General features: G+C 47.9%; 1 protein-coding gene across 2 annotated transcripts; it reads right to left on the bottom strand.

The window, feature by feature from the left end:
• Positions 1-37,496: 37,496 nt before the first annotated feature.
• Positions 37,497-54,236, bottom strand: AEN (apoptosis enhancing nuclease). Of its 2 annotated transcripts, none has more exons than XM_063925775.1 (4): positions 54,045-54,236; positions 52,875-53,564; positions 51,885-52,085; positions 37,497-38,267 (listed from the first exon to the last, which is right to left on the bottom strand). In XM_063925775.1, the coding sequence occupies exons 2-4, from the start codon at positions 53,550-53,552 to the stop codon at positions 38,040-38,042; spliced, it is 1,107 nt and encodes a 368-aa protein (XP_063781845.1). In that variant the 5' UTR covers positions 53,553-53,564; positions 54,045-54,236; the 3' UTR covers positions 37,497-38,039. The 2 variants fall into 2 exon arrangements, with proteins under 2 accessions (XP_063781845.1, XP_063781846.1); XM_063925776.1 differs by having other exon boundaries at positions 54,109-54,236.
• Positions 54,237-72,089: the final 17,853 nt, after the last annotated feature.

Genomic DNA, 72,089 nt, shown 5'->3' with positions numbered 1-72,089 from the left:
ACAGTTCCTGGGTACTACAGGGTGGCACAGAGCTCTGGTGGTATGAGACAGTTCTTATTATCTGCAAGTTGGAAAGTCCTTACCAGGCTCAACTGTAGCAATGAGGAAAGCCCAGGGTCGTACCAGCTGGTGTTCCAGGGAAAGCTGGACTGCTGTAGATAAAATGCTGCTGTGGGTACTGGTTAGAACCAGACAGGTGTTGGCACGGAGTGGATACTGGCTGGAACCAGTTAAATAATAGATAAAGCTTGAGAGCGATGCAATATAGATGAAATGTAGAATTTGAGAGCGGAGAAATAATAATACCGGTGGAGAGTGGTAAACTGCAGAAAGGACACCGGCCCTTTAAGAGAAGCTGTACACTGCTGGAAGCTGAGCTGGAAGCAGGTGATGTTGTAGCTGGAAACAGGTGAGTCCAGAATGGATCGGAGAGTCAGGCTACACCGCAGATGGAATGCTGGTGCGGGTCTCTATAGCAGAAGTCTGGAGACTGGAGCTGGAACCTGGAAGACATTCACAGGAGAGAGACAAACTGGAACTAGGTTTGACAACCAAAGCACTGACGCCCTCCTTGCTCAGGCACAACCTATTTATACCTGCAGCAAGGAAGGCATTGGCTAGGCAATTATGCAAATTAATAATACAGACAGCAGATTGGTGAATATGATCAGATGACAGAATCCAAGATGGCTGCGCCCATGCAGACACTTGGAGGGAAGTTTGGTTTGTAATCCATGTGGTCTGGAAAACAGTAATGGCGGCGCCGGCCACAGGAGACGCCAGGCTGACAGGTGCACATCCAACCACGCGGACACAGCGGAGGCCGCGGCTGACGTAATCGCCACTCTGAATGCAGAAGCTCAGGAACGGCGGCGGAGGCCGCGGGAGACGCCATGCCAGATGTATAAGGCGTTACTGTGACAGCGTCCAGAGAGACAGGAGAGGATGCGGGAATATGCACATCAGGATAACAGATGGGATCCGGTCCTGGAGCGCTGAGCCAGCCTTAGGAGGCATCTGATGGGTAAGAAATGGCGTCCAGATACCCGGATCGTGACAGCACCCCCCCCCCTTTAGGAGTGGCCCCAGGACACTTCTTTGGCTTTTGAGGAAACTTGGAATGGAATCTCCGGACCAAGGCAGGAGCATGGACATCAGAAGCATTGGTCCATGAACGTTCCTCAGGGCCATAACCCTTCCAGTCAATAAGATACTGAAGTTGACCGTAACGGTGACGTGAGTCCAGGATCTTGGCCACTTCATACTCAACGCCTCGTTGAGTTTGGACTTTCGGAGTTGGAGGAAGTGAGGAATGAAACCGATTCAAGATTAACGGTTTCAACAGGGAAACATGGAATGTCCTGGGTATTTTTAAGAAAGGAGGTAACTGGAGTCTGTAAGCAACAGGATTGATGACTTGATCAATTTTAAAAGGACCGATGAAGCGAGGTGCAAACTTCATACTGGGAACTCTCAACCTCAAATTCTTCGTGGATAACCATACCCGATCACCCACCTTGAGAGCAGGAACTGCTCGACGCTTCTTATCCGCAAACTTCTTGTACCTGAACGATGCCTTGAGCAGAGCTGATCGTACGCTCTTCCAGATATTGGCAAACTGATGCAAGGTGATATCCACTGCGGGAACAGAAGTTGCTGGAAGCGGTTGGAACTCAGGGACTTTAGGGTGGAATCCAAAGTTGGTGAAGAATGGTGTTGAAGAAGATGAAGAATGATACTGGTTGTTATGACAGAACTCGGCCCAGGGAAGTAATTGAACCCAGTCATCTTGAGAGGAGGACACATAGATGCGGAGGAAGGACTCCAAGTCCTGATTCACCCTCTCAGTTTGACCATTGGTCTGAGGATGGTAAGCCGTGGAAAACTTTAGCTTGACTTGAAGGACTTGACATAAACTTCGCCAGAATTTGGCTGTGAATTGAACTCCTCGATCTGAGATAATTTCTTCTGGAAGACCGTGGAGTCGGAAGATCTCTTGTATGAATACTTGAGCCAACTTGGAAGCTGACGGAAGACCGGTGAGAGGAATGAAGTGTGCCATCTTGGTGAACCGGTCAACTACCACCCAGATGGTATTGAACTTGTTGCACATGGGCAAATCAGTAATAAAATCCATCGACAAATGGGTCCATGGTCGACGGGGAACAGATAGTGGAACCAGTTGCCCCGCAGGCGACTGGCGGGATACTTTATGTTGAGCACACTTTGGGCAAGATGCAATAAACTCCAAAACGTCCTTTTTCAGAGTTGGCCACCAATAGGACCTAGAGATAAACTCCAGGGTTTTTTGGATACCTGTATGTCCGGCAAAGCGGGAAGCATGGGCCCAATGCATGAGCTCCTTCCTTAGTGTCGGCTTCACAAAACTTTTCCCTGATGGGGGCGTAGAGTCCATCCCTACCGTGGAGAATGCCAACGGATTTATAATAGGATGCTTGTCTGAAGACTCTGACTCATTTTCTTGCTCCCATGAGCGGGAAAGGGCATCGGCCTTGCGATTCTGAGAGCCCGGACAGAACTGGAGTTTAAAGTCGAACCTGGAAAAGAAAAGTGCCCATCTGGCCTGACGAGGGTTGAGACATTGTGCGCCTTTCAGATATAGAAGGTTCTTGTGGTCTGTAAGGATGGTGATTGAATGAGAGGCTCCCTCCAACAGATATCTCCACTCCTCTAGAGCGAGCTTGATGGCTAGCAACTCCTGGTCGCCAATGGCATAGTTGCGTTCCGCTGGGGAGAACTTCCGTGAGAAGAAACTGCAAGGATGTAAATGGCCATCTTTAGCCCTCTGAGATAACACCGCTCCTACTCCAACGGAGGAGGCATCCACCTCTAAGATGAAAGGAGAGTCGATGTCAGGCTGTTTCAGGACAGGCGCAGAGATGAACCTCTGTTTTAAAAGATGAAAAGCTAGCATGGCTTCTTCAGACCACTTGGACGGGTTAGCACCCTTCTTGGTGAAAGCAGTAATAGGCGCCACAATGGTGGAAAAGTCTCGTATAAACTTTCGGTAATAATTGGCGAACCCTAAGAACCTCTGGACCCCTTTGAGGGTTAAGGGTACCGGCCAATTCTGGATTGCTTGTAGTTTCTCAGGATCCATCTCTAGTCCGGAACCGGACACAATGTACCCTAGAAACGGAATGGACTTGACTTCAAAGACGCATTTCTCTAATTTGCAATAGAGATGATTGACACGGAGACGGGACAGAACCTCCTTTACCCAAAAACGATGTTCCTCTAAATTGTTGGCAAAAATGAGGATATCATCTAGATAGACCACGACATGACGGTATAGAATGTCTCTGAAGATCTCATTGACGAAATGCTGGAAGACAGCTGGAGCATTGCTCAATCCGAAGGGCATGACGAGGTACTCATAATGTCCGTCACGGGTGTTAAATGCGGTCTTCCACTCGTCACCCTCACGGATCCGGATGAGATTGTATGCACCTCTCAAGTCCAGCTTTGTAAAGATGGTAGCTCCGCTAACTCTGTCAAAGAGCTCAGTAATCAGGGGTAAAGGATAGCGGTTCTTGATGGTAATGTCGTTCAAACCTCTGTAGTCGATGCACGGCCGCAGACCACCATCTTTCTTTTTTACAAAAAAGAAGCCTGCGCCGGCTGGAGAAGAAGAAGGTCGAATGAACCCCTTTGCTAGGTTCTCTTTAATGTATTCCTCCATAGAATGCGTCTCGGGCAGAGACAACGGATAAGTTCGGCCTCGAGGTGGAACCTTCCCTGGAACGAGATCAATCGGGCAGTCCCATTCTCTATGAGGAGGAAGGATATCAGCAGAAGCCTTACTGAACACATCCGTGAAATCTTGATATGGAGGAGGTGGAACATCAGACGACCTGGGGGAGGAAGAACAGACAGGCAACACTTTAAACAAACATGTCTCAGCACAGGAGGGACCCCATGCCAGGATTTGCGTAGTCGTCCAATCAATTGTAGGATTGTGAAGACGGAGCCATGGAAGGCCCAGGACCACAGGATGTGTGGCTCTTGGAATCACTAAAAGTGAAATAAGTTCGGAATGAAGAACTCCCACTCTCAGACGAACTGGTAGAGTCCTTAGAGCAATAACTGTATCAAAAATTTTACTGCCATCCACGGCAGTTAAGGAAAAGGAGGAAGGAAGTCTCTCGGTGGGTAGGGACCACCATTTAACATAGGCTTCGGTAATAAAGTTCCCAGCTGCTCCGGAATCAAGGAGGGCAATGACGTTCTGATAACGTTGAGCAACTTGAAGCGAGACTGGGAGATTACAATCTTGAGGGGATGGAGAGGAGATCATTACTCCTAGCCGGCCCTCTCCTTGGCGAGCTAGGGTCTGGAGTCCCGGACGTTTGGGACAAGCATTAATGGTGTGAGACGGAGCTGCACAATAAAGACAGAGAGACTCGGAGAGACGTCTTCGGCGCTCAGCAGGAGTTAAACGGGAACGGCCAATTTGCATGGGCTCATCTTTAGTTGGTGACAGTTGGCGAGGAGGAGGAACAGAAGATTTTGGAGCAGATGATCTTGCATGCTCAGTTGCTCTCTCTCTGAAACGTAAGTCAACTTTTGTACAAAGTGAGATTAGCTCATCTAACTTGGAGGGTAAGTCTCTGGTAGCTAACTCGTCTTTAATACACTCAGATAAACCATGCCAGAATGCAGCATACAGGGCCTCGTCGTTCCATGCCAGTTCGGATGCCAGGATCTGGAACTGTATAAGATATTGTCCTACAGTACGTGATCCCTGGCGTAAACGGAGAATCTCAGACGAAGCTGAAGTTACCCGGCCTGGCTCGTCGAAGATGCGCCTGAATGTTGACACGAATGCAGTGTAAGAAGATAGCAGGGTGTCGGACCTCTCCCATAACGGTGATGCCCAATCAAGGGCTGAGCCACTGAGAAGAGAGATGATGTAGGCAATTTTTGTACGGTCACTGGGAAAATTGCCAGGTTGTAGCTCAAACTGAATCTCACACTGGTTGAGAAATCCCCTGCAGAATCTTGGAGAACCGTCAAATTTTGCTGGCGTTGGAAGATGAAGACGTGGAGCAGAAACGGGTAAGGTGGATGGGGTTATAGCTGGAGTCACTGTGGTTGACGCACCGGACGCGTCTGATCCACGGAGAGTTGTCTGAATCCCATCCAGCCGAGTAGAGAGATCCTGGAGACAGCGGATGATGTGGCCCTGTGCAGCCTCCTGATGTTCAAGTCGGGCTGCCAGTTCTTGCATCGGCCTGGCCGCTTGATCCTGGTCTCCGGCTGGATTCATTTGGTCAGTGCTTACTGTCACAACTGAGGGCCTGAGCTGACGGAAGGCAGCCTCAGTTGTAGGGGCTGAGATGTACCGGAACCTGGGAGGTTGTATCAGACCCCTGGACATGTAAGTAACATGAAGAGAAACCGCCCGAAGGCGTGACCACGACAACTTGAGTAAAAGTCAATGATATTTATTTATGACAAACTCCATGCATCACAGTAGCAGTAAAAAGAAACATAAAAATCAGCAGAGAAATAATAATACAGTTCCTGGGTACTACAGGGTGGCAGGGGCCACAGAGCTCTGGTGGTATGAGACAGTTCTTATTATCTGCAAGTTGGAAAGTCCTTACCAGGCTCAACTGTAGCAATGAGGAAAGCCCAGGGTCGTACCAGCTGGTGTTCCAGGGAAAGCTGGACTGCTGTAGATAAAATGCTGCTGTGGGTACTGGTTAGAACCAGACAGGTGTTGGCACGGAGTGGATACTGGCTGGAACCAGTTAAATAATAGATAAAGCTTGAGAGCGATGCAATATAGATGAAATGTAGAATTTGAGAGCGGAGAAATAATAATACCGGTGGAGAGTGGTAAACTGCAGAAAGGACACCGGCCCTTTAAGAGAAGCTGTACACTGCTGGAAGCTGAGCTGGAAGCAGGTGATGTTGTAGCTGGAAACAGGTGAGTCCAGAATGGATCGGAGAGTCAGGCTACACCGCAGATGGAATGCTGGTGCGGGTCTCTATAGCAGAAGTCTGGAGACTGGAGCTGGAACCTGGAAGACATTCACAGGAGAGAGACAAACTGGAACTAGGTTTGACAACCAAAGCACTGACGCCCTCCTTGCTCAGGCACAACCTATTTATACCTGCAGCAAGGAAGGCATTGGCTAGGCAATTATGCAAATTAATAATACAGACAGCAGATTGGTGAATATGATCAGATGACAGAATCCAAGATGGCTGCGCCCATGCAGACACTTGGAGGGAAGTTTGGTTTGTAATCCATGTGGTCTGGAAAACAGTAATGGCGGCGCCGGCCACCGGAGACAGGAGACGCCAGGCTGACAGGTGCACATCCAACCACGCGGACACAGCGGAGGCCGCGGCTGACGTAATCGCCACTCTGAATGCAGAAGCTCAGGAACGGCGGCGGAGGCCGCGGGAGACGCCATGCCAGATGTATAAGGCGTTACTGTGACAGCGTCCAGAGAGACAGGAGAGGATGCGGGAATATGCACATCAGGATAACAGATGGGATCCGGTCCTGGAGCGCTGAGCCAGCCTTAGGAGGCATCTGATGGGTAAGAAATGGCGTCCAGATACCCGGATCGTGAAAACCAGGATCTAATCCTGAATACCGAATCTGCGTCCCTCCAGAAGGTGAGAACTGTGTAGCCACCACAGAAGGGAAATTCTGGTCCTGGAAGATAGAATTATTTTGGAACCTGCCATACGGAATGGCCTTGTAGGCCGCCACTATCTTCCCCAGCAACCGAGTGCAGTGAAGAACTGACACCCTTGCCGGTTTCAGAATCTGTTTTACCATGTTCTGTATTTCAAAAGCTTTTTCCACTGGAAGAAAAACTCTCTGTAAGTATGTATCCAGAATCATGCCCAGGAACGACAGCCGTGTCGTTGGATCCAACTGTGATTTTGGCAGATTTAGGAGCCAACCGTGTTGTTGCAGAATCGTCAGTGAAAGGGCAACATTTTTCAACAATTGCTCCTTGGACCTCGCCTTTATGAGGAGATCGTCCAAGCACGGGATAATTGTGATTCCCTGCTTGCGCAGGAGAACCATCATTTCCGCCATTACTTTGGTGAAAATCCTCAGAGCCGTGGACAGACCAAACGGCAACGTCTGAAAATAAGATTTTACTCACCGGTAAATCTATTTCTCGTAGTCCGTAGTGGATGCTGGGACTCCGTAAGGACCATGGGGAATAGCGGCTTCGCAGGAGACTGGGCACAACTAAAAGAAAGCTTTAGGTCTACCTGGTGTGCACTGGCTCCTCCCTCTATGACCCTCCTCCAGACCTCAGTTAGGATACTGTGCCCGAAAGAGCTGACACAATAAGGAAGGATTTTGAATCCCGGGTAAGACTCATACCAGCCACACCAATCACACCGTATAACTCGTGATACTATATCCAGTTAACAGTATGAACAATAACTGAGCCTCTCAACAGATGGCTCAACACTAACCCTTTAGTTAAACAATAACTTTATACAAGTATTGCAGACAATCCGCACTTGGGACGGGCGCCCAGCATCCACTACGGACTACGAGAAATAGATTTACCGGTGAGTAAAATCTTATTTTCTCTGACGTCCTAAGTGGATGCTGGGACTCCGTAAGGACCATGGGGATTATACCAAAGCTCCCAAACGGGCGGGAGAGTGCGGATGACTCTGCAGCACTGAATGGGCAAACTCTAGGTCCTCCTCAGCCAGGGTGTCAAACTTGTAGAATTTAGCAAATGTGTTTGACCCCGACCAAGTTGCTGCTCGGCAAAGTTGTAGAGCCGAGACCCCTCGGGCAGCCGCCCAAGAAGAGCCCACCTTCCTCGTGGAATGGGCTTTCACTGATTTAGGATGCGGCAGTCCAGCCGCAGAATGTGCAAGCTGAATCGTACTACAGATCCAGCGAGCAATAGTCTGCTTTAAAGCAGGAGCACCCAGCTTGTTGGGTGCATACAGGATAAATAACGAGTCAGTTTTCCTGACTCCAGCTGTCCTGGAAACATAAATTTTCAGGGCCCTGACTACGTCCAACAACTTGGAAGCCTCCAAGTCTTTAGTAGCCGCAGGCACCACGATAGGTTGGTTCAAATGAAAAGCCGATACCACCTTAGGGAGAAACTGGGGACGAGTCCTCAATTCTGGCCTATCCATATGGAAAATCAGATAAGGGCTTTTACAGGACAAAGCCGCCAATTCTGACACACGCCTGGCCGAAGCCAAGGCCAACAGCATGACCACTTTCCACGTGAGATATTTTAATTCCACGGTTTTAAGTGGCTCACACCAATGTGACTTTAGGAAATCCAACACCACATTGAGATCCCAAGGTGCCACTGGAGGCACAAAAGGGGGCTGAATATGCAGCACACCCTTAACAAAAGTCTGAACTTCAGGTAGTGAAGCCAGTTCTCTCTGGAAGAAAATCGATAGAGCCGAAATCTGGACCTTAATGGAACCCAATTTTAGGCCCATAGTCACCTCTGACTGTAGGAAGTGCAGAAATCGACCCAGCTGAAACTCCTCCGTTGGGGCCTTCCTGGCCTCACACCACGCAACATATTTTCGCCATATGCGGTGATAATGGTTTGCGGTCACCTTCTTCCTAGCTTTAATCAGCGTAGGGATGACTTCCTCCGGAATGCCCTTTTCCTTCAGGATCCGGCGTTCAACCGCCATGCCGTCAAGCGCAGCCGCGGTAAGTCTTGGAACAGACAGGGCCCCTGCTGCAGCAGGTCCTGTCTGAGCGGCAGAGGCCATGGGTCCTCTGAGATCATTTCTTGAAGTTCCGGGTACCAAGCTCTTCTTGGCCAATCCGGAACAATGAGTATAGTTCTTACACCTCTTCTCCTTATTATCCTCAGTACCTTGGGTATGAGAGGAAGAGGAGGGAACACATAAACCGACCGGTACACCCACGGTGTCACTAAAGCGTCCACAGCTATCGCCTGAGGGTCTCTTGACCTGGCGCAATATCTTTCTAGCTTTTTGCTTAGGCGGGACGCCATCATGTCCACCTGTGGCCTTTCCCAACGGTTTACAATCAGTTGGAAGACTTCTAGATGAAGTCCCCACTCTCCCGGGTGGAGGTCGTGTCTGCTGAGGAAGTCTGCTTCCCAGTTGTCCACTCCCGGAATGAACACTGCTGACAGTGCTAACACGTGATTTTCCGCCCATCGGAGAATCCTTGTGGCTTCTGCCATCGCCGTCCTGCTTCTTGTGCCGCCCTGTCAGTTTACATGGGCGACTGCCGTGATGTTGTCTGACTGGATCAGTACCGGCTGGTTTTGAAGCAGGGGTTTTGCCTGACTTAGGGCATTGTAAATGGCCCTCAGTTCCAGAATATTTATATGTAGGGAAGTCTCCTGACTTGACCATAGTCCTTGGAAGTTTCTTCCCTGTGTGACTGCCCCCCAGCCTCGAAGGCTGGCATCCGTGGTCACCAGGACCCAGTCCTGTATGCCGAATCTGCGGCCCTCTTGAAGATGAGCACTTTGCAGCCACCACAGCAGAGACACCCTGGTCCTTGGAGACAGGGTTATCAGCCGATGCATCTGAAGATGCGAACCGGACCACTTGTCCAACAGGTCCCACTGAAAAGTTCTCGCATGGAACCTGCCGAATGGAATTGCTTCGTAGGAAGCTACCATTTTCCCAGGACTCGCGTGCAGTGATGCACCGACACCTGTTTTGGTTTTAGGAGGCCTCTGACTAGAGATGACAGCTCCTTGGCCTTCTCCTCCGGGAGAAACACTTTTTTCTGTTCTGTGTCCAGAACCATCCCCAGGAACAGTAGACGTGTCGTAGGGACCAGCTGTGACTTTGGAATATTTAGAATCCAACCGTGCTGTTGTAGCACCTCCCGAGATAGTGCTACCCCGACCAACAACTGCTCCCTGGACCTCGCCTTTATCAGGATATCGTCCAAGTATGGGATAATTAAAACTCCCTTTGTTCGAAGGAGTATCATCATTTCGGCCATTACCTTGGTAAATACCCTCGGTGCCGTGGACAGACCAAACGGCAATGTCTGGAATTGGTAATGACAATCCTGTAACACAAATCTGAGGTACTCCTGGTGATGATGGTAAATGGGGACATGCGGGTAAGCATCCTTGATGTCCAGTGATACCATGTAATCCCCCTCGTCCAGGCTTGAAATAACCGCCCTGAGCGATTCCATCTTGAACTTGAATTTTTTTATATATGTGTTCAAGGATTTAAAATTTAAAATGGGTCTCACCGAACCGTCCGGTTTTGGAACCACAAACATTGTGGAATAGTAACCCCGTCCTTTTTGAAGAAGGGGCACCTTGACTATCACCTGCTGGGAATACAGCTTGTGAATTGCCTCAAGCACTGCCTGCCTGCCTGAGGGAGATGTTGGCAAGGCAGATTTGAGGAAACGGGGGGGGGGGGGGGACGTCTCGAATTCCAGCTTGTACCCCTGAGATACTACTTGAAGGATCCAGGGATCCACCCGTGAGCGAGCCCACTGATTGCTGAAGTTTTTGAGACGGGCCCCCACCGTACCTGGCTCCGCCTGTGGAGCCCCAGCGTCATGCGGTGGGCTTGGAGGAAGCGGGGGAGGACTTTTGCTCCTGGGAACTGGCTGTATGCTGCAGCTTTTTCCCTCTACCTCTGCCTCTGGGCAGAAAGGACGCGCCTTTAACCCGCTTGCCTTTCTGGGGCCGAAAGGACTGTACCTGATAATACGGTGCTTTCTTTGGCTGTGAGGGAACATGGGGTTAAAATGCTGACTTCCCAGCTGTTGCTGTGGAAACGAGGTCCGAGAGACCATCCCCAAACAACTCCTCCCCCTTATAAGGCAAAACTTCCATGTGCCTTTTAGAATCTGCATCACCCGTCCACTGCCGAGTCCATAATCCTCTCCTGGCAGAAATGGACATTGCACTTATTTTAGATGCCAGCCGGCAAATATCCCTCTGTGCATCTCTCATGTATAAGACTGCGTCTTTAATATGCTCTATGGTTAGCAATATAGTGTCCCTGTCAAGGGTATCAATATTTTCCGACAGGGAATCTGACCACGCAGCTGCAGCACTGCACATCCATGCTGAAGCAATAGCTGGTCTCAGTATAATACCTGTGTGAGTATATACAGACTTCAGGATAGCCTCCTGCTTTCTATCAGCAGGTTCCTTTAGGGCGGCCGTATCCGGAGACGGTAGTGCCACCTTCTTTGACAGGCGTGTGAGCGCTTTATCCACCCTAGGGGATGTTTCCCAACGTGACCTATCCTCTGGCGGGAAAGGGTACGTCATTAGTAACCTTTTAGAAATTACGAGTTTCTTATCGGGGGAAGCCCACGCTTCTTCACACACTTCATTTAATTCCTCAGATGGGGGAAAAACCACTGGTAGTTTTTTCTCCCCAAACATAATACCCTTTTTTGTGGTACCTGGGGTAACATCAGAAATGTGCAACACATTTTTCATCGCCTCAATCATGTAACGTGTGGCCCTATTGGAAGTTACATTAGTCTCATCGTCGTCGACACTGGATTCAGTATCCGTGTCAACATCTGTGTCTGCCATCTGAGGTAGCGGGCGTTTTAGAGCCCCTGATGGCTTTTGAGACAGTTGGGCAGGCACGAGCTGAGAAGCCGGCTGTCCCACATCTGCTATGTCGTCAAACCTTTTATGTAAGGAGTCGACACTGTCGCGTAATTCCTTCCACATAACCATCCACTCAGGTGTCGACCCCGCAGGGGGTGACATCACATTTATCGGCATCTGCTCCGCCTCCACATAAGCCTCCTCATCAAACATGTCGACACAGCCGTACCGACACACCGCACACACACAGGGAATGCTCTGACTGAGGACAGGACCCCACAAAGTCCTTTGGGGAGACAGAGAGAGAGTATGCCAGCACACACCAGAGCGCTATATATACACAGGGATTAACACTATAACTGAGTGATTTTCCCTTATAGCTGCTTATATGTATACTACTGCGCCTAAATTTAGTGCCCCCCCTCTCTTTTTTACCCTTTGTAGTCTTGAAACTGCAGGGGAGAGCCTGGGAGCGATCCTTCCTGCGGAGCTGTGAGGGAAAAATGGCGCCAGTGTGCTGAGGGAGATAGCTCCGCCCCTTTTCCCGGCGGACTTCTCCCGCTTTTTTATAGATATCTGGCAGGGGTATTTTTCACATATATAGCCTCTAGGACTATATTATGTGATTTTTATGCCAGCAAGGTGTTTAATATTGCTGCTCAGGGCGCCCCCCCCCCCCCCCCCCCAGCGCCCTGCACCCATCAGTGACTGGAGTGTGAGGTGTGCATGAGGAGCAATGGCGCACAGCTGCAGTGCTGTGCGCTACCTTGTTGAAGACCGAAGTCTTCTGCCGCCGATTTCCAGGACCATCTTCTTGCTTCTGGCTCTGTAAGGGGGACGGCAGCGCGGCTCCGGGACCGGACGATCGAGGTCGGGCCCTGTGTTCGATCCCTCTGGAGCTAATGGTGTCCAGTAGCCTAAGAAGCCCAAGCTAGCTGCAAGCAGGTAGGTTCGCTTCTTCTCCCCTTAGTCCCTCGTAGCAGTGAGTCTGTTGCCAGCAGATCTCACTGAAAATAAAAAAACCTAAAATTATACTTTCTTTTCTAGGAGCTCAGGAGAGCCCCTAGTGTGCATCCAGCTCAGCCGGGCACAAGATTCTAACTGAGGTCTGGAGGAGGGTCATAGAGGGAGGAGCCAGTGCACACCAGGTAGACCTAAAGCTTTCTTTTAGTTGTGCCCAGTCTCCTGCGGAGCCGCTATTCCCCATGGTCCTTACGGAGTCCTAGCATCCACTTAGGACGTCAGAGAAATTGGTAATGACAATCCTGCACAGCAGATCTCAGGTAAGCCTGATGTGGAGGATATATGGGGACATGTAAGTAGGCATCTTTTATGTCGACCGACACCATAAAATCCCCCTCCTCCAGACTGGAGATCACTGCTCGTAAGGACTCCATCTTGAACTTGAATTTTTTCAGAAAGAAATTGAGGGATTTTAGGTTTAGAATCGGTCTGACTGAGCCATCCGGCTTCGGGACCACGAACAGGCTTGAATAAAACCCTTCCCCCTGCTGAGACGGGGGTACCGTGACAATTACTTGATTTTGACACAACTTTAGTATCGCAGCGCTTACTATCTGCCTGTCCGGAAGAGAAGCTGGTAAGGCCGATTTGAAAAATCGGTGAGGGGGCAAGTCTTGAAACTCTAACTTGTACCCTTGGGATACTATGTCTACTATCCAAGGATCCAGGTCCGAGTGCACCCAGACCTGACTAAAGAGCCTGAGACGTGCCCCCACTGGCACGGACTCCCGCAACGGAGCCCTAGCGTCATGCGGTGGATTTGGTAGAAGCCGGAGAAGACTTCTGCTCCTGGGAACTTGCTACAGCCTGTGACCTTTTTCCTCTTCCTCTCCCCCTCACAGCAAGGAAGGAGGACCCACGTCCTTTTTTGAATTTGTTGGGCCAAAAGGACTGCATCTGATAGTGAGGCGATTTCTTCTGCTGTGCAGGAACATAAGGTAAAAATGACGACTTACCCGCTGTAGCCGTAGAGACCAGGTCAGTGAGTCCATCACCAAACAAGACCTTACCGTTAAACGGTAAAGACTCCATTGCCTTCTTAGAATCAGCATCAGCATTCCATTGATGAATCCACAATGCTCTCCTAGCAGAGACTGCCATGGCATTGGCCCTTGATCCCAAAAGGCCAATATCCTTTACTGCTTCTTTTAAATACGCTGCAGCGTCCTTGATATGAGCCAAGGTTAAAAGCACACTATCCCTGCTAGGGAATCTACCTCCGATGACAAGTTATCCGCCCACTTTTCAATAGCGCTACTCACCCATGCCGCAGCAACAGCGGGTCTGAGTAGCGACCCTGTAGTGACATAAATGGACTTCAGGGTATTTTCCTGCTTACGATCCGCAGGATCCTTCAGGGCTGCCGTGTCAGGGGACGGAAGAGCTACCTTTTTGGATAAACGCGACAAAGCTTTATCTACCGTGGGGATTGACTCCCAGCTGTCCCTGTCCCCAGAGGGAAATGGATAAGCCATTGGAATTCTTTTGGGAACATGTACCCTTTTGTCGGGATTTTTCCAAGCTTTTTCAAAAAGTGCATTCAGTTCATGAGAGGGAGGAAACGTTACCGTAGGTTTCTTGCCTTTAAACATACAGACCCTCGTATCAGGAACAGCAGGGTCCTCAGTGATATGTAATACGTCTTTTATCGCCACAATCATGTACTGAATACTCTTAGACAGTTTTGGATGTAATCTGGCATCACTATAGTCGACACTGGAATCAGAGTCCGTGTCGGTATTCGTATCTGCTATTTGGGCAAATGCACGTTTCTGCGACCCCAAAGGGGTCTGGTCCTGTGACAAAGCATCCTCCATGGATTTCATCCATGTCTGGTTCTTAGACTCAGATTTATCAAACCTCTTAGCCAACTTAGTCACATTCGTATTTAAAACCCTCAGCATATTGACACAATCATCCGTCGGCGGTGCCGACACTGTCACTCTCTCAGAACTGTCAGTCCCCACGCCAGCCTCCTCCTGGGAAGAGCATTCAGCCTCAGACATGTCGACACACACAGGTACCGACAGCCACAAACACACTGGGCTATAGGGGACAGACCTACAGCAGAGCCTGTTAGAGAGACACAGAGAGAGTTCTGCCAGCTCACACCCAGCGCCTATCCCGGTTCTGAAGTCAGCAATAATACTGCCCAGACCTGCTAGCGCTTTTATCAATATATATAATTCACCAATTGAGTGCCCCCCCGTTTTGCACCCTATCACTTGCACAGCAGTGTGGAGGATCAGGGCCAGCGTCTCTGCAGCCTTCTGTGAAGAGAAAAAATGGCGCTGGTGAGAGCTATGCGGCTAAGCCCCGTCCCCCACATGGCGTGCTTAGGTCCCGCTCAAAAATCTTTATACTGGCGGGAGTCCCTAACAAGTGCCTGCGGTACTGTTATATTGCTTGCCAGTGTATTTGCTGCCCCCCTGCTCCCTGCAGTGCCGTGAACTGTATGTGAGCATGGTGCACAGCGCGCCCGCTATGCGGTACCTCAAGCCGTCTTCTGATCTTCACATACTCACCCGGCTTCTATCTTAAGGCTCTGTGAGGGGGTGACGGCGCGGCTCCGGGAACAAGCAGCTAGGCGTACCATAGTGATCGAACCCTCTGGAGCTAATGGTGTCCAGTAGCCTAAGAAGCAGAGCCCTTGAACTCTAAAGAAGTAGGTCTGCTTCTCTCCCCTCACTCCCACGCTGCAGGGAGCCTGTAGCCAGCAGGTCTCCCTGAAAATAAAAAACCTAAATAAAGTATTTTTCTGAGAAACTCAGGAGAGCTCCTCAGTGTGCCTCCAGTCTCGCTGGGCACAGAATCTAACTGGAGTCTGGAGGGGGGGCATAGAGGGCGGAGCCAGTTCATACCCATTCAAAGTCTTATAGTGTGCCCATGTCTCCTGCGGATCCCGTCTATACCCCATGGTTCTTGAAGCATCTCCAGCATCCTCTAGGACGTATGAAAAAACAAAATTAGTGTTGCTGTCTTAACAAAGGTGCAAGAATGTTATTTGTAATCCAAGTCTGATACCAATCCCCAAAATGTTTTTCCAATTAGGATTCCCTGCTGGGGAAATAGTTTGCGGATAATACCGTATGTAAATACGTACGTGCATCTGCTTTTATTTCCCACCCCAGTCTGGGGTTACATACTGGAGGTTAACAGCAAAACACTTCTAATGTGGTCATGCAGCATTATAATAATGGGACAAAATAAGATTTTAAACCTACCGGTAAATCTTTTTCTCCTAGTCCGTAGAGGATGCTGGGGACTCCGTAAGGACCATTGGGTATAGACGGGCTCCGCAGGAGACATGGGCACCATAAAGAACTTTAGATGGGTGTGCACTGGCTCCTCCCTCTATGCCCCTCCTCCAGACCTCAGTTAGAGAAACTGTGCCCAGAGGAGACGGACAGTACGAGGAAAGGATTTTTGTTAATCTAAGGGCAAGATTCATACCGGCCCACACCATATAACATGGAATATACGCAACCAGTTAACAGTATGAACAAAACAGCATCAGCCAAAGACTGATCTTAACTGTAACATAACCCTTATGTAAGCAATAACTATAAACAAGCCTTGCAGAAATATTTCCGCAATGGGACGGGCGCCCAGCATCCTCTACGGCAGGCATTCCCAACCACGGTCCTCAAGGCACACCAACAGTGCAGGTTTTAGTGATATCCAGGCTTCAGCACAGGTGACTTAATTAGTAGCTCAGTTATTTTGATTTAACCATCTGTGCTGCAGCCTGGATATCACTAAAACCTGCACTGTTGGTGTGCCTTGAGGACCGTGGTTGGAAATGCCTGCTCTACGGACTAGGAGAAAAAGATTTACCGGTAGGTTTAAAATCTTGTTTTCTCTTACGTCCTAGAGGATGCTGGGGACGCCATAAGGACCATGGGGATTATACCAAAGCTCCAGACCGGGCGGGAGAGTGCGGATGACTCTGCAGCACCGATTGAGCAAACATGAGGTCCTCCTCAGCCAAGGTATCAAACTTGTAGAATTTAGCAAAGGTGTTTGAACCCGACCAAGTCACCGCCCGGCAAAGCTGTAATGCAGAGACGCCTCTGGCAGCCGCCCAAGAAGAGCCCACCTTCCTAGTGGAATGGGCCTTTACCGAATTTGGTAACGGCAATCCAGCCGTAGAATGAGCCTGCTCAATCGTGTTACAGATCCAGCGAGCAATAGTCTGCTTAGAAGCAGGAGCGCCAACCTTGTTGGCTGCATACAGGACAAACAGTGCCTCTGTTTTCCTAACCCGAGCCGTCCTGGCTACATAAATTTTTAAGGCCCTGACTACATCAAGGGACTTGGAATCCTTCAAGTCATTCATAGCCACTGGTACCACAATAGGTTGGTTCATATGAAACGATGAAACGACCTTAGGCAAAAATTGAGGACGAGTCCTTAATTCTGCCCTGTCCATATGGAAAACCAGATAGGGCTTTTATATGACAAAGCCGCCAATTCTGACACATGCCTAGCCGAAGCTAAGGCCAATAGCATGACCACTTTCCACGTGAGATACTTTAACTCCACGGTCTTAAGTGGCTCAAACCAGTGAGATTTCAGGAACCTTAACACCACGTTAAGATCCCAAGGTGCCACTGGTGGCACAAAAGGGGGATGAATATGCAGCACTCCCTTTACAAACGTCTGAACCTCAGGTAGAGAAGCCAGTTCCTTTTGAAAGAAAATGGATAGGGACGAAATCTGGACCTTTATGGACCCTAATTTTAAGCCCATAGTCACTCCCGACTGTAGTTAGTGAAGGAAACGGCCCAGCTGGAATTCCTCTGTAGGGGCCTTCCTGGCCTCACACCAAGCAACATATTTTCGCCATATACTGTGATAATGTTTTGCTGTCACGTCCTTCCTAGCCTTTATCAGCGTAGGAATAACTTCATCCGGAATGCCTTTTTCCGCTAGGATCCGGCGTTCAACCGCCATGCCGTCAAACGCAGCCGCGGTAAGTCTTGGAACAGACAGGGCCCCTGTTGCAACAGATCCTGTCTGAGAGGCAGAGGCCATGGGTCCTCTGTGAGCATTTCTTGCAGTTCCGGGTACCAAGTCCTTCTTGGCCAATCCGGAACAATGAGTATTGTTCTCACTCCTCTATTTCTTACGATTCTCAGCACCTTGGGTATGAGAGGAAGAAACACATAAACCGACTGGAACACCCACGGTGTCACTAGTGCGTCCACAGCTATCGCCTGAGGGTCTCTTGACCTGGCGCAATACCTTTGTAGCTTTTTGTTGAGGCGGGATGCCATCATGTCCACCTGTGGCAGTTCCCATCGATTTGTAATCTGTGTGAAGACTTCTTGATGAAGTCCCCACTCTCCCGGGTGGAGGTCGTGCCTGCTGAGGAAGTCTGCTTCCCAGTTGTCCACTCCCGGAATGAACACTGCTGACAGTGCTTGCACGTGATTTTCCGCCCAGCGAAGAATTCTGGTGGCTTCCGCCATCGCCACCCTGCTTCTTGTGCCGCCCTGGCGGTTTACATGAGCCACCGCGGTGATGTTGTCTGACTGAATCAGCACCGGTTGGTTGCGAAGGAGAGGCTCCGCTTGACTCAGGGCGTTGTATATGGCCCTTAGTTCCAGGATATTGATGTGCAGACAAGTCTCCTGACTTGACCACAGCCCCTGGAAGTTTCTTCCCTGAGTGACTGCCCCCCACCCTCGGAGGCTTGCATCCGTGGTCACCAGGACCCAGTCCTGTATGCCGAACCTGCGGCCCTCGAGAAGGTGAGCACTCCGCAGCCACCACAGAAGAGACACCCTGGCCCTGGGGGATAGGGTGATCAGCCGATGCATCTGAAGATGCGATCCGGACCACTTGTCCAACAGATCCCACTGAAAGGTCCTCGCATGGAACCTGCCGAAGGGAATGGCTTCGTATGACGCAACCATCTTTCCCAGGACTCGCGTGCATTGATGCACCGACACCCGTTTTGGTTTTAAGAGGTCTCTGACCAGAGTCACGAGCTCCTGGGCCTTCTCCTCCGGGAGAAACACCTTCTTCTGGTCTGTGTCCAGAATCATGCCCAGGAAGGGCAGTCTCGTCGTAGGAATCAGCTGCGACTTTGGAAACATTTGTGACGAATTCTCTGAATTTTATTACCAGATAGATTCAGGGATGGTTACAGGTAATTTTCAGTGTGCGGAAGGGAATTTGGGGGTGGGGATTTGCACCCCCCTTCCTCTTTGTTTGTTTGTGACCCCTCCCCCTTCCAGCACCTGATATATAATTATCTCCAGGTATGATTGAGCAGCTTCCAAATTGTTTGTCTGCTTGTGTGCATGAGGCATTGAATGGGAGCAGCATTTGGAAGGCATGCTGTTCCTTGTAGTGCCAATGGGAGATCCTGGGGGTGGCTCCCTGGTAAGTTAGCTCTCAGTCTGGAACTGTTTTAGTAATGGCCTTTATTATGAGGCATACTGTGACAAATTACATGGCCCAATGTGGGCACTGCTATCAAGTAGTTAGGACTGCTGTATCAGAGAAGCCGTGAAGTGGCCAGCAGCTAAACATGTGTTTGCAAACATTTGTGACGAATTCTCTGAATTTTATTACCAGATAGATTCAGGGATGGTTACAGGTAATTTTCAGAGTGCGGAAGGGAATTTGGGGGTGGGGATTTGCACCCCCCTTCCTCTTTGTATGCGACTTTGGAATATTCAGAATCCAGCCGTGCTGTTGTAACACCTCCCGAGAGTGTGCTACGCTGATCAGTAACTGCTCTCTGGACCTCGCCTTTATGAGGAGATCGTCCAAGTATGGGATAATTGTAACTCCTTGCTTTCGCAGAAGCACCATCATTTCTGCCATTACCTTGGTAAATATTCTCGGTGCCGTGGACAGACCAAACGGCAACTTCTGGAATTGGTAATGACAGTTCTGTACCACAAATCTGAGGTACTCCAGGTGAGGTGGATAAATGGGGACATACAGGTAAGCATCCTTTATGTCCAGAGACACCATAAAATCCCCCTCTTCCAGGCTCGCAATAACCGCCCTGAGCGATTCCATCTTGAACTTGAAACTTTTCAGGTAAATGTTCAGGGATTTTAAATTCAATATGGGTCTGACCGAACCGTCCGGTTTCGGAACCACAAACATTGTGGAATAGTAACCCCTTCCCTGGTGAGGGAGGGGAACCTGTACCACCACCTGCTGGAGATAAAATTTGTGAATTGCCGCTAACACTACTTCCCTTTCTATGGGGGAAGCTGGCAGGGCCGATTTGAGGTAACGGTGTGGGGGCATCACTTCGAATTCCAGCTTGTATCCCTGAGACACAATCTGTATAGCCCAGGGATCCTCCTGTGAGCGAACCCACTGGTGGCTGAAATTTCGGAGACGCGCCCCGACCGCTCCTGGCTCCACCTGTGGAGCCCAAGCGTCATGCGGTGGATTTAGTGGAAGCCAGGGAGGACTTCTGTTCCTGGGAACTAGCTGTATTGTGCAGCTTCTTTCCTCTACCCCTGCCTCTGGCAAGAAAAGACGCACCTCGGACTTTCTTGCCTCTTTGCGATCGAAAGGACTGCATTTGGTAATACGGTGCCTTCTTCGGATGTGAGGGAATATATGGCAAAAAATTTGACTTCCCAGCCGTAGCTGTGGAAACTAGGTCCGAGAGACCGTCCCCAAACAATTCCTCACCCTTATAAGGTAAAACCTCCATGTGCTTTTTTGAGTCGGCATCACCTGTCCATTGCAGAGTCCACAGGACCCTTCTGGCAGAAATTGACATTGCATTTATTCTAGAGCCCAGTAGGCAAATGTCTCTCTGGGCATCCCTCATATATAGGACAGCGTCTTTTATATGCCCCAGGGTCAGTAATATAGTATCCTTGTCCAAGGTATCAAGTTCCTCAGACAGAGTATCTGTCCATGCTGCTACAGCACTACACATCCAGGCCGACGCAATTGCCGGCCTCAGTAGGGTACCTGAATGTGTATAAACGGACTTCAGGATACCTTCCTGCTTCCTATCCGCAAGATCCTTTAGGGAGGCCGTATCCTGTGACGGCAGGGCCACCTTCTTAGATAAGCGTGTCAAAGCTTTGTCTACCCTAGGGGAGGATTCCCAGCGTAACCTGTCCGTTGGCGGGAAAGGATACGCCATAAGTAACCGTTTGGAAATCTGCACTTTTCTATCAGGAGAATCCCAAGCTTTTTCACATAACTCATTTAACTCATGTGAAGGGGGAAAAGTCACTTCTTGCCTTTTTTCTCCAAACATATAAACCCTCTTGTCAGGGACCGGGTTTACTTCTGAAATGTGCAATACATCCTTCATTGCTATAATCATGTAGCGGATGGCTTTAGCCATTTTAGGCTGCAACTTTGCATCATCGCCATCTACACTGGAGTCAGAATCTGTGTCGATATCTGTGTCAACAATCTGGGATAGTGGGTGCTTCTGAGACCCTGACGGCCTCTGCGCTGTAGGATCAGGCATGGGTTGAGACCCTGACTGTCCCAAGGCTTCAGCTTTATCCAACCTTTTATGCAAGGAGTTTTCATTATCATTTAACACCTTCCACATATCCATCCAATCAGGTGTCGGCGCCGTCGGCGGAGACCCCACATTCATCTGCACCTGCTCTGCTTCCACATAGCCTTCCTCGTCAAACATGTTGACACAATCGTACCGACACACCACACACACACAGGGGATGCTCTATTTGAGGACAGAACCCCCACAAGGCCTTTTGGAGAGACAGAGAGTATGCCAGCACACACCCCAGCGCTATATAACCCAGGAATTACACAGTAACTTAGTGTTTACCCAGTAGCTGCTGTATTAGTGATTTTGCGCTAAATTTATGTGCCCCCCCTCTCTTTTTACCCTCCTTCTACCGTGATTCTGCAGGGGAGAGCCTGGGGAGCTTCCTCTCAGCAGAGCTGTGGAGAGAAAATGGCGCTGGTGAGTGCTGAGGAAGAAGCCCCGCCCCCTCAGCGGCGGGCTTCTGTCCCGCGATTTTGTGAAAAATAATGGCGGGGTCTCATGCATATATACAGTGCCCAGCTGTATATATATGCTCTATTATGCCAGGAGGTACTCAATTGCTGCCCAGGGCGCCCCCCCCCCCCCCCTGCGCCCTACAGTGACCGGAGTATGCGGGTTTAATGTGGGAGCAATGGCGCACAGCTGCAGTGCTGTGCGCTACCTCATATGAAGACAGGAGTCTTCTGCCGCCGATTTTGATGTCTTCTTGCTTCTCTCGCCGGCTTCTGTCTTCTGGCTCTGCGAGGGGGGCGGCGGCGCAGCTCCGGGATCGGACGACCAAGGGTGAGTTCCTGTGTTCGATCCCTCTGGAGCTAAAGGTGTCCAGTAGCCTAAGAAGCACGACCTATCCGCAGTTAGTAGGTTTGCTTCTCTCCCCTCAGTCCCACATAGCAGAGAGTCTGTTGCCAGCAGATCTCTCTGAAAATAAAAAAAATCCTAATAAAATACTTTCTTATTAGCAAGCTCAGGAGAGCTCACTAAAGTGCACCCAGCTCTGACCGGGCACAGATTCTAACTGAGGTCTGGAGGAGGGACATAGAGGGAGGAGCCAGTGCACACCAGTAGTCCTAATTCTTTCTTAGAGTGCCCTGTCTCCTGCAGAGCCCGTCTATTCCCCATGGTCCTTACGGAGTCCCCAGCATCCACTAGGACGTTAGAGAAATAGATTTTTAAGGTAGTTTCCGGTCTGCGATCAGCAGGATCCTTGAGGGCTGCCGTGTCTGGAGACGGTAGCGCCACCTTTTTGGACAAGCGCGTTAACGCCTTGTCCATCCTGGGTGAGGATTCCCACCGTAACCTGTCCTGCGCAGGGAAAGGATACGCCATAAGAATTCTTTTGGGAATCTGCAGTTTCTTGTCTGGAGTTTCCCAAGCCTTTTCAAATAACGCGTTCAGCTCATGAGATGGGGGAAAGGTTACCTCAGGTTTCTTTTCCTTAAACATGTGTACCCTCCTGTAAGGGACAGAGGGGTCATCTGTGATATGTAAAACATCCTTTATTGCAATAATCATATAATGAATACTTTTGGCCACCCTTGGGTGTAACCTCACATCATTGTAGTCGACACTGGAGTAAGAATCCGTGTCGATATCAGTGTCTGCTACTTGGGACAGGGGACGTTTCTGAGACCCTGAAGGCCCCTGTGACACAGCCAAAGCCATGGATTGACTTCCTGTTCTATAGAACAAGAAAAGTGGCTGCGCTGTGTGTCAGCAGCTATATAAAATAGAGAGCACAACGTATAAAATGTAAAGAATTTATTCTCTTAATCAATATAGTTATAAAACATGTAGGTTAATAATACACCTATATCTGTCTCAGGTGATATAAAGGTTCAGCCGTGTGAAAAAAATGGCTATCCAATATATTAAATCCTAATTGTGCAATAGGGAGGGAACAGGATAATTTGTAGATGTAGTTAGAGATAAATGTAAACATATACTACCTCTCCGGCAAGGGCTGGTATAAACTTGGCCGGGCGTCCCCGGCTAGTGAGTCCTGCGTTGCCCGATGTTCTGCACAGAGGAGAGGAGTATTGCGGTGCCCAGTGCCGAGCACCTCCCAATAGAAAGAGATGTATGATCGTCTCCTGTATTCCTGATCGCCAGCCGGCGATGAAGCAAGCTGCTGAAATGCACAATGTGATTGCACAGCGGAGCGGAAAGGTGGGTAACCCAATGCTGAGTACCTGCCGCCAGGAGGAAATGTGCGGTCGTCTCCTGTTCTCGTGATCGCTGGCCGGCGGTTATAGCAAGCTGCTGTCGGAAAGTCAAAGGCGGTTTCTTGCCGCGGTCAGCCGGTCAGCTGGATGGAAGAGAAGCTGTGTGGATTGCACAGGATAAATTCACCTGGACCAGGTGTATGGAAGGCGGGGTCCTGACGCGTTTCGTCACGATCACGTGACTTTATCAAAGGTATAATCCTGCCTCCAGGCCAGTCAGTATTTATGGCCCCAGTGTCTCATCAAAAACAGGTGTCAGTAATGAAGGATAAAATAACACATTCAATATACGTTGGCTCTCATAGTAAAACAGAACTTATAAAAGTTATAAAGCAACCAAATATATGGCAGAAACATTACAATAATGAGGTATAATAACTTATATCATATTAAGGAATACAGATTGGACATATAAAGAGGTTTTGAATGTTCCCATGATATACATGGGAACTCTTAAAATATGGACTAATCAGATATCATCAGCTTGTCTTAATCTTCAATCAGAGATCTAGTGATAGCAGCCACAGGAATCTCTAATGATATCAGGTGAGAGAATACCTCTCCAGAGATAGCACTGGTCATAGGAGTATGATACAGAAAAGAAAAAATCATATTTGTAGATATATAACTATATATAAGCGGCTATATTAGTTTTCCTTCATATTTATTTTATTTATATTTCTATACAGCGTTAATTCACCAAAATGCATAAAGGGCTGAATGTATTAAAAATAAAGCACCTAACATATACAAGTGTTACCAGCATGGATTCGAACTCAGATCTAGACAAACACATTGTTCAGTGGTTTAACCTCTTGCACCACTGATTTAGTAGATGTGAGGAAGGGAAAGTTTCAAAGTTATGTATTGTCATTCCGAAATGAGAGATCTCATGTTATAAACCCAAGAATGTTATTAACAAAGAGTTGAGAGATCAAATAAACGTCTAATACTACAATAGGTGTGTAGATGCATGAAATAAAAAAATTAAACTATAATGGATAAAACTGTACAGATACCTGGAACATTCTATCCGATATCCTAATACTGAAATATTGAATTTATTTACTCTATCAGAGACTTGGAGGTCAGGTGCCTCTAATTAGCACCAGCTAAAGTGCTTGAAAGGCAAACAAGAATCTAACGGACATTGTGTGTTCATGTCCCACATAATATTCCAATCCTCCAGAGATAGCACTGGTCATAGGAGTATGATACAGAAAAGAAAAAATCATATTTGTAGATATATAACTATATATAAGCGGCTGTATTTGTTTTTCTTCGTATTTATTTTATTTATATTTCTATACAGCGCTAATTCACCCAAATGCATAAAGGGCTGAATGTATTAAAAATAAAGCACCTAACATATACAAGTGTTACCAGCATGGATACGAACTCAGATCTAGACAAACACATTGTTCAGTGGTTAAACCTCTTGCGCCACTGATTTAATAGATGTGAGGAAGGGGAAGTTTCAAAGTTATGTATTGTCATTCCGAAATGAGAGATCTCATGTTATAAACCCAAGAATGTTATTAGTAAAGAGTTGAGAGATCAAATTAACATCTAATACTACAATAGGTGTGTAGATGCATGAAATAAAAAAATTAATTAAACTATAATGGATAAAGATGTACAGAAACCTGGAACATTCTATCCGATATCCTAATACTGAAATATGGAGTTTATTTACTCTATCAGAGACTTGGAGGTCAGGTGCCTCTAATTAGTACCAGCTAAAATGCTTAAAAGGCAAACAAGAATCCAACGGACACTGTGTGTTCATGTCCCACATAACATTCCAATCCCACTAGATTAATACAACTAAACTGTAAGGACTATATTGTGTGAATATACGGTAGATAAGATTTTTGAAGAGGACTACAGTCAGAGGAGCATAGATGAACCAATGCATTTGAACTATCATACATCAAATTCAATGCACTCATTTAGGCCATCTGGCATTAAGGTTCTTAGTTTATGGATCCAATAATTTTCTCTGAGGCAGAGTTTTCTATATCTGTCTCCTTCACGTACTGTTGGTGTAATGCTTTCAATACCAATTAGTTGGATATCATCTGGATTTTTATGGTGTTTTTCCATAAAGTGTCTGGAGACACTATGGAATAAAAAGCCTTTTTGGATATTGCGTCTGTGTTCAAGGAATCTAATTCGTAGTTTTCGCGTTGTTCTACCAACGTACATCAGGTTACATCTGCAGATCAATGCATATATTGTGAACGAACTATTACAGTTTATGTGTGAACGAATTTCTACCTTAGAGGAGTTAGGGGTGTTGAAAATTTTCACATTATTCATGATATACGCACAGGTAATACATTGTTTTGCCCCGCATCTAAAGCATCCAATGATCTTGGGGAGCCACTGTACATTTTCAGTGGAATTGATGTTATTCTCTGTTTTTCTTTTATCCACAAACAAACTGGGTGCAAGGTGTTGTTGTAGATTATGAGATTTCTTAAAAATAACCGAGGGTGCATCTTTTAACTCTGTTCTCAAAACCTGATCTGTCAGAAGTATTGAATAATTGTTATATATGATATTCTTAATTTTAGATGAGGAACTATTGAATTGCGAGATAAAATGAGGTTGATCCTGTTCAAACTCTCGGGGAGGGTTTTTTTGTATCAAGAGATCCTTCCTATCTAAAATGTCTGCCCTATCACGAGCTGATTTAATAAGAGTATCAGGATATCCTCGGCTCCGAAACGAGGTTGATATTTCATCTGCTTGTGATGTATAATCTAACGGATCACTACAATTACGTTTGATACGTCTAAATTGTCCGAATGGGATATTATTTAACCATGGTTTATAATGGGAGCTGTTGTACTGTATAAAATTAAGAGTGTCCACCTCCTTACGATAAGTTTTGGTGGAGATTCTACCATCAACTACACTGAGTGTAATATCAAGGAATGAAATAGACGTGTTGCTCGTGGTTTCCGTAAAGCAAAGATTATATTCATTAGTGTTCAATTGTCTAATAAAGTCAGCAGAGAGCGAGATATCCCCATCAAAAATAAAAAACATGTCATCTATGTAACGGCCATAGTAGACGAGGTCCGCGCCAAAGCTCCGCCCCCAAACATGCTGGTCCTCGAAGGCACCCATGTACAGGTTGGCGAAGCTAGGCGCGAACCTCGTCCCCATGGCCGTCCCCAGTGTCTGTAAATAATATTTCTTATTGAAAACAAAAAAATTGTGTGATAAAATTAAAGCAATGGAGTCTATTATAAATTGCTGTAGCCCAGGCTCAATATCATTAATTCTGGAGAGGTGATTTTTGATAGTTGATAGGCCCTTTTGATGTGGGATATTCGAATAGAGAGCCTGTACATCACAGGTCATAAAGAAAAAGGTGTTTTGCCATTCAATCTTGGAGATGGCATTCAAAAAAGTGGTGGTGTCCTTGATATGTGAACGTAGGGAAGATGCAAGTGGCTGTAAGAAAAAATCAACAAAATGGGATAAATTGGAAGTGAGGGACCCAACACCAGAAATAATGGGACGACCAGGAGGTGCACTAAGTGATTTGTGGATCTTCGGTAAATGATAATACGTGGGAGTGATAGGGTGTGAGGGAATGAGGTACCTGTATTCCTCCTTCGTGATGGTGCCTCTCACTAGTGCTTCCTTGACTAAGATTGTCAAGGATATGAGATAGTCTTGAGAGGGATTGCTGGATAATTTGGTGTATGTGTTAACATCTTCAAGCTGTCTATACGCTTCCATTAGATAATCCTCTGTATTCTGGATGACAATACCCCCTCCCTTGTCAGCCGGCTTAATGACAAGGGAGGGGTCACTGATCAGTCTTTGGAGAGCTAATCTCTCTTGGACTGTAAGATTCTGTCTATATTTGAATCGTCTGTGTTCCTTGGAGCATAGGACATTGAAATCATCTAGTGTTTTTCTATAGAAAATATCTATGGGTGGACTTCTGTGATGTAATGGAAAAAATTTGGATTTATTCCTAAATTTTGAGGATCGTTCATTGGTGCGTTCTTGATTATATATAGGAATAGTAGTTTCAGTGGGGGTACTTTCTAGAAGTAAAGATTCTAGCATTTCCAAACCAGTTCTATCTTGGTCATCCAATATAATGGGAAGGCCATCTATTTTGTGATGGGTTAGTTTTTTTGTAGCAAAATATCTTTTGCGTGTTAGTGTTCGGACATAAGTGTTTAACTCAACAAACAAATTAAAAAAGGCAGGTGGTTTTGAAGGGGCAAATTTTAAGCCTTTGGCTAAGAGTTGTGTTTCAGACTCCCCAATGTTTGCAGAGGATAGATTGTAAATATTGGTGGAACTTACGTTCTTAAGTCTCGCTTTTTTTCTCTGTAACCTGCACCCTCCTCGACATCCTCTGAGTTTTCTTCTCTTAACCTTTTTGGTGAGTCCGGTCTCAGTACTTCGTAACGATTGGGCATATGATATGGGGGTCTGAATTTGAGGGTCCTCTGTTCCTTCTCTAAAAAATTATTGGATTGAGTAGCTGTGGAACCAATTTTTGTCGGGGAATAATGATGAATTGGGATTTTTGATCTGACAGCCGGATCAGCTTTTGGGGCTGTCTGAATAGAGCTGTATCCAACTGACTGTCTATTTTGAGAATATTGGGAATTAAGATCCACGTACATATTGTTTTTCTGATATCTGTTGGTAGTTTTATTAAAGTTAGTATAGAACCTATTGGGTCTCCGGTTGGAGGTACTCCTAGATCTACCCCTATTGGTGGGGTGACGCTGTGTATTGAAATTGCGTACTCTGTTAAGACTATAATCTTCTATGTCCCTATTAAATTTTCTGTTCTTGCCATCCATGATTTCTTTTTCATATATTTGTATTTTATGATTCAGTTTTAAATCATTATGTTTAAACTGGGGATGGCTGGAGAAAGAGCTAAGCTTTTTCTTGATATCCTCAATCTCTTGGGATAATGATATGGTTTTTTCCTTACGATAATTTATTAATAGCTCCATTAATGAAAAGGAGCAGATATCCAATAAGGTATCCCATTTATCTTTCAAAGTGGGATCATCTACAAAAGACAAGGTTTTGAAGATCCTGAGACCCCTTGGAATCCTTTTATTTTTAATATATTTTTGTAATGTGACCATGTCCCACCAATGGCGGGTTTCCATTTTCATCAGATCTTCTAATTTATAAAAAAGGGTGTTAAATTCCTTTTCATGGTCATTTTGGCTTTGGGGGATTTCAGTGGTATCAGAATTTTCAATGGAATCAGCTTCATAGCATAGCCTCCTCCTAGCACATTCCAAAACACAAGTTAACTCTGCCATATATTTGGATGCTAATAAAACTAATATAAAAAATTCTTTTGATAAATGAACAATTATTAGTAAAAGAACTTTGAGGCTGCTAGTAGAATATGCACAAAAGTAATACAGAACAACAAAAGAAACTACTTGTTCAGCGCCTCAAACAAATCAATCATTTAAATAAAACCAACAGATTAAGGTACAACAGGCTCCTGAGACACTGCGCTTGCCACACCACTATGTGAGATGGATTGGAAGACTAAAGAACAAGAAAAGTGGCTGCGCTGTGTGTCAGCAGCTATATAAAATAGAGAGCACAACGTATAAAATGTAAAGAATTTATTCTCTTAATCAATATAGTTATAAAACATGTAGGTTAATAATACACCTATATCTGTCTCAGGTGATATAAAGGTTCAGCCGTGTGAAAAAAATGGCTATCCAATATATTAAATCCTAATTGTGCAATAGGGAGGGAACAGGATAATTTGTAGATGTAGTTAGAGATAAATGTAAACATATACTACCTCTCCGGCAAGGGCTGGTATAAACTTGGCCGGGCGTCCCCGGCTAGTGAGTCCTGCGTTGCCCGATGTTCTGCACAGAGGAGAGGAGTATTGCGGTGCCCAGTGCCGAGCACCTCCCAATAGAAAGAGATGTATGATCGTCTCCTGTATTCCTGATCGCCAGCCGGCGATGAAGCAAGCTGCTGAAATGCACAATGTGATTGCACAGCGGAGCGGAAAGGTGGGTAACCCAATGCTGAGTACCTGCCGCCAGGAGGAAATGTGCGGTCGTCTCCTGTTCTCGTGATCGCTGGCCGGCGGTGATAGCAAGCTGCTGTCGGAAAGTCAAAGGCGGTTTCTTGCCGCGGTCAGCCGGTCAGCTGGATGGAAGAGAAGCTGTGTGGATTGCACAGGATAAATTCACCTGGACCAGGTGTATGGAAGGCGGGGTCCTGACGCGTTTCGTCACGATCACGTGACTTTATCAAAGGTATAATCCTGCCTCCAGGCCAGTCAGTATTTATGGCCCCAGTGTCTCATCAAAAACAGGTGTCAGTAATGAAGGATAAAATAACACATTCAATATACGTTGGCTCTCATAGTAAAACAGAACTTATAAAAGTTATAAAGCAACCAAATATATGGCAGAAACATTACAATAATGAGGTATAATAACTTATATCATATTAAGGAATACAGATTGGACATATAAAGAGGTTTTGAATGTTCCCATGATATACATGGGAACTCTTAAAATATGGACTAATCAGATATCATCAGCTTGTCTTAATCTTCAATCAGAGATCTAGTGATAGCAGCCACAGGAATCTCTAATGATATCAGGTGAGAGAATACCTCTCCAGAGATAGCACTGGTCATAGGAGTATGATACAGAAAAGAAAAAAATCATATTTGTAGATATATAACTATATATAAGCGGCTATATTAGTTTTCCTTCATATTAATTTTATTTATATTTCTATACAGCGTTAATTCACCCAAATGCATAAAGGGCTGAATGTATTAAAAATAAAGCACCTAACATATACAAGTGTTACCAGCATGGATTCGAACTCAGATCTAGACAAACACATTGTTCAGTGGTTTAACCTCTTGCACCACTATATTTAGTTATAAGTTATTATACCTCATTATTGTAATGTTTCTGCCATATATTTGGTTGCTTTATAACTTTTATAAGTTCTGTTTTACTATGAGAGCCAACGTATATTGAATGTGTTATTTTATCCTTCATTACTGACACCTGTTTTTGATGAGACACTGGGGCCATAAATACTGACTGGCCTGGAGGCAGGATTATACCTTTGATAAAGTCACGTGATCGTGACGAAACGCGTCAGGACCCCGCCTTCCATACACCTGGTCCAGGTGAATTTATCCTGTGCAATCCACACAGCTTCTCTTCCATCCAGCTGACCGGCTGACCGCGGCAAGAAACCGCCTTTGACTTTCCGACAGCAGCTTGCTATCACCGCCGGCCAGCGATCACGAGAACAGGAGACGACCGCACATTTCCTCCTGGCGGCAGGTACTCAGCATTGGGTTACCCACCTTTCCGCTCCGCTGTGCAATCACATTGTGCATTTCAGCAGCTTGCTTCATCGCCGGCTGGCGATCAGGAATACAGGAGACGATCATACATCTCTTTCTATTGGGAGGTGCTCGGCCCTGGGCACCGCAATACTCCTCTCCTCTGTGCAGAACATCGGGCAACGCAGGACTCACTAGCCGGGGACGCCCGGCCAAGTTTATACCAGCCCTTGCCGGAGAGGTAGTATATGTTTACATTTATCTCTAACTACATCTACAAATTATCCTGTTCCCTCCCTATTGCATAATTAGGATTTAATATATTGGATAGCCATTTTTTTCACACGGCTGAACCTTTATATCACCTGAGACAGATATAGGTGTATTATTAACCTACATGTTTTATAACTATATTGATTAAGAGAATAAATTCTTTACATTTTATACGTTGTGCTCTCTATTTTATATAGCTGCTGACACACAGCGCAGCCACTTTTCTTGTTCTTTAGTCTTCCAATCCATCTCACATAGTGGTGTGGCAAGCGCAGTGTCTCAGGAGCCTGTTGTACCTTAATCTGTTGGTTTTATTTAAATGATTGATTTGTTTGAGGCGCTGAACAAGTAGTTTCTTTTGTTGTTCTGTATTACTTCCTGTTCTATCCCTGGACTCTGCTTTGTCCAACCTCTGATGTAATAAAGACACATTTGCATTTAAAACATTCAGCATATCCAACCAAGCAGGTGTCGGCGTTGCCAACGGAGACACCACAATCATCTGCTCCACCTCCTCCTTAGATGAGCCTTCCGCTTCAGACATGCCGACACACACGTACCGACACCCCCACACACACTCAGGGACATATCTATATGGAGACAGGTCCCCAATAAGGCCCTTTGGAGAGACGGGGAGAGAGAGTATGCCAGCACACACCCAGCGCCAACTGACACTGGAAACAAAATTCCCAGACAAAACAGGATAGATACACACACTGCACCAATTAAAAGTGCCCCCCTCTTTTTTGCCCTCTGTTACCGTATTCAGCAGGGGAGAGTCCGGGGAGCTAGCTTCTCTGCAGTGTGCGGAGGAGAAAATGGCGCTGGTTAGTGCTGGAGGATCAAGCTCCACCCCCTCAGCAGCGGGCTTCGGTCCTGCTCAAATTTCCAATACTGGCGGGGGATTATAATATATACTGCCTCCGCAGCCTATATATACACACACACACACACACACACACACACACACACATTAGCCAGTCCCTAGAGGTGTATTATTGTTGCCCAGGGCGCCCCCCCTGCGCCCTTCAGTGCCTGCTGTGTGTGGGAGCAATGGAGCGCAGCGTTACCTCAGAGAAGATCTGAAGTCTTCTGCCGCCTTTCTTCTTATACTCACCCGGCTTCTATCTTCCGGCTCTGTGAGGAGGACGGCGGCGCAGCTCCGGGACGTAACGGTGAGACCTGCGTTCCGACCCTCTGGAGCTAATGGTGTCCAGTAGCCTAAGAAGCAGAGCCTATCATTTAAGTAGGTCTACTTCTCTACCCTCAGTCCCACGATGCAGGGAGCCTGTTGCCAGCAGTGCTCCCTGAAAATAAAAAACCTAACAAAATTATTTTTCAGAGAAACTCAGGAGAGCTCCCCTGTAATGCACCCAGTCTCCTCTGGGCACAGGATCCAACTGAGGTCTGGAGGAGGGGCATAGTGGGAGGAGCCAGTGCACACCCATCTAAAGTTCTTTATGGTGACCATGTCTCCTGCAGAGCCCGTCTATACCCCATGGTCCTTACAGAGTCCCCAGCATCCTCTAGGACGTAAGAGAAATACTGTATGAAAAATAAGAATTTACTTACCGATAATTCTATTTCTCGTAGTCCGTAGTGGATGCTGGGGACTCCGTAAGGACCATGGGGAATAGCGGCTCCGCAGGAGACTGGGCACATCTAAAGAAAGCTTTAGGACTATCTGGTGTGCACTGGCTCCTCCCCCTATGACCCTCCTCCAAGCCTCAGTTAGGATACTGTGCCCGGACGAGCGTACACAATAAGGAAGGATCTTGAATCCCGGGTAAGACTCATACCAGCCACACCAATCACACCGTACAACTTGTGATCTGAACCCAGTTAACAGCATGATAACAGAGGAGCCTCTAGAAAAGATGACTCACTACAGCAATAACCCGATTTTTTGGTAACAATAACTATGTACCAGTATTGCAGACAATCCACACTTGGGATGGGCGCCCAGCATCCACTACGGACTACGAGAAATAGAATTATCGGTAAGTAAATTCTTATTTTCTCTAACGTCCTAAGTGGATGCTGGGGACTCCGTAAGGACCATGGGGATTATACCAAAGCTCCCAAACGGGCGGGAGAGTGCGGATGACTCTGCAGCACCAAATGAGAGAACTCCAGGTCCTCCTCAGCCAGGGTATCAATTTTGTAGAATTTTACAAACGTATTTGCTCCTGACCAAGTAGCTGCTCGGCAAAGTTGTAAAGCCGAGACCCCTCGGGCAGCCGCCCAAGATGAGCCCACCTTCCTTGTGGAGTGGGCATTTACAGATTTTTGGCTGTGGCAGGCCTGCCACCGAATGTGCAAGCTGAATTGTACTACAAATCCAACGAGCAATAGTCTGCTTAGAAGCAGGAGCACCCAGCTTGTTGGGTGCATACAGGATAAACAACGAGTCCGTTTTCCTGACTCCAGCCGTCCTGGAAACATATTTTCAGGGCCCTGACAACGTCTAGCAACTTGGAGTCCTCCAAGTCCCTAGTAGCCGCAGGCACCACAATAGGTTGGTTCAGGTGAAACGCTGAAACCACCTTAGGGAGAAACTGAGGACGAGTCCTCAATTCCGCCCTGTCCGAATGGAAAATCAGATAAGGGCTTTTACAGGATAAAGCCGCCAATGCTGACACGCGCCTGGCCCAGGCCAGGGCCAACAGCATGACCACTTTCCATGTGAGATATTTTAACTCCACAGATTTAAGTGGTTCAAACCAATGTGACTTTTGGAACCCAAAAACTACATTGAGATCCCAAAGTGCCACTGAAGGCACAAAAGGAGGCTGTATATGCAGTACCCCTTTAACAAACGTCTGAACTTCAGGGACTGAAGCTAGTTCTTTTTGGAAGAAAATTGACAGGGCCGAAATTTGAACCTTAATGGACCCCAATTTCAGGCCCATAGACACTCCTGTTTCCTACATTTCCTGCAATCGACCCAGTTGAATTTCCTCCGTCGGGCCTTACTGGCCTCGCACCACGCAACATATTTTCGCCAAATGCGGTGATAATGTTTTGCGGTTACATCCTTCCTGGCTTTGATCAGGATAGGGATGACTTCATCCGGAATGCCTTTTCAGGATCCAGCGTTCAACCGCCATGCCGTCAAACGCAGCCGCGGTAAGTCTTGGAACAGACAGGGTCCTTGCTGGAGCAGGTCCCTTCTTAGAGGTAGAGGCCACGGATCCTCCGTGAGCATCTCTTGAAGTTCCGGTTACCAAGTCCTTCTTGGCCAATCCGGAGCCACGAATATAGTGCTTACTCCTCTCCATCTTATCAATCTCAGTACCTTGGGTATGAGAGGCAGAGGAGGGAACACATACACTGACTGGTACACCCACGGTGTTACCAGAACGTCTACAGCTATTGCCTGAGGGTCCCTTGACCTGGCGCAATACCTGTCCAGTTTTTCCCAACGGTTTATAATCATGTGGAAGACTTCTGGGTGAAGTCCCCACTCTCCCGGGTGGAGGTCGTGCTGAGGAAGTCTGCTTCCCAGTTGTCCACTCCCGGAATGAATACTGCTGACAGTGCTATCACATGATTTTCCGCCCAGCGAAGAATCCTTGCAGCTTCTGCCATTGCCCTCCTGCTTCCTGTGCCACCCTGTCTGTTTACGTGGGTGACTGCCGTGATGTTGTCCGACTGGATCAACACCGGCTGACCTTGAAGCAGAGGTCTTGCTAAGCTTAGAGCATTGTAAATGGCCCTTAGCTTCAGGATATTTATGTGAAGTGATGTCTCCAGACTTGACCATAAGCCCTGGATATTCCTTCCCTGTGTGACTGCTCCCCAGCCTCGCAGGCTGGCATCCGTGGTCACCAGGACCCAGTCCTGAATGCCGAATCTGCGGCCCTCTAGAAGATGAGCACTCTGCAACCACCACAGGAGGGACACCCTTGTCCTTGGTGACAGGGTTATCCGCTGATGCATCTGAAGATGCGACCCGGACCATTTGTCCAGCAGGTCCCACTGGAAAGTTCTTGCGTGGAATCTGCCGAATGGGATTGCTTCGTAGGAAGCCACCATTTTACCCAGAACCCTTGTGCATTGATGCACTGAGACTTGGCTCGGTTTTAGGAGGTTCCTGACTAGCTCGGATAACTCCCTGGCTTTCTCCTCTGGGAGAAAAGCCTTTTTCTGGACTGTGTCCAGGATCATCCCTAGGAACAGAAGACAAGTCGTCGGAACCAGCTGCGATTTTGGAATATTGAGAATCCAATCGTGCTGCCGCAACACTACCTGAGATAGTGCTACACCGACCTACAACTGTTCCCTGGATCTTACCCTTATCAGGGAATCGTCCAAGTAAAGGATAACTAAAATTCCCTTCCTTCGAAGGAATATCATCATTTCGGCCATTACCTTGGTAAAGACCCGGGGTGCCGTGGACCATCCATACGGCAGCGTCTGAACTGATAGTGACAGTTCTGTACCATAAACCTGAGGTACCCTTGATGAGAAGGGTAAATTTTGACATGAAGGTAAGCATCCTTGATGTCCCGAGACATCATGTAGTCCCCTTCTTCCAGGTTCGCAATCACTGCTCTGAGTGACTCAATCTTGAATTTGAACCTCTGTATGTAAGTGTTCAAAGATTTTAGATTTAGAATCGGTCTCACCGAGCCGTCCGGCTTCGGTACCACAACAGTGTGGAATAATACCCCGTTCCCTGTTGCAGGAGGGGTACCTTGTTATCACCTGCTGGGAATACAGCTTGTGAATGGCTTCCAAAACAGTCTCCCTGTCAGAAGGAGACATCGGTAAAGCCGACTTTAGGAAACGGCGAGGGGGAGACGTCTCGAATTCTAATTTGTACCCCTGAGATATCACCTGAAGGATCCAGGGGTCTACTTGCGAGTGAGCCCACTGCGCGCTGAAATTCATTGAGACGGGCCCCCCACCGTGCCTGATTCTGCTTGTAAAGCCCCAGCGTCATACTGAGGGCTTGGCAGAGGCGGGAGAGGGTTTCTGTTCCTGGGAACTGGCTGATTTCTGCAGCCTTTTTCCTCTCCCTCTGTCACGGGGCAGAAATGAGGAATCTTTTGCCCGCTTGTCCACGAAAAGACTGCGCCTGATAATACGGCGTCTTCTCATGTTGAGAGGCGACCTGGGGTATAAACGTGGATTTCCCAGCTGTTGCCGTGGCCACCAGGTCTGAAAGACCGACCCCAAATAACTCCTCCCTTTAATAAGGCAATACTTCCAAATGCCGTTTGGAATACGAATAAAGTGCCCATGTCTCCTGCGGAGCCGCTATTCCCCATGGTCCTTACAGAGTCCCCAGCATCCACTTAGGACGTTAGAGAAATATGAGGTGGTTATCATCAGACGAGCACAATTAATCTTTCCCATCTCCACCCCTTTAATTGTAACCTGACAGGGGTCCAAGCAGCACTTATACCCCTTTCACACTGCCAATGCCGGATCCCACCAGGGAATAGGAGACGGGTCCTTATCGGGTAGGAACCAGCGTTGGTAGCTGCTGCAGACTTCCCCGACCCAGCAATATGCTGGGCAGTTTGCCATAGCAGTGGGGGGCGGAGCTGGGAGATGAGATCATCTCCGCACCGCCTCTCCATGCTTTAGTAAACTGGTCCCGGGATGCATCGACCCGGGAGCCCGTTTACGCAGCCACTGACATGGTATTCAACCCGAGTATAACACTGCTTTATTAATGGGTTGAATTGCCAGGTCAGGCGACCCGCTATTTCAAGTATGCCCCTTTCACACCGCACGCCGACCCGGCACTATCGGGTTATTTGTGCGGTGTGTAAGGGGTATTAGTCAGCAGAATGGTTCTGAAATAGATGACAAGTTTAGGGTACACTCACCATAATGGTAGTCGGAATGAATGACTAAACGTGGAGTAAAATTGATCTTCATTAAATGTTAAACATGTGTGACAAAATCATTCAGTTCCTGCCACCTTAACTAAAATTTCAAATGAGCACTGAATATCATGATACTAGTAGTGTCCAGAGTCACAGGACACCTCATATAACCCGTTCCCCATCCTGTTCAGGGTGCGACGTTCATCAGATCTACTCACTGATATCTCTATCAGATTTACACTAAGAAAACAGTGTCTAATATCTTTTGGATACAATTTACACTGAACCTATTTGATAGCAAAATAGTACACTCCCTGGTTTAAAAGAAAATAAATCAGAAATGAGGGTTTAATTGACAAGGCAAAAATAAATTCCCTTATTCTTTTGTACTTTTGGATAGGGAATTAGTGTATCTAATCTTAAATGTAATGGAAAATAACAATTCATCTAAATGTACTAATGTAGGAGATGCATCTGCATACACATATATAAAGCCAGATGATATTTACATGGTGGGATTATACATGGTGGCGGGCAAGATATAGAAGCTATGGTGATATCTGGGAAGGAGGGAGGCAACCACAGTTGTTTGGGTACATGTTACAGTGAGAAGCAGTAGAATATGAAACCCGTGGACAACAGAAGAAAAGTAAAGCATCCACTTTTAATACTGGGTACAGTGCTTAGATGGAACAGAGATTTTAACTTTGTATGTGAAGGTCAAGTAATACTGCAGACACGGGAAAGACAAGCAATGTACTACAACTCATTCCATTAACTTCCATTTAATAAGTTATCATTTACTATATTTACTATAGTCAAACACAGTCCTCACCAAGGATGAAGAGGAATGGGTGATCTGCAATAATGAAACTGGGCTAGCAGCAGTATAGTAAATATCTTTCTTTGGCATATTAATCACTGTTCCAGGGTCACTGTGCCTCAGGCAAATGTGCAAGTGCTGGAACAGTACACAAGGCAAAAAGCAGGTTTTTTTTTATCAATTGGAAAAGACCCAATTTTAAAATGATTGTAAGTTCTGTACCGATGACCCGGTTGAAAGCCGTAAGTGGTTGGGGAAACCATGCACATCAACCAAGTTTGATCAACAATATGCTCCAGTAAGTCTTAAAAACCATCCAAATAAATACTAATCAATCACAATAATTTAGCAGGTCCCAATAAAATTTAACGTACATCGCAATCCAATAAATCATAGTTTTCATTTAAATCTGATGGCCAGTACTGATCATCCAAGTATTGTTTGTTGTCTGGAACACTGTCCACCTTGGGGTTGATGCAAGTGTTCAACTGGGAGCAACTGAGGAAGTCTCGCTCCACCTGCTCCTCCACCAATTTATACAGCTCCATGCATGTCTGAGCATCTTCAACTGACGAGTGCCCTTTTCTACCCATCTGTATTATAGAAATGAAAAGATAAATGAAAAACCATTATTTATTTTATTTTATAGCTCAGTTGATAAACCAATTGTTCTTTCATACGCAATATGTTCCATTGCCATTTGTAAAAGGCCTTGTCCACATTCTCCATAATCATTAAACAAAAAAATAAGATTTTACTTACCGGTAAATCTATTTCTTGTAGTCCGTAGTGGATGCTGGGGACTCCGTAAGGACCATGGGGAATAGACGGGCTCCGCAGGAGACATGGGCACTTTAAGAAAGAATTTGGATTCTGGTGTGCTCTGGCTCCTCCCTCTATGTCCCTCCTCCAGACCTCAGTTAGAGAAACTGTGCCCGGAAGAGCTGACAGTACAAGGAAAGGATTTTGGGAATCCAGGGTAAGACTCATACCAGCCACACCAATCACACCGTATAACTTGTGATAAACTTACCCAGTTAACAGTATGAACAACAACAGAGCATCAGATCTACCCTGATGCAACTATACATAACCCTTATTTATGCAATAACTATATACAAGCATTGCAGAAGAAGTCCGCACTTGGGACGGGCGCCCAGCATCCACTACGGACTACGAGAAATAGATTTACCAGTAAGTAAAGTCTTATTTTCTCTGACGTCCTAGTGGATGCTGGGAACTCCGTAAGGACCATGGGGAATAGCGGCTCCGCAGGAGACTGGGCACAAAAGAAAAGCTTTAGAACTACCTGGTGTGCACTGGCTCCTCTCCCTATGACCCTCCTCCAAGCCTCAGTTAGATTTTTGTGCCCGACCGAGCTGGGTGCAATCTAGGAGGCTCTCCTGAGCTTCTTAGGGAAAGTTAGTTTTAGGTTTTTTATTTTCAGTGAGACCTGCTGGCAACAGGCTCACTGCATCGAGGGACTAAGGGGAGAAGAAGCGAACCTGCCTGCTTGGGCTTCTTAGGCTACTGGACACCATTAGCTCCAGAGGTACCGAACACAGGCCCAGCCTCGGAGTCCGGTCCCAGAGCCACGCCGCCGGCCCCCTTACAGAGCCAGAAGCAAGAAGAGGTCCGGAAAATCGGCGGCAGAAGACATCAGTCTTCACCAAGGTAGCGCACAGCACTGCAGCTGTGCGCCATTGCTCCTCATGCACCACACGCTCCGGTCACTGATGGGTGCAGGGCGCTGGGGGGGGGGGGCTCCCTGAGCAGCAATATAAACACCTTGGCTGGCTAAAATACATCACATATAACCCCCAGGGCTATATGGATGTATATTAACCCCTGCCAGATTCCTGAAAAAAGCGGGGAAAAAGTCCGCCGAGAAGGGGGCGGAGCCTATCTCCTCAGCACACTGGCGCCATTTTCCCTCACAGCTCCGCTGGAAGGACGTCTCCCTGACTCTCCCCTGCAGTCCTGCACTACAGAAAAGGGTAAAACAAGAGGGGGGGGGGCACTAATTAGGCGCAGTATAATATACACAGCAGCTATAAAGGGAAAAACACTCTGTATGGTGTTATCCCAACATATATATAGCGCTCTGGTGTGTGCTAGCATACTCTCCCTCGGTCTCCCCAAAGGGCTAGTGGGGTCCTGTCCTCTATCAGAGCATTCCCTGTGTGTGTGCTGTGTGTCGGTACGACTGTGTCGACATGTATGAAGAGGAAAATGATGTGGAGGCGGAGCAATTGCCTGTAATGGTGATGTCACCCCCTAGGGAGTCGACACCTGAGTGGATGAGCTTATGGAAGGAATTACGTGAAAGTGTCAGCTCTTTACAAAAGACGGTTGATGACATGAGACAGCCGGCTACTCAGCCAGTCCAGGCGTCTCAAAGACCATCAGGGGCTCTAAAACGCCCGCTACCTCAGATGGCAGATACAGACGCCGACACGGATACTGACTCCAGTGTCGACGATGAAGAGACGAATGTGACTTCCAGTAGGGCCACACGTTACATGATTGAGGCAATGAAAAATGTTTTACACATTTCTGATAGTACAAGTACCACTAAAAAGGGTATTATGTTTGGTGAGAAAAAACTACCTGTAGTTTTTCCTGCATCTGAGGAATTAAATGAAGTGTGTGATGAAGCGTGGGTTTCTCCCGATAAAAAACTGATAATTCCTAAAAAGTTATTGGCATCATACCCCTTCCCGCCAGAGGATAGGGCACGTTGGGAAACACCCCCTAGGGTGGATAAAGCGCTCACACGCTTGTCAAAACAGGTGGCACTACCGTCTCCTGATACGGCCGCCCTCAAGGAACCTGCTGACAGAAAGCAGGAGAATATCCTAAAATGTATATACACTCGCACGGGTGTTATACTGCGACCAGCAATCGCCTCAGCCTGGATGTGCAGTGCTGGGGTGGCTTGGTCGGATTCCCTGACTGAAAATATTGATACCCTGGATAGGGACAGTATATTACCGACTATAGAGCATTTAAAAGATGCATTTTTATATATGCGTGATGCACAGAGGGATATTTGCCGACTGGCATCAAGAGTAAGTGCGCTGTCCATATCTGCCAGAAGAGGGTTATGGACGCGGCAGTGGTCAGGTGATGCGGATTCCAAAAGGCATATGGAAGTATTGCCTTATAAAGGGGAGGAGTTATTTGGGGTAGGTCTATCGGACCTGGTATCCACGGCAACTGCTGGGAAATCCACATTTTTACCCCAGGTAGCCTCTCAACATAAAAAGACGCCGTATTATCAGGCGCAGTCCTTTCGGCCCCATAAGGGCAAGCGGGCGAAAGGCTCCTCATTTCTGCCCCGTGGCAGAGGGAGAAGAAAAAGGCTGCAGCAAACAGCCAGTTCCCAGGAACAGAAGCCCTCTCCCGCTTCTGCCAAGTCCTCAGCATGACGCTGGGGCTCTACAAGCGGACTCAGGCACGGTGGGGGCCCGTCTCAAGAATTTCAGCGCGCAGTGGGCTCACTCACAAGTGGACCCCTGGATCCTTCAGGTGGTATCTCAGGGGTACAAATTGGAATTCGAGACGTCTCCCCCTCGCCGTTTCCTAAAGTCTGCCTTACCGACGTCTCCCTCCGACAGGGAGGCGGTATTGGAAGCCATTCACAAGCTGTATTCACAGCAGGTGATAATCAAGGTACCCCTCCTGCAACAGGGAAAGGGGTATTATTCCACGCTGTTTGTGGTACCGAAGCCGGATGGCTCGGTGAGACCTATTTTAAATCTAAAATCTTTGAACACTTACATACAGAGGTTCAAATTCAAGATGGAGTCACTCAGAGCGGTGATCGCGAACCTGGAAGAAGGGGATTATATGGTGTCTCTGGACATCAAGGATGCTTACCTCCATGTCCCAATTTACCCTTCTCACCAAGGGTACCTCAGGTTTGTGGTACAGAACTACCACTATCAGTTTCAGACGCTGCCGTTTGGATTGTCCACGGCACCCCGGGTCTTTACCAAAGTAATGGCCGAAATGATGATACTCCTTCGAAGGAAGGGAGTTTTAATTATCCCTTACTTGGACGATCTCCTGATAAGGGCAAGATCCAAGGAACAGTTGGTAGTCGGAATAGCACTATCTCAAGTAGTGCTGCGGCATCACGGTGGGATTCTCAATATCCCAAAATCGCAGCTGATCCCGACGACACGTCTTCTATTCCTAGGGATGATCCTGGACACAGTCCAGAAAAAGGTGTTTCTCCCGGAAGAGAAAGCCAGAGAGTTATCCGAGCTAGTCAGAAACCTCCTAAAACCAGGCCAAGTATCAGTGCACCAATGCACAAGGGTCCTGGGAAAAATGGTAGCTTCCTACGAAGCAATCCCATTCGGCAGATTCCACGCAAGAACATTCCAGTGGGACCTGCTGGACAAATGGTCCGGATTGCATCTTCAGATGCATCAGCGGATAACCCTGTCCCCAAGGACAAGGGTGTCTCTCCTGTGGTGGTTGCAGAGTGCTCATCTTCTAGAGGGCCGCAGATTCGGCATTCAGGACTGGGTCCTGGTGACCACGGATGCCAGCCTGCGAGGCTGGGGAGCAGTCACACAGGGAAGAAACTTCCAGGGCTTGTGGTCAAGCCTGGAGACATCACTTCACATAAATATCCTGGAGTTAAGAGCCATTTACAATGCTCTAAGCCAAGCAAGACCTCTGCTTCAAGGTCAGCCGGTGCTGATCCAGTCGGACAACATCACGGCAGTCGCCCACGTAAACAGACAGGGCGGCACAAGAAGCAGGAGGGCAATGGTAGAAGCTGCAAGGATTCTTCGCTGGGCGGAAAATCATGTGATAGCACTGTCGGCAGTGTTCATTCCGGGAGTGGACAACTGGGAAGCAGACTTCCTCAGCAGACACGACCTCCACCCGGGAGAGTGGGGACTTCACCCAGAAGTCTTCCACATGATGATAAACCGTTGGGGAAAAACCAAAGGTGGACATGATGGCGTCCCGCCTCAATAAAAAACTGGACAGGTATTGCGCCAGGTCAAGGGACCCTCAAGCAATAGCTGTGGACGCTCTGGTAACACCGTGGGTGTACCAGTCAGTGTATGTGTTCCCTCCTCTGCCTCTCATACCCAAGGTGCTGAGAATTATACGGCGGGGAGGAGTAAGAACTATTCTCGTGGCTCCGGATTGGCCAAGAAGGACTTGGTACCCGGAACTTCAAGAGATGCTCACAGAGGACCCGTGGCCTCTACCTCTGAGAAGGGACCTGCTCCAGCAGGGACCCTGTCTGTTCCAAGACTTACCGCGGCTGCGTTTGACGGCATGGCGGTTGAACGCCGGATCCTAAAGGAAAAAGGCATTCCAGACGAAGTCATCCCTACTTTGATAAAAGCCAGAAAGGATGTAACCGCAAAGCATTATCACCGCATCTGGCGGAAATATGTTGCGTGGTGCGAGGCCAAAAAGGCCCCGACGGAGGAATTTCAACTGGGTCGATTCCTGCATCTCCTGCAAACAGGAGTGTCTATGGGCCTAAAATTAGGATCCATTAAGGTCCAGATTTCGGCCCTGTCGATTTTCTTTCAGAGAGAACTGGCTTCAGTGCCTGAAGTCCAGACGTTTGTTAAGGGAGTGCTACATATACAGCCTCCTTTTGTGCCTCCAGTGGCACCCTGGGATCTGAATGTTGTTTTGGGTTTCCTAAAATCACATTGGTTTGAACCACTCAACACTGTGGACTTAAAATATCTCACATGGAAAGTGGTCATGTTGTTGGCCCTGGCTTCAGCCAGGCGTGTGTCCGAATTGGCGGCTTTATCCTGTAAAAGCCCTTACCTGATTTTTCATACGGACAGGGCAGAATTGAGGACTCGTCCTCAATTTATCCCAAAGGTGGTTTCAGCGTTTCATCTGAACCAGCCTATTGTGGTACCTGCGGCTACTAAGGACTTGGAGGACTCCAAGTTGCTGGACGTTGTCAGGGCTCTGAAAATATATGTTTCCAGGACGGCTGGAGTCAGAAAATCTGACTCGCTATTTATCCTGTACGCACCCAACAAGCTGGGTGCTCCTGCTTCTAAGCAGACTATTGCTCGCTGGATTTGTAGTACTATTCAGCTTGCGCATTCTGTGGCAGGCCTGCCACAGCCAAAATCTGTAAAAGCCCACTCCACAAGGAAGGTGGGCTCATCTTGGGCGGCTGCCCGAGGGGTCTCGGCTTTACAACTCTGCCGAGCTGCTACTTGGTCAGGGTCAAATACTTTTGTAAAATTTTACAAATTTGACACTCTGGCTGAGGAGGACCTGGAGTTTTCTCACTCGGTGCTGCAGAGTCATCCGCACTCTCCCGCCCGTTTGGGAGCTTTGGTATAATCCCCATGGTCCTTACGGAGTTCCCAGTATCCACTAGGACGTCAGAGAAAATAAGAATTTAATTACCGATAATTCTATTTCTCGTAGTCCGTAGTGGATGCTGGGCGCCCATCCCAAGTGTGGATTATCTGCAATACTTGTACATAGTTATTGTTAACAAATCGGGTTATTGTTGTTGTGAGCCATCTATCCAGAGGCTCCTCTGTTATCATGCTGTTAACTGGGTTCATATCACAAGTTGTACGGTGTGATTGGTGTGGCTGGTATGAGTCTTACCCGGGATTCAAAATCCTTCCTTATTATGTACGCTCGTCCGGGCACAGTATCCTAACTGAGGCTTGGAGGAGGGTCATAGGGGGAGGAGCCAGTGCACACCAGGTAGTCCTAAAGCTTTTCTTTTTGTGCCCAGTCTCCTGCGGAGCCGCTATTCCCCATGGTCCTTACGGAGTTCCCAGCATCCACTACGGACTACGAGAAATAGAATTATCGGTAAAGTAAATTCTTATTTTCTCTAACGTCCTAGTGGATGCTGGGGACTTCGTAAGGACCATGGGGATTATACCAAAGCTCCCAAGCGGGCGGGAGAGTGCGGATGACTGCAGCACCGAATGAGCAAACACAAGGTCCTCCCTCAGCCATGGTAACAAACTTGTAGAATTTTGCAAAGGTGTTTGAACCTGACCAAGTAGCCGCTCGGCAAAGCTGTAATGCAGAGACCCCTCGGGCAGCCGCCCAAGAGGAGCCCACCTTCCTTGTGGAATGGGCCTTAACTGATTTAGGCAGCGGCAACCCTGCCGCAGAATGAGCCTGCTGAATCGTGTTAAAGATCCAGCGAGCAATAGTTTGCTTTGAAGCAGGCGCCCCAAGCTTGTTGGAAGCATACAGGATAAACAACGATTCTGTTTTCCTGACCTTAGCCATTCTGGCTACATAAACCTTCAAAGCCCTGACCACATCCAGTGACTCGGAATCCTCCAAGTCAGTAGTAGCCACAGGCACCACGATAGGTTGGTTTATATGAAAGGATGAAACCACTTTCGGCAGAAATTGTGGGCGGGTCCGCAATTCTGCTCTATCCGCATGGAAAACCAAATAAGGGCTTTTATGTGACAAAGCCGCCAATTCTGACACACGCCTAGCCGAAGCCAAGGCTAGTAGCATGACCACCTTCCACGTGAGATATTTCAATTCCACCGTCTTGAGTGGTTCAAACCAGTGTGATTTCAGGAAACTCAACACGACTTTAAGATTCCAAGGTGCCACCGGAGCCACAAAAAGGGGGCTGAATATGCAGCACTCCCTTTACAAAACGTCTGAACTTCAGGCAGAGAAGCCAGTTCTTTTTGAAAGAAAATGGATATGGACGAAATCTGGACCTTAATGGAACCCAATTTTAGGCCGCAAGTCATTCCCGACTGTAGGAAGCGAACGAAACGGCCCAGCTGGAATTCCTCCGTAGGGGCATTCCTGGCCTCACACCAAGCAACATATTTTCGCCATATACGGTGATAATGTTGAGCCGTCACGTCCTTCCTAGCCTTTATCAGCGTAGGAATGACCTTATCCGGAATGCCTTTATCTGCTAGGATCCGGCGTTCAACCGCCATGCCGTCAAACGCAGCCGCGGTAAGTCTTGGAACAGACAGGGCCCCTGTTGCAACAAGTCCTGTCTTAGAGGCAGAGGCCACGGGTCCTCTGTGGGCATTTCTTGCAGATCCGGATTGGCCAAGAAGGACTTGGTTTCCAGAACAATGAGTATTGTTCTCACTCCTCTTTATCTTATGATTCTCAGCACCTTTGGTATGAGAGGAAGAGGAGGAAACACATAGACCGACTGGAACACCCACGGCATCACCAGTGCGTCCACCGCTATCGCCTGAGGGTCTCTTGACCTGGCGCAATACTCCTGTAGCTTTTTGTTGAGGCGGGATGCCATCATGTCCACCTGTGGCAGTTCCCACCGACTCGCAACCTGCGCGAAGACTTCTCGATGAAGTCCCCATTCTCCCGGGTGGAGGTCGTGCCTGCTGAGGAAGTCTGCTTCCCAGTTGTCCACACCCAGAATGAACACTGCTGACAGTGCGCTTACGTGATTCTCCGCCCAGCGAAGAATTCTGGTGGCTTCAACTATCGCCACCCTGCTCCTTGTGCCGCCTTGGCGGTTTACATGAGCCACTGCGGTGATGTTGTCTGACTGAATCAGAACCGGTTGGTCACGAAGTAGGGACTCCGCTTGGCGTAGGGCGTTGTATATGGCCCTTAGTTCCAGGATGTTGATGTGGAGGCAAGTCTACTGACTTGACCACAGACCTTGGAAATTTCTTCCCTGTGTGACTGCCCCCCACCCTCGGAGGCTTGCATCCGTGGTCACCAGGACCCAGTCCTGAATGCCGAATCTGCGGCCTTCGAGAAGGTGAGCACACTGCAGCCATCACAGGAGAGACACCCTGGCCCTGGGGGATAGGGTGATAAACCGATGCATCTGAAGATGTGATCCGGACCACTTGTCCAACAGATCCCATTGAAAGGTCCTCGCATGGAACCTGCCGAAGGGAATGGCCCCGTATGATGCCACCATCTTTCCCAGGACTCGCGTGCAGCGATGCACCGACACCTGTTTTGGTTTTAATAGGTCTCTGACCAGTGTCATGAGCTCCTGAGCCTTCTCCATCGGCAGATAAACCCTCTTCTGGTCTGTGTCCAGAATCATGCCCAGGAAAGGCAGACGAGTCGTAGGAATCAACTGCGACTTTGGAATATTTAGAATCCAGCCGTGCTGTTGTAACACTTCCCGAGAGCGTGCTACGCTGATCAGCAACTGCTCTCTGGACCTCGCCTTTATGAGATCGTCCAAGTATGGGATAATTGTGACCCCTTGCTTCCGCAGGAGCACCATCATTTCCGCCATTACCTTGGTAAATATTCTCGGTGCCGTGGAGAGACCAAACGGCAACGTCTGAAATTGGTAATGACAATCCTGTACCACAAATCTGAGGTACGCCTGATGAGGTGGATAAATGGGGACATGAAGGTATGCATCCTTTATGTCCAGAGACACCATAAAATCCCCCCCCTTCCAGGCTTGCGATGACCGCTCTGAGCGATTCCATCTTGAACTTGAACCTTTTCAGGTATATGTTCAGGTATTTTAAATTCAATATGGGTCTGACCGAACCGTCCGGTTTCGGTAGCACAAACATGGTCGAATAATAACCCTTTCCTTGTTGAAGGAGAGGAACCTTGACCACCACCTGTTGAAGATACAATTTGTGAATTGCAGCTAACACTATTTGCCTCTCTAAGGGTGAAGCTGGCAGGACCGATTTGAGGTATCGGTGAGGGGGCATCTCTTCGAATTCCAGCTTGTATCCCTGAGACACAATCTCTATCGCCCAGGGATCCACCTGGGAGTGAACCCACTTGTGGCTGAAATTTCGGAGATGCGCCCCACACCGGGCCTAGCTCCGCCTGTGGAGCCCCGGCGTAATGCAGTGGATTTAGTGGAAGCCGGGGAGGACTTCTGTTCCTGGGAACTAGCTGTATTGTGCAGCTTCCTTCCTCTGCCCCTGCCTCTGGCAAGAAAGGACGCACCTCGGACTTTGCCTTTTTGTGATCGAAAGGACTGCATTTGGTAATACGGTGCTTTCTTAGGTTGTGAGGAAACATATGGCAAAAGGTTTGACTTTCCAGCAGTAGCTGTGGAGACCAGGTCCGAGAGACCCTCCCCAAACAATTCCTCACCCTTGTAAGGTAAAACCTCCATATGCCTTTTTGAGTCGGCATCACCTGTCCATTGCCGTGTCCACAGGACCCTTCTGGCAGAAATCGACATTGCATTTATTCTAGAGCCCAGTAAGCGAATGTCTCTTTGAGCATCTCTCATATATAGGACAGCGTCTTTTATATGCCCCAGGGTCATTAATATAGTATCCTTGTCTAAGGTATCCAGTTCCTCAGATAAGGTATCCGTCCATGCTGCTACAGCACTACACACCCAGGCCGACGCAATTGCCGGCCTTAGTAAGGTACCTGAATGTGTATAAATGGACTTCAGGGTACCCTCTTGCTTTATATCCGCAGCATCTTTTAGGGTGGCCGTATCCTGTGACGGCAGGGCTACCCTCTTGGATAAGCGTGTTAGAGCTTTGTCCACCCTAGGGGAGGATTCCCAGCGTAACCTGTCCGTTGGCGGGAAAGGATACGCCATAAGCATCCGTTTGGAAATCTGCAGTTTATCTGGAGATTCCCAAGCCTTTTCACATAACTAATTTAGCTCGTGTGAAGGGGGAAAGGTCACCACCTGCCTTTTTTTCCCCATACATATGAACCCTCTTGTCAGGGAATGGGGTTTCCTCTGTGATGTGCAACACATCCTTAATTGCTATAATCATATAACGGATGGATTTAGCCGATTTAGGCTGTAACTTTGCATCATCGTAATCGACACTGGAGTCAGAATCCATGTCGGTATCTGTGTCAACAATTTGGGATAGTGGGCGCTTCTGAGACCCTGACGGCCTCTGCGACATAGGATCAGGCATGGGCTGAGACCCCGACTGTCCTAAGGTTTCAGCTTTATCCAACCTTTTATGCAAGGAATTAACATTATCATTTAAAACCTTCCACATATCCATCCAATCAGGTGTCGGCCGAGACACCACATTCATTTGCTCCCGCTCTGCTTCCACATAGCCTTCCTCGTCAAACATGTCGACACAAGCGTACCGACACCACACACACACACACACAGGTGATGGTCTTTTTGAAGACAGTTCCCCCACAAGGCCCTTTGGAGAGACAGAGAGAGAGTATGCCAGCACACACCCCAGCGCTATAAGTCCCAGGAATCACACAGTAACTTAGTGTTAACCCAGTAGCTGCTGTATATTATGTTTTTGCGCCTAATTTATGTGCCCCCCCTCTCTTTTTACCCTCTTCTACCGTGAATCTGCAGGGGAGAGCCTGGGGAGCTTCCTCTCAGCAGAGCTGTGGAGAAAAAATGGCGCAGGTGAGTGCTGAGGAAGAAGCCCCGCCCCCTCAGCAGCGGGCTTCTGTCCCGCGATTTTGTACTATATTATGGCGGGGGCTCATACACATATACAGTGCCCAACTGTATATGTGTCCAACTTTTGCCAAGAGGTCCTAATTGCTGCCCAGGGCGCCCCCCATGCGCCCTGCACCCTACAGTGACCGGAGTATGTGGGTGTAGTGTGGGAGCAATGGCGCACAGCTGCAGTGTTGTGCGCTACTTCAGTGAAGACTGGAGTCTTCTGCCGCCGATTTCGAAGTCTTCTTGCTTCTGTCACCCGGCTTCTGTCTTCCGGCTCTGCGAGTGGGACAGCGGCGCGGCTCCGGGATCGGACGACAAAGGGTGAGATCCTGTGTACGATCCCTCTGGAGCTAATGGTGTCCAGTAGCCTAAGAAGCAGGACCTATCTTCAGAGAGTAGGGCTGCTCCCACGATGCAGGGAGTCTGTTGCCAGCAGAGCTCCCTGAAAATAAAAAAAACCTAACAAAATACTTTCTTATAGCAAGCTCAGGAGAGCTCACTAAACAGCACCCAGCTCGTCCGGGCACAGATTCAAACTGAGGTCTGGAGGAGGGACATAGAGGGAGAAGCCAGAGCACACCAGAATCCAAATTCTTTCTTAAAGTGCCCATGTCTCCTGCGGAGCCAGTCTATTCCCCATGGTCCTTACGGAGTCCCCAGCATCCACTAGGACGTTAAAGAAATCCCCCTTCCCATATAATCTTACTTCCTGGACTCTTGTATGAATTAACTAATAGGCCCTACACATTAGGCGACATCACTGAAAGATATGAACGATCTTGTTCATTAATGAACGAGATATCGCTATTATCTTTCAGTGTGTAGGCACCAACGATGAGCGGCCCCGCACTCATTCATCGTTGGTGCCAGGTCGCTTATACATGCAAGCCAATATAGACAATCTCGTCCATATTAGCATGCATTGCTATGGGGCCGGGTGGAGTGACTTCACTCCCCCGTCACTCTTCCCCTGTTGCCGGGTCGCTCGTCGAGCACCTCTGCAGCATATCGCCTAATGTGTAGGGCCCTTAAGTAGAGTTAACAAAATAACAATAACAAAAATAAAAAACACAATACTAATACAGTTGATTGGTGTCATTGTACTATATTCAGTAAGATGTTGGATGTAAGAGTTTTGTGCCATACAGAAATGTCGGACTACCCACATCATTCTAACTGGATTCCCACTGTGTGTGGTTTGTGGGGCAATGCTTATTCAACTACAACTATAAGGGGACAATATAATTAAACGCAATGGCCTGTTGCAGCATTGTGCATGGACTTATACCCCTTTAACACCACCACTAAAAACCCAGATTATTGCTATGATAACCCAGTAGTGGCTCGTGTAAAAGGGTTAACCCAGGCCCATTTCCCTGGGAACCCAACCTGGCTAGCTTGCAGGGTTGGTCCCAAGTCACAGTGCAGTGTAAACTGGTTAGCCGGGTCAATGCGACCCAGGACCCGTTCACTGCAGAGAGAAAAGGCAGCGTTTGGAGATAATTTCATCTCCAAGCGCCACCTAAACACATGACAACAGTGACATCACCAACCTGGCAATATGCCAGGTTGGGCTGCTGTCTGAAAGGGGTCTCTTGACGTGTTGCACCTGGGAAGCACCCCTGTACGGCCCCCGCGTGCGACCCGTCATTTTAGTATAAAATCGGTATCATTGGTTGCTACCCCATAGGGTTGCAAGTACTTTGGGTGATTCAGGGTGCGAATAGGCTGGCTGAAGAGTTTAAATGCTGCAGCAACGGCAGTTCACACCCTTCACTGGCAACTGAATTCCACCCTTAGGGGTATATTTAATAAGAGTCGGATCCATTCCGACATGCAGTTGTCGGAATGGGTAAGACAACCCCTATTCAATGGATGGCCAAATCCGACTGTCGGATTTGGCCGTACAAAGGGTCTGGTCAGGCCGCTGCTGTCAGCGGCTGCGCTGACAGCAGCGGCCAGGGGAGCAGAGATCGCAGCCGTGAGCGGGAGGGTCTGGCTGCGGGGGACGTGTGGAGCGGGACCTCTGCTCCCCCTGCCACCCGCAGCACCGCTCCTCTCCTCAATCCAACTTGTTTTCAAGTCGGATTGAGTTTGTCGGAAAGGGGGCCAAAACCTGACGGATTTGACCCCATTTCCGACAGAAGCACATGGATCGGCGTCTATACCGCCGATCCACGCGTTTTCCGACAAGTCAGGAATTCCCGACTTGCCGGAAAAATATCAGCCCCTACTGAATAGGTCGGAACTCCTTCCGACCTATTTCTGTCGGAAGCTGCCATCTTTCCGACAGTTATTGAATATACAAGTTAGTCTGTGAATTGTGCTGTCCCCGGTCACTTCAAAACTGGGACCTAGAGATAACGAAGACTATACCCTATGGAAACCCATATTGAATAAGGTATGGAAAAAGGAATACCGTTCTCTCTCTTAAGTCATGACAATATTTCAAGACCAAATACAGTGAAAGTACCTCTGAACTACAGTACATTTCACTTTAAAGGCTATATAATTTTAAGGGATTAGCTGCTCAATAAAAGTAAAATAAAAATCTAAATTCAGCGTGAAGGGCTTAGTTTGGGGGCAAACAAAAAATCAAATACCACTAAGCAATATTAGGTCTGGGGCAACAAGTTCTCCAGCTTCACAGGGACAGACCAAATATTCTAACCACATTTAATTGTGCCTATTGGGTATGTTCCTGTCCTAAGTATGCCCCTTCTCCCCCACGACACAACGCTATGGAGCCTTACAAATTAACAGCAATAATAATGTGTAAAAAATCCATGAAGATTCTTACCTGTATCTTCTTATGCAGGATATGCCATGCAAGGCATTTTAAAGAAGCGTTTTGTCTTGCTGGAAGTCCAGCAATTTGGTTCAGTACAGCTAATTTACTAGTGTCTCGCGTCTGCTCAGTGGGATGGAAATATTTCAGAACTTTGAAATCATTGTGTACCGCATGTCCAATTACCCTCTTATCCTTGAGGATCTGCAGAATCTAGAAAATAGTGCAAGTGTTTAGTACAGGTTGACAGAAGGCAACGAATTGGCAAAGCAAACATCAACATTTTGAACGTTACACTGCTGAATATTACAATGGATACTACATGGCGTAGAACATGCCAACATAAAAAAAAAAAAAAAAACAACTAAATATAAAAGAGGTGATAAAATAAGATTTAGGGGGAGATTTAATTCTCTGCAATGTCTGCAAAAAAAGTGTTCCCTGGAACAAAGCAATTAATTATTATTATTGCTTTTTTAACCAGTTCCCTGGAACAGTCCGACAAAGGCACTTGGTGACATTGCTAAATTACAGAATGAGTGTAGGAAAATTAGCAATGTTTGGCAACCATAACAAAAGGTTATGTACGCAGCAGAACATAATGAAGTCATATCGCTAAAGAATTGAATCCCCCCGCCCCATAGAAATCATTAGTCCCTATGCCTTCTACAAATCCTTGGCAGGACTCAAAAAGAACATCTGAAACCGTTGATTGAACAGAGGTTTACACTTTCAAGACAGTAAAATGCATCCTCCTCCACCAATTCAGGAAGAAATAGACAACCTTGCGTCTCCCACAAAAAAAACAACAGATATTTGATTTGCTAGTAGCCCATTGGTTCCACCTTGACCTGGACATGAAAGTGCTGCCTAACTATTAGCTGTCATTTGTACAGAAGTCAATAGATGCATCATCTTCCCTAGCTCCGAAGTCTGACCGACTAGTTCCCTAATTTCAAGTTTTGGTCTACCCTCCACAAATCCCAGCATCACAGTAATTACCTCTTTTTGTGCTGTTTTAAATGACACCGCATCTTTCATGTGCCTTTTGGTAATGCCACTCCACCGTGTTCTGTAGTCTGTAATTGGCAGCTCTGGAGTAATGTATTTGTCATACACAACGTCTCCCTTATAGTCGACCACACTGCATCGTGCCAACTCGCTGATTCTCCCGCCAGGACCAGTGCCAACCATTTCACAGTCTATGGCAACACACTTCCCAGGTTTTAGCCATACATCAGGAGACGAAGGCCTGCTAGAGGGTGAACTACCTGACACCGACACCCCGCTATCATAGTCATATGCTGTAGGATAAGCAGATGAACATGCAGCAGTGGGCAGGGCACCCAGCATAGCAGAGATCTTGAGTTTTGCAGACAGGTCATCTAAACAATTGATATTGCTGGACTGACCACTCTGCAAGCATGAGCAGCTGTTTACGTCACGAACACCCTCTGAATCTTTGACACTCATTTCTTCCATGATCCCATCTTCTTTCTTGACCAGCAGTCCACGGTGCTGTAGAAATGCCTTGCGCATCAGGAAGCGCTGGTGTTTCCGGCTCCTCCTACGATCCCTAGCACACGTGTCATCCATCGGGAGGATTATTTTACCATACGAGTTGATATAGTGACTGGAACCACTAAAACCGTGGAACAGATTGGACGCAGAGCTTTCCATTGATCAGAATTGCTAAAAACAGCACACAAAAAAAACACATATAGATTATTTGGAGCCTCGGACAAATACAAGGGTTCTCACAATACTGACACCAGACCAAGATTTCAGTGAGAAGTTTGACCAAATATAACAACCACCCAATGTATTAGTCATACTATTAACCTGTAACTGTGTGTGTGTGTATATATATATATATATATATATATATATATATATAAAATGAACATACTGTTAGTGGTTTCATCACAAACTTACTCTGTTTAAGTTTAGTATACTGTACATAAGCTGCTATGAATGCCTGATATACATTAATTGCGGGAAAAAGAACTATTGGATGCCCGCAGAGTACAGGGTACAATTCTCTCACTATGGGACCACCCTGCGGTGCTGTGACCCTATAGATATTGGGGAACTACAAGTACCAGCCAGCGCCGAGCCATACCCTGTAGCTACACAGATATACACAGTTCTCCACCACCTGCCCTCGCCTACCCGGAGCACAGGACCTCCGACCAACCGCTCACTGAACACTTATTGCAGGCTTCTCTCTCCTTACCACGTGTGTGTATATGGCTGTCTGGCCAGCCGGCCGGCTTCTCTCTTCTACTAGTATCATGTCCAGGCATGTTCCAGCAGCTGCTTGGCCACGATTGGCTGCCTGTCGGAGAGCACGCCCTCATTCTTTTGTGATTGGACAACAGTGGCATCATGATTTGGAAGTGGTAGTGAATGTGGAGCGCAGGAAGCGCCTGTGCCGCGTCACCACGGGTGAGTCATGCACAAATCACGTAATGAGATTACGCGGCGTCGTCACTAGGGCTAGGCACACATCGTCACGTGACCTGACATGCTGATGTTCTCTTCCTCCTCCTTTACATCCTGCTGTCTATATATAGTCTGAATGTACATATATGGATCGTGTATGTACAGCAGGCTAGGGACTGAGCAGCAGCTGTCTTTATGTCATACTTGCCTACCTGACCCTCTCCATGAGGGAGAAAATGCTCTGTTCCTGAACTTTCCTGGTAATGTATGATTGCCATCACCTGTGGTGAAACACCTTTCTTATCAATTAACTAGCTCACCACAGGTGATGTCAATCATACATTACCAGGAAAGTCCAGGAACAGAGCATTTTCTCCCTCATGGAGAGGGTCAGGTAGGCAAGTATGCTTTATGTGCAATGTGAGAACTTGTTCCTAAAGCTGGCCATATACACTGACTATACAATTATCTGGCAGATAATCTGCCAGATCTGGTTGGTTGGAATGGCAACCTGGTTATGGGTGAGATTAAAGGGACCTACAAACTGGGCGATCTCAGTGATTTTGACGACCAACGATATTATCGTTGGCCGATTTTTTTCACCAATGGTCGTTGGTTGTCAAAATCGCTGATATGGACGATATGACATTGACTACATCTATATCGTTCAAAATGACTTGCATGTATAATGTTCATCGTTGATGCATACGCACTGAACGATATGAACGATTTACCATTCATTTTTGAACAGTATCGTTCATATCTCATAGATGTCACCAAGTGTGTAGGGCTCTTTAATGACAGTTGACCATTTGCTCCCAAACACTGGAAAACTAACACTGTCGTTCATACAAATTGGTTAAATCACAGCTTTAGTTCTCACGTTTTGGTGCTTTTCAGTTTGTGTCCATATCAACTTCCTCCTGATGGTCAGGTCCTGCAAATGACGAAATGGGGTTGCGCTTTTATTTTTTTATTGAGGCTCATTTGTTTAGCTCATGACTGCTTATCGCACCAGAACAGCAGCTGCATTTTTTTTTATATTTGATAACGTTCATTTTAGTTGACAAGTTTTCTTAACAGCCATGTTTTTGTCTGTTTCTCCCTGTCACGATCCGGGTATCTGGACGCCATTTCTTACCCATCAGATGCCTCCTAAGGCTGGCTCAGCACTCCAGGACCGGATCCCATCTGTTATCCTAATGTTCACATTCCTGCATCCTCTCCTGTCTCTCTGAGACGCTGTCACAGTAACGCCTTTTCTCTAACGTCCTAGTGGATGCTGGGGACTCCGTCAGGACCATGGGGAATAGCGGGCTCCGCAGGAGACAGGGCACATCTAAAAAGCTTTTTAGGTCACATGGTGTGTACTGGCTCCTCCCCCTATGACCCTCCTCCAAGCCTCAGTTAGGTTTTTGTGCCCGTCCGAGAAGGGTGCAAACTGGATGGCTCTCTTAAGGAGCTGTTTAGTAAAGTTTTTTTTTAGGTTTCTAATCAGTGATTCCTGCTGGCGACAGGATCACTGCAACGAGGGACTTAGGGGAGAGACTTGCAACTCACCTGCGTGCAGGAGGATTGAAGTTTTAGGCTACTGGACACTGAGCTCCAGAGGGAGTCGGAACACAGGTCAGCCTGGGGTTCGTCCCGGAGCCGCGCCGCCGATCCCCCTTACAGACGCTGAAGAAAGACGGCGGAACGGAGGTCCGGAAACAGGCGGCAGAAGACTTCACAGACTTCACAGACCTCCGCCGCCGTCCCTGAGCTTCTGCATGCAGAGTGTCAGAGTGGCGATTACGTCAGCCGCGGCCTCCGCTGTGTCCGCGTGGTTGGATGTGCACTTGTCAGCCTGGCGTCTCCTGTCTCCAGTGGCCGGCGCCGCCATTACTGTTTTCATTACCACATGGATTACAAACCAAACTTCCCTCCAAGTGTCTGCATGGGCGCAGCCATCTTGGATTCTGTCAGCTGATCATTTCCTCCAATCTGTTGTCAGTATTGTTAATCTGCATAATTGCCTAGCCAATCCCTTCCTTGCTGCAGGTATAAATACACTGTGCCTGAGCAAGGAAGGCGTCAGTGCTTTGGTTGTCAAACCTAGTTCCTGTTTGTCTCTCTCCTGTGATTGTCTTCCAGGTTCCAGCTCCTGTCTCAAGACTTCCACCATAGAGACCCGCACCAGCATTCCACCTGCGGTGTAGCCTGACTCTCCGATCCATTTTGGATTCATCTGTTTCCAGCTACAACATTACCTGCTTCCAGCCCAGCTTCCAGCAGAGTACAGCTTCTCTTAAAGGGCCGGTGTCCTTTCTACACTTTACCACTCTCCACTGGTATTATAATTTCACCGCTCTCAAACTCCTAACTTCAGCTCATATTTCATCGCTCCCAAGTTCATTTATTATTTAACTGGTTCCAGCCAGTATCCACTCCGTGCCAACAACAGTCTGGTTCCAGCCAGTATCCACAGCAGCCGTTTTATCTTCAGCAGCCCAGCTTTTCCTGGAACACCAGCTGGTACAATCCTGGGTTATCTCCATTGCTACAGTCGGGCCTGGTAAGGACATTCCATCTAGAAGATTATAAGAACTATCTCACACTACCAGTGCCCTGTGGCTCCTGCCACCCTGTAGTTCCCAGGAACTGTATTTATTCTTTGCTGACTTTTATGTTTCTTTCTCTGACGTCCTAGTGGATGCTGGGACTCCGTCAGGACCATGGGGATTAGCGGCTCCGCAGGAGACAGGGCACAAAAAGAAAAGCTTTAGGACTAGGTGGTGTGCACTGGCTCCTCCCCCTATGACCCTCCTCCAAGCCCCAGTTAGGTTTTTGTGCCCGTCCGAGCAAGGTGCAATCTAGGTGGCTCTCCTAAAAAGCTGCTTAGAAAAAGTTATTAGGTTTTTTATTTTCAGTGAGTCCTGCTGGCAACAGGCTCACTGCAACGAGGGACTTAGGGGAGAAGAAGTGAACTCACCTGCGTGCAGGATGGATTGGCTTCTTAGGCTACTGGACACCATTAGCTCCAGAGGGATCGAACACAGGCCCAGCCATGGAGTCCGGTCCCGGAGCCGCGCCGCCGACCCCCTTGCAGATGCCGAAAAGTGAAGAGGTACAGAAACCGGCGGCAGAAGACTTTTCAGTCTTCATGAGGTAGCGCACAGCACTGCAGCTGTGCGCCATTGTTGTCAGCACACTTCACACCAGCGGTCACTGAGGGTGCAGGACGCTGGGGGGGGGGCGCCCTGGGCAGCAATGATAATACCTTGTTCTGGCTAAAAATACATCACATATAGCCCCTGGGGCTATATGGATGTATTTAACCCCTGCCAGGTCTCACAAACACCGGGAGAAGAGCCCGCCGAAATAGGGGGTGGGGCCTATCTCCTCAGCACACAGCGCCATTTTCCTGCACAGCTCCGCTGCGAGGAAGGCTCCCAGGACTCTCCCCTGCACTGCACTACAGAAACAGGGTAAAAAAACAGAGAGGGGGGGCACTTTTTTGGCGATATTGATATATTAAGCTGCTATAAAGGAAACAACACTTCTGTAGGGTTGTTCCTATATATTTATAGCGCTTGGGTGTGTGCTGGCAAACTCTCCCTCTGTCTCCCCAAAGGGCTAGTGGGGTCCTGTCTTCGATAAGAGCATTCCCTGTGTGTCTGCTGTGTGTCGGTACGTGTGTGTCGACATGTATGAGGACGATGTTGGTGTGGAGGCGGAGCAATTGTCGGTAATGGTGATGTCACCCCCTAGGGAGTCGACACCGGAATGGATGGCTTTGTTTATGGAATTACGTGATAATGTCAGCACGTTACAAAAATCAGTTGACGACATGAGACGGCCGGCAAACCAGTTAGTACCTGTCCAGGCGTCTCAGACACCGTCAGGGGCTGTAAAACGCCCTTTACCTCAGTCGGTCGACACAGACCCAGACACGGACACCGAATCTAGTGTCGACGGTGAAGAAACAAACGTATTTTCCAGTAGGGCCACACGTTATATGATCACGGCAATGAAGGAGGCTTTGCATATCTCTGATACTGCAAGTACCACAAAAAGGGGTATTATGTGGGGTCTGAAAAAACTACCTGTAGTTTTTCCTGAATCAGAGGAATTGAATGAAGTGTGTGATGAAGCGTGGGTTAACCCCGATAGAAAACTGCTAATTTCAAAGAAGTTATTGGCATTATATCCTTTCCCGCCAGAGGTTAGGGCGCGCTGGGAAACACCCCCTAGGGTGGATAAGTCACTCACACGCTTATCAAAACAAGTGGCGTTACCGTCTCCTGAAACGGCCGCCCTCAAGGATCCAGCTGATAGGAGGCTGGAAACTACCCTGAAAAGTATATACACTCATACTGGTGTTATACTGCGACCAGCCATCGCCTCTGCATGGATGTGCAGTGCTGGGGTGGTTTGGTCGGATTCCCTGACTGAAAATATTGATACCCTGGATAGGGACAGTATTTTATTGACTATAGAGCAATTAAAGGATGCTTTTCTTTATATGCGAGATGCTCAGAGGGATATTTGCACTCTGGCATCGAGAGTAAGTGCGATGTCCATATCTGCCAGAAGAAGTTTATGGACGCGACAGTGGTCAGGTGATGCGGATTCCAAACGGCATATGTAAGTATTGCCGTATAAAGGGGAGGAATTATTTGGGGTCGGTCTATCGGATTTGGTGGCCACGGCAACAGCCGGGAAATCCACCTTTTTACCTCAGGTCCCCTCCCAACAGAAAAAGACACCGTCTTTTCAGCCGCAGTCCTTTCGTTCCTATAAGAACAAGCGGGCAAAAGGACAGTCATATCTGCCCCGAGGCAAAGGAAAGGGTAAGAGAGTGCACCAAGCAGCTCCCTCCCAGGAGCAGAAGCCCTCCCCGGCTTCTGCAAAGCCCTCAGCATGACGTTGGGGCTTTACAAGCGGACTCAGGGGCGGTGGGGGGTCGACTCAAGAATTTCAGCGCACAGTGGGCTCACTCACAGGTCGATCCCTGGATCCTGCAGGTAGTATCTCAGGGTTACAGGTTGGAATTCGAGAAGTCTCCCCCTCGCCGGTTCCTAAAGTCTGCTCTGCCAACGTCTCCCTCAGACAGGGCGACGGTATTGGAAGCCATTCACAAGCTGTATTCTCAGCAGGTGATAGTCAAGGTACCCCTCCTACAACAGGGAAAGGGGTATTATTCCACACTATTTGTGGTACCGAAGCCGGACGGCTCGGTAAGACCTATTCTAAATCTGAAATCTTTGAACCTGTACATACAAAAATTCAAGTTCAAGATGGAGTCACTCAGAGCAGTTATAGCGAATCTGGAAGAAGGGGACTTTATGGTGTCCCTGGACATCAAGGATGCTTACCTGCATGTCCAAATTTGCCCTTCACATCAAGAGTACCTCAGATTCGTGGTGCAAAACTGTCATTATCAGTTTCAGACGCTGCCGTTTGGATTGTCCACGGCACCTCGGGTCTTTACCAAGGTAATGGCCGAAATGATGTTTCTTCTGCGAAGAAAAGGCGTATTAATTATCCCTTACTTGGACGATCTCCTGATAAGGGCAAGGTCCAGAGAACAGCTGGGGGACGTAGTAGCACTAACCCAAGTAGTGCTGCAACAGCACGGGTGGATTCTGAATTTTCCAAAATCTCAATTGACCCCGACGACACGTCTGCTGTTCCTGGGAATGATTCTGGACACGGTTCAGAAAAAGGTGTTTCTTCCGGAGGAGAAAGCCAGGGAGTTATCCGAACTTGTCAGGAACCTCCTAAAACCAGGAAAAGTGTCTGTGCATCAATGCACAAGAGTCCTGGGAAAAATGGTGGCTTCTTACGAAGCGATTCCATTCGGCAGATTCCACGCACGAACTTTTCAGTGGGATCTGCTGGACAAATGGTCCGGATCGCATCTGCAGATGCATCAGCGGATAACTTTGTCTCCACATACAGGACTGGGTCCTGGTGACCACGGATGCCAGTCTGAGAGGCTGGGGAGCGGTCACACAGGGAAGAAACTTCCAGGGAGTGTGGTCAAGCCTGGAGATGTCTCTTCACATAAATATACTGGAGCTAAGAGCGATTTACAATGCTCTAAGCCTGGCAAAACCCCTGCTTCAGGGTCAGCCGGTGTTGATCCAGTCGGACAACATCACGGCAGTCGCCCACGTAAACAGACAGGGCGGCACAAGAAGCAGGAGGGCAATGGCAGAAGCTGCAAGGATTCTTCGCTGGGCGGAAGATCATGTGATAGCACTGTCAGCAGTGTTCATTCCGGGAGTGGACAACTGGGAAGCGGACTTCCTCAGCAGACACGATCTACACCCGGGAGAGTGGGGACTTCATCCAGAAGTCTTCCACATGATTGTGAACCGTTGGGAAAAACCAAAGGTGGATATGATGGCGTCCCGCCTCAACAAAAAACTGGACAGGTATTGCGCCAGGTCAAGAGACCCTCAGGCAATAGCTGTGGACGCTCTGGTAACACCTTGGGTGTTCCAGTCAGTGTATGTGTTTCCTCCTCTGCCTCTCATACCAAAAGTACTGAGAATTATACGGCAAAGGGGAGTAAGAACGATACTCGTGGCTCCGGATTGGCCAAGAAGAACTTGGTACCCGGAACTTCAGGAGATGCTCACGGAAGATCCGTGGCCTCTACCTCTAAGACGGGACCTGCTTCAGCAGGGACCGTGTCTATTCCAAGACTTACCGCGGCTGCGTTTGACGGCATGGCGGTTGAACGCCGAATTCTAAGGGAAAAAGGCATTCCGGAAGAGGTCATCCCTACCCTGGTAAAAGCCAGGAAGGAGGTGACTGCACAACATTATCACCGCATTTGGAGAAAATATGTTGCGTGGTGTGAGGCCAGGAAGGCCCCGACAGAGGAATTTCAACTGGGTCGATTCCTACATTTCCTGCAAACAGGATTGTCTATGGGCCTCAAATTAGGGTCCATTAAGGTTCAAATTTCGGCCCTGTCGATTTTCTTCCAGAAAGAATTGGCTTCAGTTCCTGAAGTCCAGACTTTTGTAAAAGGAGTACTACATATACAGCCCCCGGTTGTGCCCCCAGTGGCTCCGTGGGATCTTAATGTAGTTTTGGATTTTCTCAAATCCCATTGGTTTGAGCCACTCAAATCGGTGGATTTGAAATATCTTACATGGAAAGTAACCATGCTACTGGCCCTGGCTTCAGCCAGGAGAGTGTCAGAATTGGCGGCTTTATCGTATAAAAGCCCATATCTGATTTTCCATTCGGACAGGGCAGAACTGCGGACGCGTCCTCAGTGTCTGCCTAAGGTGGTTTCAGCGTTTCACCTGAACCAGCCTATTGTGGTGCCTGCGGCTACTAGCGATTTGGAGGATTCCAAGTTGCTGGACGTTATCAGGGCATTGAAAATATATATTTCAAGGACGGCTGGAGTCAGAAAATCTGACTCGCTGTTTATACCGTATGCACCCAACAAGCTGGGTGCTCCTGCTTCTAAGCAGACGATTGCTCGTTGGATTTGTAGCACAATTCAACTTGCACATTCTGTGGCAGGCCTGCCACAGCCTAAATCTATCAAGGCCCATTCCACAAGGAAGGTGGGCTCATCTTGGGCGGCTGCCCGAGGGGTCTCGGCATTACAACTCTGCCGAGCAGCTACGTGGTCGGGGGAGAACACGTTTGTAAAATTCTACAAATTTGATACCCTGGCTAAAGAGGACCTGGAGTTCTCTCATTCGGTGCTGCAGAGTCATCCGCACTCTCCCGCCCGTTTGGGAGCTTTGGTATAATCCCCATGGTCCTGACGGAGTCCCAGCATCCACTAGGACGTCAGAGAAAATAAGATTTTACTTACCGATAAATCTATTTCTCGTAGTCCGTAGTGGATGCTGGGCGCCCATCCCAAGTGCGGATTGACTGCAATACTTGTACATAGTTATTGTTACAAAAAAATCGGGTTGTTATTGTTGTGAGCCGTCTGTTCAGAGGCTCCTACGTTTGTCATACTGTTAACTGGGTTCAGATCACAAGTTGTACGGTGTGATTGGTGTGGCTGGTATGAGTCTTACCCGGGATTCAAAATCCTTCCTTATTGTGTACGCTCGTCCGGGCACAGTATCCTAACTGAGGCTTGGAGGAGGGTCATAGGGGGAGGAGCCAGTGCACACCACCTAGTCCTAAAGCTTTTATTTTTGTGCCCTGTCTCCTGCGGAGCCGCTAATCCCCATGGTCCTGACGGAGTCCCAGCATCCACTACGGACTACGAGAAATAGATTTATCGGTAAGTAAAATCTTATTTTTACTGCTACTGTGATGCATGGAGTTTGTCATAAATAAACATCATTGACTTTTATTCAAGTTGTCGTGGTCACGCCTTCGGGCGGTTCTTCTTCATGTTACTTACATGTCCAGGGGTCTGATACAACCTCCCAGGTTCCGGTACATCTCAGCCCCTACAACTGAGGCTGCCTCCCGTCAGCTCAGGCCCTCAGTTGTGACACTCCCACAGTTATTTTGGGTTTGATTTTCATTAATGTTATTGTAAATAGAGCAAACGACAGAAGATCAGGGCCTGATTAAGGGTTCCAGCCGCCCTAGGCTAATACAGAAGTAGCCACACACCCCCCTCCTCCAATTTTTTTCGCTCATATTCAGCCAAAAATCTGTAATTATGGGGTCTATTTACTAAGCTTTGGATGGAGATAAATTAACAGCCAATTGGCTCCTGTCATTTTTCAAACATAGCCTGTGGCATAGCAGCTAGGAGATGATTGGCTGGTACTTTATTGCCAGCGACTTTATCTCCATCGAAGGCTTAGTAAATAGATCTCTATGTGTCAAAATGTACCTCTCTTCTGGCCCTGGTCCAGGACCCCTGGAGCTCCTCTTCTTTTTTCTATATCTTATTTAGGTCTTCACAGCCGGCAGCATAAGCGATGCTGTTAGGTGCAGGTGCAGTCTGTGTGCTTAGCCTGATCTCGTGAGATGTGGTAATCTCACGAGATCAAGCTGAGAGTAAGTACCGCACTAGAGGCCCAGTTCAGAGATGATCGCTTCTCTGCAAATTTGCAGAGGTTTGTGATCACATAGTCGCCGCCCCAAACACAGTGAATACCTGCCCCGTGCAAGTCTGCGTATGCCTTGCGAAAAGCTCTGCGTACGCCGGTCAGCTGCAAATCCGTTTGCAACTCACCATAGAATGTTTTTTGTGGGTAGCCCAGGACCTACTCCTACAGTGTGATAGCAACAGGCTGATTGGGGACGGAGCTGACGTCACACCCCCTCCCTGAAAACGGAAACTCACAGAAACTCACAGAACTTTCATGAAACTCACAGAAAACGGGCAGTGACCACCCCCAAACGTCCGCTTCCTGTCAATCAACTTGCGCACACCTAGCGATCAAAACATTTTCTGGATTATTTCACAGTTTGGCCTCGCGCATGCGCATTACAATCCGTTCACATGAGCAGTCGATCAAAAATCGTCCGCCTTTCAAAATCGCACAACAGCGATTAGGTCTGAGCCGGGCCCTAGGGCAGCTAACCGCATCGGATTTGCTGTTAGCTGCCTGCATATCTTAGCCTAGGTGTTAGTGACAGACTAGGCCCGCCCCCTTGAACCAGCGGCCCAGATGTTAGGTTAGGGCAGATGAGTGGCGATGGCAGAAATGAGCGGCTTCATCGCCGCTTAGTGGTAAAGGAAAAGAAACCTAATTAATCTATTGTGCTGGCACTGCCCCCCCCCCCAGGACCCAACGCTCCAGGCTGCTAGATCGATCAGGCCCTGTAGAAGATGGTGCTGAAATACTGATCCTTGACTGTTCAGTATTGTACATCTATTACACATGTCAACACGATGACTTTGAAATGTCTTAAGGACCCCATACACTTATACGACATGACGGTCCGTCATGTCGTATAAGGGCCCTCATTCCGAGTTGATCGGTCGCAAGGCGAATTTAGCAGAGTTACACACGCTAAGCCGCCGCCTACTGGGAGTGAATCTTAGCTTCTTAAAATTGCGACCGATGTATTCGCAATAATGCGATTACTAACTACTTAGCAGTTTCAGAGTAGCTCCAGACTTACTCTGCCTGTGCGATCAGTTCAGTGCTTGTCGTTCCTGGTTGACGTCACAAACACACCCAGCGTTCGCCCAGGCACTCCCACCGTTTCCCCGGCCACTCCTGCGTTTTTTCCGGAAACGGTAGCGTTTTCAGCCACACGCCCCTGAAACGCCGTGTTTCCGCCCAGTAACACCCATTTCCTGTCAATCACATTACGATCGCCGGAGCGAAGAAAAAGCCGTGAGTAAAATTACTTTCTTCATAGTAAAGTTACTTGGCGCAGTCGCAGTGCGAACATTGCGCATGCGTACTAAGCGGATTTTCACTGCGATGCGATGAAAAATACAGAGCGAACAACTCGGAATGAGGGCCCAGATTTCGTCCAACCTCCCGGCAGCCTCCCCGTTGATAAGATAGTAGATATATCGTATGCAGTTTTTTTTGCATATGATGTATCTTTTACTATCCTGTCTATTTACTGCAGGATCCGACATCTCACCAGTGCAGCACTCGTGATATGTCGGATCTAGGGTGATCCAATCAGATGCCCATGGGAATGCGCATCGGATCGGGGGAAAAGCACCCCGAAAATGCCTGATTTCACCCAATATATCGGGCCAAATGCCTGAATTGGGCTGAAATCGGGCATAATCGGCCTAGTGTATGGGGCCCTTTAGGTCAGGGACAGAGCAATTCTCACAGTGATCAATAGATGTGTTAGTCACTAGAGAGTGGACAAAAATTAATATCCAGTAAAATAATTATCTGGTTTATAAAAAGAAGACAGTTGCTGTCTGAATGTGCTGCAGCTTCACCTACTGTATGCTGCCCTGAACTGGCAGTACTAAATGACAGTACGCTGTGCTCACAGTCTGAGACTGAGATAGTGATGATGAGTCTCACTCTGACCAGCCAAAGAATCCCCTTTGTTAGTGAAAGACTGTTGTTAAATGCAACAGGTCTGTGCAGTTCTTCTCACACAGTGGTCAATAGTTAAGTTTGCCTTAATTAGCCAGTATTCATTTAAAAAAAAAAAAATCTAAACATCAAATAGTACAAATTTCAAAAGCTGTAACACTGCTGCAGCTGCTGTACCTACTGCGTTCTGTCCTGACTAAGGGCCTTATTCTCAGTGGCCCTCAGTTCCATTTCTCTATCGTCCTAGTGGATGCTGGGGTTCCTGAAAGGACCATGGGGAATAGCGGCTCCGCAGGAGACAGGGCACAAAAAGTAAAGCTTTAGGATCAGGTGGTGTGCACTGGCTCCTCCCCCCATGACCCTCCTCCAAGCCTCAGTTAGATTTTTGTGCCCGGCCGAGAAGGGTGCAATCTAGGTGGCTCTCCTAAAGAGCTGCTTAGAAAAGTTTAGCTTAGGTTTTTTATTTTACAGTGAGTCCTGCTGGCAACAGGATCACTGCAACGAGGGACTTAGGGGAGAAGAAGTGAACTCACCTGCGTGCAGGATGGATTGGCTTCTTGGCTACTGGACATTAGCTCCAGAGGGACGATCACAGGTACAGCCTGGATGGTCACCGGAGCCTCGCCGCCGGCCCCCTTGCAGATGCTGAAACGAGAAGAGGTCCAGAATCGGCGGCAGAAGACTCCTCAGTCTTCTTAAGGTAGCGCACAGCACTGCAGCTGTGCGCCATTTTCCTCTCAGCACACTTCACACGGCAGTCACTGAGGGTGCAGGGCGCTGGGAGGGGGGCGCCCTGGGAGGCAAATGAAAACCTTTTTTGGCTAAAAATACCTCACATATAGCCTCCGGGGGCTATATGGAGATATTTAACCCCTGCCAGAATCCGTTAAGAGCGGGAGACGAGGCCGCCGAAAAAGGGGCGGGGCCTATCTCCTCAGCACACAGCGCCATTTTCCCTCACAGAAAGGCTGGAGGGAAGGCTCCCAGGCTCTCCCCTGCACTGCACTACAGAAACAGGGTTAAAACAGAGAGGGGGGGCACTAATTTGGCGTTAGAAATATATAAAAAAGATGCTATAAGGGAAGACACTTATATAAGGTTGTCCCTATATAATTATAGCGTTTTTTGGTGTGTGCTGGCAAACTCTCCCTCTGTCTCTCCAAAGGGCTAGTAGGTCCTGTCCTCTATCAGAGCATTCCCTGTGTGTGTGCTGTGTGTCGGTACGTGTGTGTCGACATGTATGAGGACGATGTTGGTGAGGAGGCGGAGCAATTGCCTGTAATGGTGATGTCACTCTCTAGGGAGTCGACACCGGAATGGATGGCTTATTTAGGGAATTACGTGATAATGTCAACACGCGCCAAGGTCGGTTGACGACATGAGACGGCCGACAAACAATTAGTACCGGTCCAGACGTCTCAAAAACACCGTCAGGGGTTTTAAAACGCCCGTTTACTTTAGTCGGTCGACACAGACACAGACAGGGACACTGAATCCAGTGTCGACGGTGAATAAACAAACGTATTCCTTATTAGGGCCACACGTTAAGGGCAATGAAGGAGGTGTTACATATTTCTGATACTACAAGTACCACAAAAGAGGGTATTATGTGGGATGTGAAAAAACTACCGTAGTTTTTCCTGAATCAGATAAATTAAATGAAGTGTGTGATGATGCGTGGGTTCCCCCCGATAGAAAATATGGGCGGTATACCCTTTCCCGCCAGAAGTTAGGGCGCGTTGGGAAACACCCCTTAGGGTGGATAAGGCGCTCACACGCTTATCAGAACAAGTGGCGGTACCGTCTATAGATAGGGCCGTCCTCAAGGAGCCAGCTGACAGGAGGCTGGAAAAATATCATAAAAAGTATATACACACATACTGGTGTTATACTGCGACCAGCGATCGCCTCAGCCTGGATGTGCAGAGCTGGGGTGGCTTGGTCGGATTCCCTGACTAAAAATATTGATACCCTTGACAGGGACAGTATTTTATTGACTATAGAGCATTTAAAGGATGTATTTCTATATATGCGAGATGCACAGAGGGATATTTGCACTCTGGCATCAAGAGTAAGTGCGATGTCCATATCTGCCAGAAGATGTTTATGGACACGACAGTGGTCAGGTGATGCAGATTCCAAACGGCACAAAGGTGTATTGCCGTATAAAGGAAGAGGAGTTATTTGGGGTCGGTCCATCGGACCTGGTGGCCACGGCAACTGCTGGAAAATCCACCGTTTTTACCCTAAGTCACATCTCTGCAGAAAAAGACACCGTCTTTTCAGCTTCAGTCCTTTCGTCCCTATAAGAGTCATATCTGCCCAGGGATAGAGGAAAGGGAAGAAGACTGCAGCAGGCAGCCCATTCCCAGGAACAGAAGCGTTCCACCGCTTCTGACAAGCTCTCAGCATGACGCTGAGACCGTACAGGACCCCTGGATCCTACAAGTAGTATCCCAGGGGTACAGTTTGGAATGTCGAGACGTTTCCCCTGCGCAGGCTCCTGAAGTCTGCTTTACCAAGGTCTCCCTCCGACAAGGAGGCAGTATGGGAAAAAATTCACGAGCTGTATTCCCAGCAGGTGATAATTAAATTACCCCTCCTACAACAAGAAAAGGGGTATTATTCCACACTATATTGTGGTACTGAAGCCAGAAGGCTAGGTGAGACCTATTCTAAATCTAAAAAAATTTGAACACTTACAAAGGTTCAAATCAAGATGGAGTCACTCAGAGCAGTGATAACGAACCGGGAAGAAGGGGACTATCTGGTGTCCCGAGACATCAGGGATGCTTACCTCCATGTCCCAAATTTGCCCTTATCACTAAGGGTACCTCAGGTTCGTGGTACAGAACTGTCACTATCAGTTTCAGACGCTGCCGTTTGGATTGTCTACGGCACCCCGGGTCTTTACCAAGGTAATGGCCGAAATGATGGTTCTTCTTCGAAGAAAAGGCGTCTTAATTATCCCTTACTTGGACGATCTCCTGATAAGGGCAAAGTCCAGGGAACAGTTGGAGGTCGGAGTAGCACTATCTCGGATACTGTTACAACAGCAGGGGTGGATTCTAAATATTCCAAAATCGCAGCTGATCCCGACAACAAGTCTCCTGTGCTTAGGGATGATTCTGGACACAGTCCAGAAAAAGGTGTTTCTCCCGGAAGAGAAAGCCAGGGAGTTATCCGAGCTAGTCAGGAACCTCCTAAAATCAGTGCATCATTGCACAAGGGCCATGGTAAAAAAATGGTGACTTCCTTCGAAGCAATTCCAGTCGGCAGATTTCATGCAAGAACTTTTCAGTGGGATCTGCTGGACAAATGGTCCGGATCGCATCTTCAGATGCATCAGCGGATAACCCTATATCCAAGGACAAGGGTGTCTCTCCTGTGGTGGTTACAGAGTGCTCATCTTCTAGAGGGCCGCAGATTCGGCATTCAGTTTTGAATGTTGGTGACCACGGAGGCCAGCCCGAGAGGCTGGGGAGCAGTCACACAAGGAAAAAATTTCCAGGGAGTGTGATCAAGTCTGGAGATTTTTCTCCACATAAATATAGCTAAGGGTAAATTTATAATGCTCTAAGCTTAGCAAGACCTCTGCTTCAAGGTCAGCCGGTATTGATCCAGTGGGATAAAACATCACGGCAGTCGCCCACGTAAATAGACAGGGCGGCACAAGAAGCAGGAGGGCAGTGGCAAAAACTGCAAGGACTTTTCGCTGGGCGGAAAATCATGTGATAGCACTGTCAGCAGTGTTTCATTCCGGGAATGGAAACTGGGAAGCAGACTTCCTCAGTAGGCACGACCTCCACCCGGCAGAGTGGGAACTTCATGGGGAAGTTTTCCACATAATTGTACACCGTTGGGAATTACCAAAGGTGGACATGATGGCGTCCCGTCTGAACAAAAAACGGGACAGGTATTGCGCCAGGTTAAGAGACCCTCAGGCAATAGCTGTGGACGTTCTGGTAACACCGTGGGTGTACCAGTCGGTGTATGTGTTCCATCCTCTGCTTTTCATACCTAAGGTACTGAGAATTATAAGACGTAGAGGAGTAAGAACTATACTCATGGCTCCGGATTGGCCAAGAAGGACTTGGTACCCGGAACTTCAAGAGATGCTCACAGAGGACTTATGGCCTCTGCCGCTAAGAAGGGACTTGTTTCAGCAGGTACCATGTCTGTTCCAAGACTTACCGCAGCTGCGATTGACGGCATGGCGGTGGAACGCCGGATCCTAAGGGAAAAGGCATTCAGGAAGAGGTCATTCCTACCCTGGTCAAAGCCAGAAAGGAGGTGACCGCACAACATTATCACCACATGTGGCGAAAATATGTTGCGTGGTGTGAGGCCAGGAAGGCCCCATGAAGAAATTTCAACTCGGTCGATTCCTGCATTTCTTGCAAACAGGAGTATCTATGGGCCTCAAATTGGGGTCCATTAAGGTTCAAATTTCGGCCCTGTCGATTTTTCTTCCAGAAAGAATTGGCTTCAGTTCCTGAAGTCCAGAAGTTTGTCAAGGGAGTATTGCATATACAACCCCCTTTTGTGCCTCCAGTGGCACTGTGGGATCTCAACGTAGTTCTGGGATTCCTCAAAACACATTGGTTTAAAACCAGTCAAATCTGTGGATTTGAAGCATCTCACATGAAAAGTGAACATGCTCTTGGACCTGGCCTGGACCAGGCGAGTGTCAAATTGGTGGTTTTTTTCTCAAAAAAGCCCATATCTGTTTGTCCATTCGGACAGGGCAGAGCTGCGGACTCGTTCCCAGTTCTCTCCCTAAGGTGGTGTCAGTGTTTCACCTGAACCAGCTTATTGTGGTGTCTTGCGCCTACTAGGGACTTGGAGGACTCCAAGTTGCTAGATGTGGTCAGGGCCCTGAAAATATAGGTTCCAGGACGGCTGGAGTCAGGAAAACTGACTTGCTGTTATCCTGTATGCACCCAACAAACTGGGTGCTCTTGCTTTTAAGCAGACTTTTGCTAGTTGGATGTGTAATACAATTCAGCTTGCACATTCTGTGGCAGGCCTGCCACAGCCAAAATATGTAAATGCCCATTCCACAAGGAAGGTGGGCTCATCTTGGGCGGCTGCCCGAGGGGTCTCGGCTTTACAACTTTGCCGAGCGGCTATTTAGTCAGGGGCAAACACGTTTGTAAAATCCTACAAATTTGATACCCTGGCTAAGGAGGACCTGGAGTTCTCTCATTCGGTGCTGCAGAGTCATCCGCACTCTCCCGCCCGTTTGGGAGCTTTGGTATAATCCCCATGGTCCTTTCAGGAACCCCAGCATCCACTAGGACGATAGAGAAAATAAGAATTTACTTACCGATAATTCTATTTCTCGGAGTCCGTAGTGGATGCTGGGCGCCCATCCCAAGTGCGGATTATCTGCATTACTTGTACATAGTTACAAAAATCGGGTTATTATTGTTGTGAGCCATCCTTTCAGAGGCTCCGCTGTTATCATACTGTTAACTGGGTTCAGATCACAGGTTGTACTGTGTGATTGGTGTGGCTGGTATGAGTCTTACCCGGGATTCATAAATCCTTCCTTATTGTGTACGCTCGTCCGGGCACAGTACCTAACTGAGGCTTGGAGGAGGGTCATGGGGGGAGGAGCCAGTGCACACCACCTGATCCTAAAGCTTTACTTTTTGTGCCCTGTCTCCTGCGGAGCCGCTATTCCCCATGGTCCTTTCAGGAACCCCAGCATCCACTACGGACTCCGAGAAATAGAATTATCGGTAAGTAAATTCTTATTATCTGTTATTATCCAGTTTTGTTTTATCATTGTTGTTTCCAGTTGTAAAGCACAACGGAATATGCTGCGCTATATAAAAAACCTAAGAAATATGTGACTTTGTCTGGCAGATCTTAGGAAACTGTGTATGCGCTAAAGTAAACAAGTACATTACTGGACGATTCTGAGTTTAGACAGATCTCGGACATCTCTTTCTCTCTATACGTGAAATATATATGAAATAGGTGTTTCTCTTACGCCCTAGAGCAGAGGTTCTCAAACTCGGTCCTCGGGGGCCCACACAGTGCATGTTTTGCAGGTCTCCTCACAGAATCGCAAGTGAAATAATTAGCTCCACCTGTGGACCTTTTAAAATGTGTCAGTGAGTAATTAATACACCTGTGCACCTGCTGGGTTACCTGCAAAACATGCACTGTGTGGGCTCCCGAGGACCGAGTTTGAGAACCTCTGCCCTAGAGGATACTGTGGTCCGTTTAGTACCATGGGGTGTAGACGGGTCCACTAGGAGCCATGGGCACTTTAAGAATTTGATAGTGTGGGCTGGCTCCTCCCTCTATGCCCCTCCTACCAGACTCAGATTAGAAAATGTGCCCGGAGGAGCCGGTAACGCTGAAGAAGCTCCTGAAGAGTTTTCTGCATTTATTTTTTATGTTTGTTATTTTCAGGCAGGGCTGGTTGGCACCAGCCTGCCTGCTTCGTGTGACTTAATAGGTAGGGGAAATGGCTCAACCTCTTCATGGGTTAATAGTCCCGTTTCCCGCTGACAGGACACTGAGCTCCTGAGGGACCTATTCGCAAGCCCCACCACGGCGAGCGTACAGTCCCACAGCACGCCGCAACCCCTAATAGAGCCAGAAGAATGAAGAGTGGCGAGTACTGAGCCGGCGCCCTGGTTAGCAGGGCGCCAGCCATTATGGCGGCATGAGTGTACGGAGACAAATGGCTTCTGCATGGGGCGGAATGCGTCTCCGGACACAGTATACAACTACGTCCCCGTACACTCTACACAGTACCCATACTGGCAACACAGTGTTAGGCGTGGCG

The sequence above is a fragment of the Pseudophryne corroboree genome, chromosome 6, assembly GCF_028390025.1.
Source record: "Pseudophryne corroboree isolate aPseCor3 chromosome 6, aPseCor3.hap2, whole genome shotgun sequence".
In the NCBI taxonomy this organism is placed as follows: domain Eukaryota; kingdom Metazoa; phylum Chordata; class Amphibia; order Anura; family Myobatrachidae; genus Pseudophryne; species Pseudophryne corroboree.
This window is presented reverse-complemented; position numbering and strand designations above follow the sequence as displayed.

Excerpts from the sequence above, each read along its gene's own strand:
- AEN (XM_063925775.1), bottom strand. The coding sequence starts at position 53,552 with ATGGAAAGCTCTGCGTCCAATCTGTTCCACGGTTTTAGTGGTTCCAGT. Across the intron at positions 52,086-52,874 it reads TTAAAACAGCACAAAAAGAG|ATTCTGCAGATCCTCAAGGA; the intron begins GTAATTACTGTG and ends ACTATTTTCTAG. Across the intron at positions 38,268-51,884 it reads TCCTGCATAAGAAGATACAG|ATGGGTAGAAAAGGGCACTC; the intron begins GTAAGAATCTTC and ends TCTATAATACAG.